The 72,089-nt window shown below is 36.1% G+C and overlaps 2 protein-coding genes across 2 annotated transcripts; one reads left to right on the plus strand and one right to left on the minus strand.

Annotated features, from left to right (window-relative positions):
* Window positions 1-6,618: 6,618 nt before the first annotated feature.
* Window positions 6,619-7,564, plus strand: LOC106624439 (ficolin-1-like). Its single transcript, XM_014244176.3, has 2 exons — window positions 6,619-7,286; window positions 7,364-7,564. Exons 1-2 carry the CDS (start codon window positions 6,628-6,630, stop codon window positions 7,515-7,517), a joined length of 813 nt encoding a protein of 270 aa, XP_014099651.2. The 5' UTR covers window positions 6,619-6,627; the 3' UTR covers window positions 7,518-7,564.
* A 5,287-nt stretch (window positions 7,565-12,851) lies between these two features.
* LOC138856896 (uncharacterized) lies at window positions 12,852-13,367 on the minus strand. Its single transcript, XM_070107780.1, has one exon. It carries the CDS (start codon window positions 13,365-13,367, stop codon window positions 12,852-12,854), a length of 516 nt encoding a protein of 171 aa, XP_069963881.1.
* Window positions 13,368-72,089: the final 58,722 nt, after the last annotated feature.

The following is a 72,089-nucleotide window of genomic DNA, read 5'->3' on the forward strand; positions in this document are numbered from 1 at the left end:
GCAAAACCGCATTGTTCAGACAAGTATGTATGTAAAGCCACACATGCTTCAGTTAATATCAATCAACAAGCTATTAACGGTATTGATAATGACAATGAGTGTGCGGTGTATGTCCGTTATGACCAAAGAGAACATTTATTAATTGGAAACTATAATTATAACAGTTGAGCGATATAATAATATTAGCGAATTGATCTTTAGTATATGTTTTGTGGGCCGAACTGCTCTTTGCTTTAGTACTATAAGTATTGACCCGAACGTTTTTTCTTAGGCAAGCAGAGCTCGAGGTGTTAACGAAAAGTTCCTTACCCTCATTCTATGATATTAATTTTGAAATTTTTACCAGCGTAAACTTAAGTTTCCTATTAAATCCAAAAAAAATAAGTTGGGAGAGTATAAAAATATTATTAAATTTTGTAAGCATTGCATATATGTATGTATATTTTTGCATCGGTACTTACAACGTCCTCTGAGAAGCGAAACATTTTTCCTGATGTTCAATTTATCAACAGACCAACAAAAACGCTTCACTTAACTACAAATTATTTGCAATTCGCTTGACAAGTGTTGCTGTCATGTCTTCGACTGTCATTGTCGGTTGTCGAAAGTTCTACGATTTATTGACATTTTATTGGAATTTGGCTTGTGGTTCCTCTTTAGTTAGTTGTTGTGTATTTGTGAGAGCAAAACAATTACTTTTATCTGCGTGTATGAATTTTATCTAATTTTCTGTGCTATCGGTTTCACATTATTTGCGTTTTTGTGGTCTACATACATATTAATTTTTATATCTATTATCATATAATAGTACAGACTGATGTATACTTGTAAATAAAATAATGTCTATGCTATTAAGTAGTTTACTTTAACGCTAGCTACTATTTCAGTAAGAGGAGGCCTAAATGTTCGTTAAGAACTTCAATCACACAGATATAACTGGTGTCTTTTTTAGACGTGTAGTTTTCAATGATTTTATTCGAAATTGTTCTTATTGACAGCCGTAACTTGATTTATATGAAGTTTGGTTTTATACGAAGTTTGGTTTGCCATTTCTCAAGAAAATTTTGTTCATGAAGCTTACTCTAGGTTTTAATGGATACGTTAATAAACAAGGTTGTCGCATTTGGAGTGATGATAATCCACAAGCCATTACTGAGACGCCGTAACATCATCAAAAACTCACTGTTCGGTGTGCTCCATAGGCAGTAGGAATCATAATTCTTTAAAAATTAAGCCGACCAATAATTGTGGTTGTTACCGTCAATAATTGTGGTTGTGATAATATTTGGCGTGTTAATGCTGATCGAAAATTGGACCTCTCGGCTGGAATTTATACGTCAAGTCGAGTTGAGTTGTGATGGTGATAAAAAAGTTGTTTCTTAATTCAATATTTTTGGAAATAACAAACAAATTTCACTCGTATCCAATATCAAAGCAATCTAGCAATGAAGTAACCTTTTTTTTATTGAAAATATGGCTTTATTTCTTGACATTCATTCTGTCTATAGTAACGCAGTTCTTGTAAAGATGCGCTAACCTTTAAATACCGAACCAATAGTGTAAAAGTTTACGATCTATAAAATAGGCATTTGATGCCTAATGAACCTCTTCATATTAGTGAATTTTTTTCCAACGAGGATTTCTAATTTAGATCATACTCTCACATAATGATAAAGTTTTATTGTTTGAGGCGCAATCTCTCAATCAAGTCAATTTATAACGATTATTTCACTTCGTTAATTGAAACCATTATTTGAAATAAGCCAATAATGATAAAAACAGTTTTGTGAAGTGTGTCATCATAATCAAAGCCTTATGCTTCGTAATCAAAAAATGTACCCATATTTTGTTCATGGCGCAACGAACTAATGTATAGTTGTGTTTAACACTAACGGTGTAAAATGGTTATTCCAAAATATCGCAACACGCTGGTGACTAATAAGAGCGTAATAAAAATAAAAACCGTAAACTTCGGTTGCAACGTAGTTAAAATACCCTTCAAAAATGCACAAGATTCCTTAAAGAATTTGATTTTGACCGGTCAGTTTGTATGGCAGATACATACAAGTATGTAAATATCGTAGTGTTCTGATCTAAACAATTACTGCAGAGATTGCACTGATGCCTTGGAAACTAATTCATGCCAAATTTCTTGAACAAATCACGTCAAATGAAAAATTTTCCCATACAGTCACTTGATTCCGATTGTTCAGTTTGTATGGCAACTTTATGATATAGTAATCCGATATCGGCGCTTCCGACAAATGCGCAGCTTCTTGGAGCGAAAAAGATATGTGCAAAATTTCAGAACGATATCTCAAAACTGAAGAATATATAATATATAGAAATTTTATAGGGTGTCAGACCTTTCATTTTGGGTGTTACAAATTTCGTGGCAAACTTAATATACCCTGATATAAAAATATGTCCAGTGGGTCACATGCGTGGGGTAACATTTTCTTTTCATTTATAAACATATATAATTAATTTGTTCTGCAAGCCTTGTCTCACATTGACCAGATATATTTACGAAACAACCTAACTGAACTTCGAATGTTGTCACAGCACAGAGTGTTGTAGATTACTGCTAACTTTCCACACACGTTGATAAAAAAAATTGAAAACTGTGCCAAAAGGGGTGTAACAAAATGTCGCTAACAAGTGCTTAGGTCACCGGAAATAATTTAATGCTTGTCGCTGTGGCGTATTGAAATGAAACCGCACGCCTCCATCGCGCCAAAGCCAAACACTTTAAACACACCCAATATGGCTCTTGGCCTGAGCACTGACTATGGGGAGTTGTGAACAATTTGCCAGGCGTTGCAAAGCGCACTCTCTCTGTGGCATTCCCACTGTTGCTGCTGCTAAAATATGTGAGGTTTGCTGATTTATTTGCATTAGCAATGCTACACCCGCTGGACGTGTGCCATCCGTCCTCATTGCGCCACTTGCCACTCATTTGCCGCAGGTTGCCGCCGTATGCCTCGATTTGGACAATAAAGAGCGTTAAGCGCACATTTAAACCCGGAAAACATAATGCAGCATACGCCAAAACATATTCTCACAAAGGCATTACACAAACACCAACAATGCGCTTGGCAATGCCAACGTTTATTTGTCTCATGCGCGGCATTCTCGGCACGGAAGTGGGCCACTAATGGCCATTGTCACTTTCCAGCGCTTGAAGTTTATTTAATTTCTCTGTTTGCTTTATTTCTGCGCGCCTCATAAGATTTGTATCTGAGCGCTTTAGCCGTATTTAAACAAGTTCCGCCACTGCGCTCACACAGCAGTCCGTCCGAGCTTCAGTAATCTGCGCGCTGTTTGTGTTTCCAAACTTAATGACGGCTGCCATTTGTAGGCATTTTTCGCTTCTAACAAGCGGCAGAGTTGTCATCCTCACAGCTGTTAAAAGGATGCTCAGAAGCAGCGCGGCGTGTTAAGCGTTGTTGGCACCATGGCCGCTGGATTGTTGAATTAGGCATTAGTTACGCAATCTTAATTACGAATCTTTATCGTTGACAGGCCGCACAACAATGTTGACAATTTTATTGCCATTCGGACATTTGCTGTTATTGTTGTTTTTCATTTCATTTTTAATAATTTTTGTTAACACACTATTAAAACCCCAATAAACAGGTGTGTTTAGCTTGTTGCTACTAGTGTAGTGGTCGACACCAAAAATAATATAAAACAAAAAATATACATTTATATAACATGCTTAATATCCTGAAACGTGTACACAATAGATCTTTTGCACACATACTGAAATGCTCACTTTTCTGTTAGTTCATTATATACTTGAAACCTGTCCGAGGGCTAATCGGCATTTACATATAGAAATGATAGGTTTTCCTGGAAGAATCGCAATAAGTATACCAAGATAGATATACTACCCTATCACGACGAAAATTTACCTCAGCGATTTTCTGAATGTTTACATGTGGTTTCCAAGATGAAATTATTGGCACGTTATTTAATGCTATGGCCAGGTATTTAGCTTCTCCTTTATAAAGATAAGAGTTTGTTATTAGGATTTCGGGCGACTGGCTCGAAAAACATCCCGCCGAGCGACCCAAATCGCCAGTTCAGGAACGAAAAGTCGTTAATCTGGCTCTCTTACGATCCCCTTAGAGAACACTAAACAGTGACTTTTTGAGGATGTAATGGCGTCTCAACAATGGCTTGTGAATTATCATCACCCCAATTGCAAACGTTTTGTTTATTAACGTACCCATGGAATAGAAAAGATACGCTGTTTCGCTCGCCAACCGTCGAGCAGAGATAAGATTGGCCAAAAATGAGAAGCAGAAGAAAAATTGTAAGAAGTATACACCAATGTCCACATTCCCTATGGAAGTTTGGCCAAAAGAACACAAGGCCTGTCGAATTCAGGTTGAGCATTTTAGATTTGGTCGTAAATTAAAATTTTTTTCCACGCTAGGACTTGAGTTTGCTCGATCAGTTTGTATGGCAGCTAAGCGCTTTAGTTGTCCGATATCTGCGATTCTAACAAATGAGCAGCACCTGATCGTGATACGTGGTCCCGACTTACCAAAAAAAAAGTGCACGTAAGCGAAATTTAAAAACGATATCTCAAAAACTGAGGGACTAATTCGCAAAAGGGCTTAGCTAAATCAACTCATTTCGTCATGCTGATCGTTTATATACATATATACTTTATAGGGTTTCTAACTTTCGGGGTGTTGCAAACTTCGTGGCAAACTTAATATATTATATTATGTTCATGGTATATTTATAAATTACATAAGAACTGCAAGCGCATTAATTTATATGTAACCAGCATTCTATAGTAAGTATCTACAAGCATAAATGTTTTCAGGGGTAAATCGTAAGGCGATATATAAATAAATTTTTACACATCCATCGAAATTCACAGAGTCGGAGTAAGGTTCTATTGAAATTCCTTAACGAACTATTATGAATTATGCAGCAAGTGGAGTCGACAGGTTTTACTAGGACGAATATAAGATGACCAAAGACCTACCAGAAAACTGCATTCGTGACAGTGACAGAATGCCTTCCCCAGATCTCGGCTTATATATCGAGGTTCAGATGCTTCCTGCTAAGGAGCATATCTAATTCTCAACAGTACCTGCGAAATCAACGCTTTTGGCGCTTATTAGAAGCAGAAACATCTCTCGGGAGATCTTAGAAAAATAAAAAAAAGTCGTTTGCAAATGAAGAGTTCTACTTGCCTCTTACACATCCTCACTTGATCCTGACTTAACAAACGTACTTCACTCATTTTTACTGCCCAACAAATCAAAATATTCCAGCTGATGTCAGCACGGTCTTAGTATTAAACAAAGTATTTGATATAAGAAAGGAAGAGCTAAGTTCGGATGTAACCGAACATTTTATACTCTCGCAAAGTCAAACGGTATACTAGTTTAAGATTTATTAATATATTTTGCTTGATTTGCATAGTTTAAAGTTAAAGAATCAGACGGAATTTTATATAGTGTTATATGGGAAATAGGCGTGGTTGTAATCCGATTTCGCTCGTTTTCAGGTTATACCTTAAAAATATGAGAATAATGTAATGTACTGAATTTGGTTGAAATCGGTTAAGCATATCCCAAGATATGGGTTTTCACCTAAAAGTAGGCGGTGCCACGCCCACTATCGCAGTTCCTATAAGGTGATCTCATACCATCCCAGAGATAAAATTTAGTGTCTTTAGTTCTTAACAAAACCGTTATATGGGAAGTGGTCGGAGTTGCCACCCGATTTCACCCATTTTCGCACTGTCGATAGAGGCGCTAAAAATATTTCTACTGAGTGAATTTAGTATTTTTAGACTTAATGGTTAAGGAGATATGTTTATTAAACCTGTTAGCGGGAGGTAGGACGCCACTTTTAAAAAAATTTTCAGCTGCAGATGCCCTTTCTTAATGTGATCCTGTATACCCAATAACAGCCTTGTTTCTTATTTTGGAGCTTAGTTATGGCAATTTATTCGTTTATGATTAATGCCGTTTGTGGGCGTGGCAGTGGTCCGATTACGCCTATCTGCAATACCAACCGTTTTACGGTACCTAGAAACATGTGTACCAAGTTTTATAAAGATATCTCAATTTTTACTCAAGCTACTGCTTGCCTAGACGGACAGACGGACGGATTTCAACTCGTCCCTTCATCCTGATCATTTATATAAACATAACCCTATACCTAACTCGATTAGTTTTAGGTGATACAAACAACCGTTAGGTGAACAAAACTATGTATTATACTCTGTAGCAACATGTTGTGAGAGTATAAAAATTAAATCAATTAATTGCAAAGTTTCTTACTTCTATCGTTTCATGGTATCGTATCAGACAGAGCTTAGTGCCCGATGTGTTTATTGGTAATGGATGTACAAAATACATACAGTTTTGCCATATCGGAACCATAAAATATATCTCCCCTTTAGGAACTGCTACAACAATAAATACCTTTGTTACAGTTACTATTTAATATCCGTAACCGTCATTATTGTTGCTTCTAAAGACATCTGCTGAAGTGCCTACGAATTCAATTCTTACAAATGTGGCAAAAAATCGTATAAATAGCACACCTGAAAGCCTCAACAGTGTTATTTTGAAAAGGAAATTCGGGAAGATGTGTAGACAACAGTGGTTCTCGTTGCTTTCAGCTTTGCCGCTAATTTACTGTTGTCTCGGAGCCAGTACAGCGAGCATTGCGGGTAACGATGACTACAGTATGAACTATTTTCCGTCGAACTGCAATGAAGCAGTACATTTGGCGGGGAGCAAGGCTGAAAGTGGTATATATAAAATACTACTACCTTTGCCGCAAGGTGCTGTTAAAGCGTTCTATGTGTACTGTTTGCTGGATCCATTGGGTGGAGAGGCTTGGACAGTAATACAACGCCGGCAGGACGATTCCATACAATTTTATCGTGGCTGGGAGGAGTATAAGAACGGCTTTGGCAACTTAAATACAAATTTCTTTATTGGTCTCGATAAATTGCACGCGCTAACGGCTTCACAGTTGCACGAATTATGGATCGAGTTGAGGGATTTCGATGGTGTGGATAAACATGCCATTTACGACAGTATTGCCATTGCCGACGAAAGCCAAAAATATGCATTGAGTATTTTAGGCGCGTATTTGGGCACATCAGGGGACGCCTTGACTGGCATACATGATGGCGCTAAGTTCAGCACAGTCGATCAGGATAATAGCGACCGTGGTATCAATTGCGCAGAGAAATATAAAGGCGGTTGGTGGTATGGTAGGCATTCTTGCCACAAAAGGTAAATTTACATATTTACATCATAATACATGCATATATAGAAACAATAAATTAACTGCCATTTCTCTCAACTTACAGCAACTTAAATGGACTCTATCTTAATGGCTCCACTGAATCCTATGCTGACGGTATAGTGTGGTCGAATTGGCGTGGACTCAACTATTCGCTGAAATACGTGCATATGGCAATTAGACCAAAAGATCTGCGTATCGGCAATAGATTAGTAAACTAATATTAATAACAAATAAAAGCGGCGCAGTGAGAAAGCTCTTACAGAAAGACAGTAGATTTAAGCACTCATTTAACCCGTGATATCCCAGTATAGTTTAAAAGGTAACCCACTTCGTTAGGCAACTCTTAATTAACAACTAATCGGTAATTATCAAATCCACCGAGTTCTTATATGGTGCTTTGTTAAGCTTTACTTGGGAGTACAATGGTTTCAATGATGGCTTCGGCGGTAACACTAGTCTACGATTTTCAACAATGTGGTTCAGTGCAGTGTTAATGCACCTATCTGCTTAATATTGTGACTGTAGCTTGGCTGGGACTTTTCTAGAATACTACATACACATTTTTTTTTCGTCGCTAACCCTATAAAATATAAATATATATAAATGACCCGCGTGAGGTAAAAAACACAAAAATTTGGTTTTTTGAGTTTGTCACACAAATTTTGCGGAAACTATATATACAAGATTAATGAATTTTTCATTACCTTTACTTTTCCGCATAACTTTCTTTCTTTTACTTACACTATTATTAGTAAGAGATCTTTCGGAATTGCACTTAGATTTCTAACATATTGACCGATAGATGCGGTATAAATTAAACCGGAAGTAAGAATATATTTATATTAGGTATTTGGGCTAAGAGAAGCATTGACTTGATTTTACCCGATTTGGCATAATGGAATGCTGTTATCACAAAAATATTCTCCCCGCATTTCAATACTAGAACTCATAGACTATTCAGACATTTCACAGTGTATGATAGTAATAATTGGTTAAAATCACACACCAAATTTTGTTAAAAATAGCAGTTCCTGAGATAAAGGATTTCATCTAAAAGTGGGCGGTGCCACGCCCATTCCACAATTTTTACACCGTTTACCAAAAAGCCCTTTCTTGCCATTCAGGCTGTGTTTCATTTATTGGTGTTTTGTGGGCGTGGCGGTGATCCGCTCAGGGGGTTCCAGGGGATACGTGTACCAAGTTTCATCAAGATATCTTAGTTTTTACTCAAGTTACAGCTTGCACGGACAGATGGACGGACGGACAAACATCTACTCAGATTTCAACTCGTCTCGTCACCCTGATCATTTATATATATATGTATTTAACTCCCTATTTATCTTGATAAGTTTTAGGTGATTCAGACAAACTTTAGGGGAACAAAACTACTTGTATGTATTATACTTTGTGCAACATGTTGCGATAGTATAAAAAATACATATTTAAATTAAGACCATAAACTAGGTATTGGACGAAGAAAAAGCCAAAAAAAGGGGAAATTAAACGACGCTTTTACAAAAAAATGTAAATTCATTTTTCGACGGAAATGGCGAACTGCAAAGAAATGGTACCGCTGCACTATCGAAACCCTCTTTTCGGTATTCCAAGCACTCATAACCTGATAAATAAATCAAAAGTAAGTCGATTACTCACACAGCAAAAAAGTTATTACGGTTTGTTTTTGTAGTAGGTTCACAGTCATGAATCACCCTGTAGTTGTATTTGAACAAAAAGAAAAACCCTTCGTTCAAGATCTTGTAAATTATATCCTGACCTGTTTAAAATTTTATTAAGATCGGTTAAATAGTTCGCGAGAAATCTCGACAACCGACTTTGAAAGTTTCGAGAAAAACGTGTTTAAAGTTTTAAGGGACTATATAGCTAACCTCGAGCACACAACTTTTCAAGGCTGTGAAAGCCATGTAACCCCTTAACTCGGAAAATAGTCAAATTATTCACTTAACCACACGATATGAATTTGAACGGGCAACAAGCAAACATCTTCAGCAGACGGTCTTTAGAGTTAAGCTCAAATAGCAGCATAATTAGAAGGGATGGGAAGTGATATGAGAATGTCGGCTAAATGAGCAGTACTTTTGTTGGTTTCAGCGCAAGTTAAAAGTTTATTTTTTTTGTCCTTGGCCAGAGAGGCTTTCACGAGTAGTGCGTTATCTCTATCGGAGTTTTCCGAATATTTCCAAATAACAATGCCTTATCACTACAAAACTCAATTTATTCCTTGTTAAGCACTTAGAACTTTCTTACCATATATTTCCTTCTACTATAGATTGTATATAAGATGCGATGTATGCAGAATACTACTCCTAACATTGAAACAAGAGTCTAAACGGTTTTAAGAAGTTCTGCACTTTTTCACAAGTTCCCAAGATGGAAAGTAAGAGTGGAAACCGTCAGTTTCCGCCACTCTCCATAAGAGTGCTTCTTACATATACAAGTTTATAACAACGGTAAAATGATTCTATTGAAAAACCTAATTTCCTCTTCGCCGTGGAAATGACTGTAAATCACTTTTTTATCGCCTTCATCAGTATTTACTCTCATTGTGCATATGTGAGCATATAATTATATTATGTTTTCGTTTAGTACAAACACTGTAGGGTGAGCCATAAACAAAACTGTCGAAATTTTAAAAGAAATCAATACAGGGGGAAAAACGTCACTCCAAGGGAAAATTTTTAGTTTAATTTTGAAAGGTGTCGGTGAGTATTTAAAGTTTTTGAAAAGTGACAAAAATCAAGGAATGCATTTGAGAATGATTTTTAATGCAATAAAGAATTAAGTAACAAATATAAGAATTGTTTTAATGACAGATATGCATAAGTTGAATTTGATTTCTTTTTTTTTTTTGTTAATAGTATTAGTAATTTATTTAGTAAGCCCACGCTTTTTAGTTGTTAGAAAATTTTATGCTTTAGAAGTTTTCGCGAAGTCAAAGATTGTATTCTAAATGGTTCAAAAGCTATTGTATTTTTAAGGAAAGAGATTTTTTACATATTATTTAAATGGAAAACTTTTTAGTCCACCCTAATATCCATGCACCTAAGCATATCTGTGTTGACAGTTTTATAATTCGCGGCCGCTGTTTGGATAGCGACGTGGAGTATAAACTCTAAAGACCTATTTTTTTTATAGCTTGTAGCCTTGCTGAACTGCGTAAAATGTTTAATCGGAGACAGGTAAGGAAATCTTATATATCTCCAGTGAAAGACGCAGGAAAAACATAAAAGAAATATTATTGCAAGTTACTCTATTCAAATTTGAGTGCTTCGGTCGTGAACTTTCAAGCGCTTATCGGCATGTAGATTTTATGATTTCTTATCGAATTAAGTTAAACAAACAAAGGTAAACAAACTTGGCGAAAATATAGCAACAATTTTTTCTACCTATGCTTGAGTATGCGTGAGTGTGTGTGAACATAGTTTAATTTATAAAACCTTGTGTAAGCATCAAATTGCTAATCAAATACTTTGATGGAAAAGTTTTAGTAAATAGGAGTAAAAATATTTGATTGCGAAAATAGAACACGACAGAAATTCTAATGATATCGCCAATGATTTGGACTTTGCGAACTTTTTTGCATTTGGAGCTAAATATAATATTTGCGCCATTCGGAAATTCCATGTCGCTAATTTATCGCCTCTATTTCCAGCCGCAGTTTTGTTGGCTTTATCTTTCCAACTTGATTTCCAACTTTTGACTGAGTAACGCAGGTTTGTTAATACTAACATCTGACTTGAGGTACCACTTGACCAATTGACGGTATATATAATATGTATGTAAATATATTCTCGTAATATGTTGATAAAGAGTATACTAGTTTTGTTCACCTAACGGTTGTTTGTATCACGATAAATTAATCGAGGATCGATGGAGTTATGTATATACATAAATGATTAGGTTGACGAGACGAGTTGAATTCTGAGTGATTATCTGTCTCTCTGTCCATACGTCCGTCCATATTTCTTTCCCGTGCAAGCGATAACTTGAGTAAAAATTAAGATTTGTTAATGAAACTTCGTGCACATATTTCTTGGCAATGGGGTTGCTATTGCAGATGGATGGAATCGGTATATTGCCAAAAAGTGTCGTTAAGCCAGAACAACCAAACTTGCTGAGAGAAAATCTTTTAGCGTTTCTTTATATACCCACTACCCATATAACGGTTATGTTGAAAACTACTGAAAGTGCGATAACTCACCGAATAAATGCGTCACAAACATAAAATTCACAACCAAGATGGTAAGAGAAGGCTTTATATGAACAGATAACAAAAGTGGACAATGGGCGTGACACCGTCCATTTTTAGTTAAAATCCTATATCTCAGGAAATACCGAACCAATTTAAACAACATTTTGTGAATGAGGTTACTATTATAGGTACACTGTGAAAATGGCCGAAACCGGATGACAACCACGCCTACTTGCTATAAAACAAACTTTTAAACTCAATCTAATTCTATCACTTTACATTATACAAATCAAACATCGTAAATATATCAGATCAAGACTTTGCATAAATAGTGCATAGTGCCCAAGATTTGTCGAAATCGGACTATAACTTTTCAAAGATCCACACACCAAATATGTAGACCCTATGTGGGTAAGTTTTTACTGAACATATCTATCAGTCTGTGAGGTATAGTGTTGAAATTCCAGGGGAAAATTTTAGGGATGACGGTATGCCTTCATAAAATCGGGTCAGCACTTCCCTTAGCTCCCATATACCTAATATAAATATTCTCGAACTTCCGGTTGACTTTATATCCCATTTTGAGCGATATGCAAGAAATCTTAGTGAAAGTCTTTCTGATAATAGTGTATACTCTTGCCTAAAATGGATAAAATCGGGGCAATATGGATTTTCAAACATCTGTATGATTTTGGTCTCTATTTCTGGAAATGATATTTCGCTACTCCAAAACTAGATAAAATCGAGTCAAAATATTATACAACCCTCATATTCCTTATATAAGAAAATGTATAAGCATTATGTAAGTGTTGACTTCACTTATTTTTTCACCTTGGGTGCGGTGTTATACTCACTTTTTGTCACAATTGTACTACTTTTAGTAAAAAACTCTTTAATTTATTTTTTTTAAACTTTAGTATTGTAAAATATATTTTTTGATGACACTTTATAATACAAAAAAAGTTCACTTTCTTAGATTTGATTTAAATAACCTATCATACACTTGAAATTTTTTTGTAAATTCACTTGTACTTCATGCGACGAAAATCACTCGGCGGGAACGTTTTGATGTAGAACCTTACAGGTCATGGACGAAATCGAAAATAAGAGCCCATCCCGGTCTGACTCGCCCTTTTTGATCATTCGGGTGGTGGAAAAGACGGTGGTTGCAGTGTGGGTGTATAGTGTGGTTGGTTAATTGTATATGGTTGTGTTGGTGAGTGATATGTTGTGTTGTAGGTGGTGTATGATGTTGCATTGTACTATGTTGTATGGTATGATGTTGTAGGGTGGATGTCGCGGGATTAGAAGTCGCATGAACATCCCGGCCCCCCTAGACGAATTAATTGCCTAGAAGTCTTTGCAACTGTTGCAGAGTGCTCACTACGGCGTTCAATCCGGTTGCCCTTTGCCGCTGGTTGCGATGACCATAGGGTGGTGGAGGTGGCCGTAAGCGTGCCCCTCTGGATGGCTTCGGGCGATGTACTATTTGGCGCTGGACGGGATTCCCTTGTTGTCTGTGCCGGTGACTGATCTGTGTTGTGGACGGATTTGCTCGTCGAGGGAATCGATGGAACAAAGTATGATGCGGTCGTTGGCAATATTGACACGATCCGTCGGTCATACAGTCAAAGGTGGAGTGACTACCTGCCAAGCAAGTCATACAGTGTCCGTGGGCTCTGGCGATCTGTTGGCGTTGAGCGGGCTTCATGCTCTTGAAGATAGTGCACCTCTTCAGGACGTGAGGTCGACGGCATAGACTGCATCGTGGAGGCAGATGCTCATCGAACTGCTTCTCGTTTGCATCTCTGACTGCTGCTGCAGATGATTGGCTGTGCGGAGCCATGGCGCTGTGCATCCTTGGTGCTGCGATGGGTGGACCAGATGTTCTAGGCGCAGCAATTATGGACCTCACAGTCTTGGGAGCGTTGTGGATATCTTCTACGTCTATTTTTATTGGAATAGGAATATATTAAAATATGGTTTGGCTCATAATTTTGAATTATAATATTGGTTGCTTGGTTTGAAAAAAAAAATATATATATATACATATGTATATGTAACTATATATGTTGTGGTTAATTTTTAATCGCGTTTGTTAGTTTTAGATTTACATGTACGGATTATAAAACGGTAGTGTTTCGAGTTAAACGAATTAATTGTCGGTTTTGATTTTATTTATGCGCTTGTCTTGGCGGGGTTTGTGTAATCGGTTCTTCGATGTTCGGAAGAAAACACAATTTTGCTAATGGTCGAGTTAGTATACCAGTTTGTTTTCGTACGTCTACTATTCTTATGTGACCATCTCGTCCCCGATGGACCTTTTCAATGCGGCCTAGTCGTCAGTCTGTTGGAGGAAGGCATTCATCATGTATGCATGCATTCGCCCGTATATGGTTCCTTCTGGATCATTTTCCACCGATGTCTCTTATGGAGATCTTTAAGGTAATCTTCCTTCCATCTATGGCTGAATTCATGTTGAAGTATCTTAATTTTTTCCCATCGCTCTATTAAATTGAGTGAGTCTCCTTCTGCCTCAGGTATGGCGAGAAGTGGAGCTCCTCTGAGGAAATGTCCAGGTGGAAGAGCTATGAAATCGGAGGGATCTTGCGAGAGTGGTGAGATGGGTCTTGAATTTAGTACGGCTTCTATACGAGCGAGTAGTGTGGTAAATTCCTCATAATTGAATTTATGATTACCTGCCGTTTTCTTTAAATGGGACTTAAAGCTTTTTACAGCTGATTCCCAGAGTCCGCCCATGTGGGGAGAACAAGAGGGTATAAACTGCCAATCGATTCCTTGTGGCGCGTATTTTTGAACAATTTCTGGGGAGACTTCTTTAGAAAATTTTACAAACTCTTTCTCTGTGGCTCTTTGAGCTCAAATAAAGTTTTTTCCATTGTCGCTCATAATTTTTGATGGAAATCCGCGTCGTCCGACAAAGCGTGTAAATGCTGCGAGAAAAGCCGCAGTAGACAGATCCGAACTTAGCTCGAGGTGTACTGCCTTTTTCGTGAAACATACAAAGACAGCCACATACCCTTTCCTGAATGAAGAAGACTTTAACATAGAGGCCTTTATCTGGAAAGGTTCAGCAAAATCGACCCCAAAAATGGTAAAGGGAAGAGCAAAATTGCAGCGTTCAGATGGCAAAGCTGCCATGATCTGCGTGCGTATTTTGTGCTTGTACAATGTGCATTGTTTACACATAAAAATCTAAATTTTAATTTGTGGCTTTAGGCGCGATATATAAAATTCTAGTCGGGCCATTTGTTGCATCAAGCGATGCTCACCATGTAATGTAAGTTGGTGAAGATATATTAAAAATAAATAAGTAAAACGGGATTTCTCTGGAATTATAATGGGATGTCGTTCGTTATAACTAAGGCTGGAATTTACTAGTCTTCCATGTGCCCGGATTAATCCTTTAGTGTCCAAAAAAGCATTTAAAACGAGAAGTGAGCTTCCCTTATCGAGGGGTCGTCTTTCGACTAACTTTAATTTCTCCCGAATGAAATAGCGAGTTTGTGTATATGTAATAATTCTGACCTTGGCATGTTGCAGGTCGGAATGCGTTAGTTGTACGGAAGGATCATTTGTTATTCCTTTAACCTTCTGTTTGAGTCTTTGGATAAATTTAAACATGTAAGCGACTACTCTGAGTGCTTTTGGGAATGATGAAAATCGATGTAATATATCATCTTCATCAGGAGTGATATGAAAATTTTCAATTCTCCGAATTTCAGGAGCTATTATATTGCGAGCGGGAGACTTTGGCCAGACTTCTTGTAATTCTGTTAACTACGTAGGACCGTTCCACCAGAGTGTAGTGCTGGTGAGATGAAGTGGTTTGCAGCCTCTTGTCCCAAGATCCGCTGGATTATCTGCACTTGCATCATGTTGCCATTGTGCTGGGCCAACTAAGTCTAATATTTGAGATATACGGTTAGATACATAAGTCTTCCAGGTATATGGTGGTTTTTCAAGCCATGCTAAAACTATTTCTGAATCTGACCAAAGGTACATTTTGTGATTGGTTATTTTCAGATGGGTTTGGATAATTGAGACTAGTTTTGCTAACAGAAGTGCACCATTCAGTTCGAGCCGTGGCAGGCTTAGTGTCTTCAGGGGAGCAACTTTGACTTTGGCTACCAAACGACGTGAAGATATTTTGTTATCATATTCAGTGCGTACGTAAACTGTTGCACAATAGGCCTTTTCAGAGGCATCACAGAAGCCATGTAATTCTACAATTATAGTCAGGTGCGAAATTTACCCATCGAGGAGTTCGAATTTCCGAGATGGTATGTAGATTGTTTGCAAATTGAACCCACTTTGTTAAACGTATGGGTTTTACTTGCTCATCCCATTCAGTGCCGCCTTGCCACAGTTCTTGAATGAGGATTTTTGCTTGAATCATTATTGGCGAAAGCCATCCTGCGGGGTCGAAAAGTTTTGCCACCGAGGAAAGTATTTGACGTTTGGTTATGGCGGATATTGCAGATATTGACTCAATTGTATATGAGAATTGATCTGTTATCGCATTCCATTGAATCCCGAGAGTTTTTGTAGTACTGGCCTTTTCAAATTTAAGTTAGTATCTAATAAGTCTTCCCCTTTTATGTTTTTTATTATCTCAGGATGATTTGAAGTAATTTTCTTGAGGGGGAACCCGGCCGAATTTAGTGCTTTGATCACTTGAGATAGTGATTCGCAAGCTAATGAGAGACTGTGGCTAACTGATAGAATATCATCAACGTATGTGTGTTTTTGTAGCACAGAAGTTGCTAAAGGCAAATTTGTTTGACAGGTTTTTGCCACTTCATGTAATGTCCTAATGGCTAAATAGGGTGCACAATTGATGCCAAAGGTAACTGTTTTAAGTTTGTTGTCGCTGATTGGACTATTACTTGATTTCCGGAAAACTATCCGCTGGAAATCTTGATCATCGTTATGTATTAAAATTTGCCTATACATTTTCTCTACATCTCCATTGAAAACATATTTAAACATGCGCCAATTTAGTATTAGCAGCATGAGATCAGGTTGTAATGTTGGCCCTGTGTATAGTACATCATTGAGTGATTTGCCTGAGCTCGTACACTTTGAAGCATTAAAAACAACTCGTACTTTTGTTGTGATTTTATCTGGTTTTATTACCCCGTGATGCGGAAGATAAAAAGATAAATATCTACCTAAGCTCGCTTTTCTTTATCAAGCTTTTTTCCAAGCTTAGGAATTGCTGGACTGCTGATATTCTCGAATGGCCTAGAGCTATCCTTTCTGGAAAGGTGGGCTTGAATGGGAGTCGCACAACATAACGACCATGTTCGTTTCTTGTTGTTGTGGACTGGTAATAGGCTTCGCATGCCAGGTCTTCTTCTGAAGGTTTCGTGATTTGGGGTAATTCTTCTACTTCCCAGAATTTTTTGAGTTGATTATTTAAATATTCGTTTGAAATATTTTCAACTTGAGTTGTAAAGGAGTTAATTTTTTCTGCGACTTGGACACTTAATATCCATCCAAAGATTGTGTTTTAGGCTAACAATTTATTAGAGATTACCTTCAAGAATTATTTGAGGTATTAAGTCGCTGCCCAATAATATGTCGATTTGTGATGGGGTATGGCAGTTGGGATCTGCTAATTTGAAATATGAACACTTTTCTCACTGTTTTTTGTTTACTTCATAGCTTGGAAGCAAATTAGTGAGCTGCGGTAGAACAATGGCTTGTGCATCTATTCGTATATCCGCGTTGGGAGAGACTATAGTGATTGGGCAAACTTTATTTGAATTTTGTATAATTCTTCCGCCCATTCCCGAAATTTGAAAACTAGAATTTTTGACTGGCAATTTTAGCCGATTCTGAGCTTTTGATGATATAAAGGATCTTTGAGAGCCTTGATCTATTAATGCTCTTAATTTGAATAAATCTCCTTTATGTTCTATAGCAATGACCGCTGTGGGTAAAAGAATTTTGCTTTCATTCTCTGAATGAAGCGCTTGAACTTTTTCTGCTTTTGAGCAACATGGGTGTTTCTCTTTATTTTCGGGACTCGGGATTTTGGGATTACCTGATTTGGTTGTCGCGACTAGGCCCGTGGTTTTATGTATATGATTTTGCTTCATATTTGTAAAATTGGTTATGTGAAGCAATGAGTGATGTCGTCGTTGACAGTACACACAACTGAATTTGCTTTCACAGTCTTTTGTCCCGTGAGAGTTGGACAGACAGTTGATGCAAAGTTTATGTTGTCGGACAAGATTGTTTCTATCTGAAACGGACATTTTTTTAAATTTCTCGCAAGATCTTATATTATGTCCTCCTTTACAGATTTCACATAATGATTGCCAATGGTTTGTTTGATTTGACACGAATGTTTGGCTTGTATTAACATGTCTATTATATTGTGTGTTATTACCGACTTGGGGTTTAAAAAAGTTTTTATTTGAGTCATTTTGATGAACTTTTGGCTTAACTACCTTTTTATCTACTCGCTCAGCTATTTCGTACTGAGTTGTTAAAAATTCTTTCATTTGATGCCATTTTGGCGATTTCTTTCTTGCCACTAGTGATTGCTCCCATCGTAGCAAAGCAGCATCAGGTAGTGTCGCTGCGCAAATATTTACTAGGATAGGGTCCCACGATTCTGTGGATACATTTTGTGTTTCTAACACAGATAAGCAATTAGTCACTGTCGAGTATAGTTTTTGAAATTCTTGGCTGGTTTCTTGTTGTATTTTTGGTAAATTCATTAAAATAGTTATTTGGTTATCTACCAATACTCTTTCGTTTTCGTATCTTTCGACCAGTGCATCCCAAGCCAGATTAAAATTTTCATCATTCAAAGCGAAACGCTTGACAATACTGCCTGCTTCCCCTTTTGTTTTGTACCTGAGATGGTACAGCTTTTGTGCTCGTGAAAGTTTAGGATGGTTGATATACACGGCAGTGAACATGTCCCGGAAGGACGGCCATTGATCAAAACCTCCATGAAAAACTTCAGTATCACAAGCTGGTACTTTTAAAAATATACCTGTATCTAGGTTTTCTTTTGAATTTGTAACTACTCTCGGAGGAGGAGTAGTGGCTCTACATGGCCTTAATAAATTTATTTGGTCTAATATCATTGCCTTCGTAGTTTCGTACTGATCGAGGCAGTTTTCATATTTGGCTGACGCCGAAGCTTTAATGTTTTCTGGAAGTTCAGCGTCGTCAGTATCTAATATTGTATCGTACGCTGTCAGAACGCGTGCCCATATATTATCTATGCTTTGAATTTTTAAATTTAGGACTGATTCTGTATTGTCGTTAATAGGCGAAGACGAAAACCGTGTGCAGTATCTAATAAAACTGTCACTTTCAGTTATGAACCTTGATAGTGAATTGTCTTTGGCTCTTTTTTGTTTTGCACCCTGCTTTGAGCGTGTAGCTTCTGCGGGTGTGCCTTGTGGCTTATCATCATCAGCCATTTTTGGAATTTTTAATGATAGAGGTGTTCGTGGTTTAACCTCTTTTGATTTATCAGATTGCATTTATAACTCTTTGAATTAAATTGAAAGCTATTAAAATAGTTTTGTATTAAATATTTGCTATAATACGGTTGTAGTAAAAAATTTTAGTTTGCTGCCCAAAGATGTAGTTAAAAATTTTTTTTTTTGTTAAAACTGATTGTAAATTTAGTCTGTTATAATTTTTTTTGTTTTTTATCGGACAAGTCAATTTAGATTTTATTAAAATGTATGCCCGTATTATTATTATGTTAAAAATTGCCGAAATTGCTTACTGGGTATTCGTTTCACTCGCGAATAATTTGTATATTTTGTATGTATGTATATTCGTTTTTATTATATGTATCTATATACATTTGTTTAAAAGGAACGCGAAAATAAATTTGTTCTTAACAACAAATGTATATATATCTGCATACCTATGTATGTTAATTTTAATTTTCATATGTTTGTATATGCTAATCCGTTGGTATATTGGCATGTGTACATATATATACCTGCATACATGCATACATGTAACGCGTTTTTGTAAATTTTTGCTGAGTGCCTATATTTATATATATATAGTTGTAAATATGTTACATTTTTATGTATATTTTTTAAGAGAATATATAAGAGAAATGAGAAGAGCAAAGAGGTTGGGTTGCGGTATATATGTAGCGCGGGAAATATGCCAATGTTTAAGAAAATATGTGTACATACATAAATGCCGATAATGTTATTGTTGCTTTTTTTTTTTCTTTCTGCCTTTGCTTATATGTTCTAAGCGATCCTGCTTGTTGCTTTATTGGCCCAAGGGGTATCGCTGGAAAGTGTGCAAGTCGATGAACTTGACTTATAAACTTTTTTTTTTGTATTTTTTCTTGTGCAGTGTTTGGAGACACGAATTAAGCAGGCAGGTATTTGAACAACAGTAATTTTTTTTATTTTTTATTTGAACTTTTAGAAGTAGTTAATTTATGTATGTACCATATGATTATGTAGGCATGTAAGAAAAGATGTTACTTGCGATTAATAGCAAAAGGCAAAGTTTTAAAGCCCAAAAATGTTGTATTTAAATTATAGGTATATGCACATATGTATGTATGTATTTCTGTAATATGTTTAATTTTTGGTTTTCTTAGCCTTTGCTTATGTGCTCTAGGCGATCCTGCTTGTTGCTTGATTAGCCCAAGAGGTATCGCTGGAAATATTGCAAGTAGGAATACTTGATTTTGCAAAAAAATTTTTTTTTTTGTGAAAGAATAGAACGGTGTGTTGGGAGACACAAAATAAGCTGAGGCAGATACCGTATATTGTTTTCTTTTTCAGTTATTTTGTTCGGTTATTTATTTCTAACGAAATATCGATAAAACTGTAAATCAACATACATATGTGCATAAAATGCCTCTACTTTAAAATGTAATTGGAATGGACTCACTTTTTTTTCGCCAAGGGTTTTTGGAAGTAATACTTATAAATGTGTATGCTTCTTCTCGTTTTTCTCTGTTTTAATTTTGTTCTTGTCTCCGCCGTTTTTCCTGTGCGTTATTGTCCTCCTCTCTGCGTGCTTGGTGGATTTAATTCCCGTGCTTTTTGTTGAATTTTTCTCTTAGTTTTGGTTAAATCGCGCCAGTTTTTAATTTTTGGTGATTTTTGTGTTAGTTTTGTATATCAATTGATTACGCGCCCGTTGTAATAATTTTGTTTAACCACTATTAGTATGTATTTAGGTATTCATATATCTACATATATTAGTACTTTTCGTTTTTGAACTTTTTTGTTTTTTGTACTTTTCACCATTTGGTTACTCACTTTGCTTTTATTCTTTCCGAAATAAAATTTCACTTATCTCTCTATTATATATAAAAGTTTTCTGCTGCTGTCGAGAATCAACTAACATAAGAGCGAGCTAGCTCGCGCTCAACGGGGGGCGGACGTAGGCGAGCGAGCGAAGCGAGCGTCCCGGAGCGCAGCGGAGGGCGCCTAGTATATAATATAATTTAGTTAGTTTCTCACTTTATTTTTTACGTTTTTCCTTTTTTTTTTTGTTCTTTAGGTGCCTTTCAAAGAGGCTCGAAGGAGCATTTGTTGACTTCACTTATTTTTTCACCTTGGGTGCGGTGTTATACTCACTTTTTGTCACAATTGTACTACTTTAGTATTGTAAAATATATTTTTTGATGACACTTTATAATACAAAAAAAGTTCACTTTCTTAGATTTGATTTAAATAACCTATCATACACTTTCAATTGTTTTGTAAATTCACTTGTACTTCATGCGACGAAAATCACTCGGCGGGAACGTTTTGATGTAGAACCTTACAGGTCATGGACGAAATCGAAAATAAGAGCCCATCCCAGTCTGGCTCGCCCTTTTTGATCATTCGGGTGGTGGAAAAGACGGTGGTTGCAGTGTGGGTGTATAGTGTGGTTGGTTAATTGTATATGGTTGTGTTGGTGAGTGATATGTTGTGTTGTAGGTGGTGTATGATGTTGCATTGTACTATGTTGTATGGTATGATGTTGTAGGGTGGTTGTGCGCTTAGTTGTACAAATGTCGCGGGATTAGAAGTCGCATGAACAGTAAGAATAGAGAACTTCCGGTCCGCTTTATATCGCATATATTGATCAATATGTAAGATAGCTTAGCAGATTTAAGTGAAGGTATAATACTGGATATGTATACTAAAAACGTACGATATCGATCAACGTATTACACCAGCTCCCAAGTACTGATTTTCATTAATTCTGTATGATATTTCGTTTTCCTCATCATTTGGTTGATCTTCTCCTGCTATACCCTATATATTAAATTAAGCTTTACCTTGATTTCATCCATTTTAGGCAAGATAATATGCTGCATTCAAAAATATATTCTTTCTGAATTTCATTAGGATTGCTTACATCTTGACTGATAGTTGCGGTAAAAAGTCAACGGGAAGTTCGAAAATATTTATATTAGGTTTTTGGGAGCTAAGGGAAGTATTGACCCGATTTTACCCATTTTTAGCACAATGGAATGCTATTATCACAAAAATATTCTCCCCGCATTTCAATACTAAAACTCATAGACTAATCGATATGTTGGTTAAAAAATTAGCCATATGCACTGGGGCTCACATATTTTGTGCCTGGGACCCTGAAAAATTAAAGTAAATTTTCGGCAAATTTTTGGGTGTAAAACGAAATGACTTAAGGGCTCTATTTGTAAAAGATTTTAGTCTGGTAAGTGTGAAGTAAAAGAATTAGATAGAAATTAAAACATTGTTATATGGAAAGTAGACGTGGTTCTCATCTGATTTTTCCTATTTTCACAGCGTAATAATAATATTTGGGTAACGTCATACCTCAAATTTCGTTGAAATTGGTTGAGCAGTTTCTGAGGTATAGGATTTCATCTAAAGGTGGGCAGTGCCACGACCATCAGCGAATAGTTATACCTGCTTCTACAAAGCTTCTCCCTACTATCTTGGTTGTGAAATTTAATGGTTGTGGCGCATTTATTCAATGAGTTTTCCCAGTTTTAGTAGTTTTCAACACAACCGTTATATGGGGAGTTGGCGTGGTTATTGTCTGATTTTAGCCTTTGTCACAGCGTATGGAGAAGTTCTAAAAATACTTCTTTTCAGCTAGTTTGGTTGAGTTAGCTTCAGAAGTTTGGAAGAAATGTAAATTTATCCATTTAGGGGCGGATGGTGGCATATTGATCCTTTGCTTAAAATAAGTGGAATAATGAATAAGGAGATTTATTGACATATTATAAATTCACAGTTGCCTGACTTTGTGGACGAATGGGTCTATCCAGAGGAGGAAATAATTTTTCAACAAGACGGCGACCGGAAATATACGTCGAAAACTGCCCAAGAACTGCCTCCACAAAGTCCCTTAATCCGATATCAAATTTAAATTAAGCAGTGGTTAGCTAAGTGTCGAAATCCGCCTTCCAACATGGACGAACTGTGGAGTCGGGTACAGACGGAGTGGAGATTTATACCCCACTCAATTAATGAAAATTTGGTTGAAAGTATCTTCAGATGTGTAAAAACTAATAAAAAATAAATTTTTGTATACAAAGTACAAAATCCTTTCAAGAAATTAGGTCTAAGTGTAAAAGTGCAAAACTCATTTACATTTTTTGTGTACCCTACAAGAACAGTGACGGTCATCTGATATGACAGTCATAGCTGAAAAATTTATCAGCGCGCAGAACAAAGTTTCTATCATTTTCTTAAGAGCCTTGTGCAAAAACTGATGTAAACAGTGAGTTGGCATCTCTCTTTAACACATGGGTATTCGAAATTGATTCACTATATATCTATACTGCTCACTCTCATGTCTTTTTCTGAGTCATTGCTGACCATAAATCCGTCACAGCTGAAAATTGTCAGTTATGACTGAAACGCTATCAGAAGTGAAAAATTCTTTTGCGCAGTAGATAATACAATTTTTTATTTCTTTAATAAATTTCGAACTTTTAATCAGAATTAGTTATAATAATATACTTAAATATAAAAAGGAATGCAACAAAAAATATAATAATATATGAAAATATAAAAATAAATTTTCACTTGATGCCATCTCCTCCTTTCAATAGCTCTGCGTACATCGTTCTCCAATCAGTGGATTGTTCTGAATTTAAAAATGCAAATGTAAATTAACAGTACTGACATATCAAATGCGAGTGTATTGGTGAACCCATCAGCAGTTTCTTGTAGGGTAAATTGTTAGACAAATTGTCAACTGACATTTAGGGCTGGCAAAATATGTTTTCTAATAATATCGATTAAACTAGAGCAGGCCCCGATTATAATGAGTGGAATGTAAATTTTCAAAGGGTTTTCAGCGAAAACTGTGTTTTCGTTTGACAGATTTTGTATGGATGAAAACACAAGTTTTCGCGTGAAAACCTCTTTTGTTTATGAAAACACGAATTTTGTGTCGGTGCGAACATAGTATTACGGTATCAAGAAACATGTGTACCGTGTTTTATAAAGATATCTCAATTTTTACTCAAGTTACAGCTTGTACAGACAGACAGACAGACGGACGGACGGACGGACAGACAGTCACCCGGATTTCAACTCGTCTCTTCATTTATATATATATAACCCTATATCTAACTCAATTAGTTTTAGGTGATACAAAGAACCGTTAGGTGAACAAAACTAATTTACTCTGTAGCAACATTAGAAAAGTGAATACATTACCAGAGTAGCAAAGTGGTCAAAAACAAACGCTGTCTTCTGCAGTCGGATGCATGTTTTCTAAAATAGCTCTCTTATTATACGACTATGAGTACCGCAAAAAATTCGTAGAAGCGGTATTAGCTTTAGTTATATGTCAATTAAAATAATTTATTTGCAAAGCCCGTAGTACACGGGTCGATTACGGGTTTTGCTTCAAACTTCATGAGAATTGGTGTAGGGGACAAATACGCCTTATAACTTCGTAGATCTAGCACTAACTGCATCATGGATAGTATGTCGAGTTTATATATAAAAAACGTGTAATTTACAACTAGACGTTGAAACCCCACGCCGCCGTGGACGACCATCGTGAATCGAAGCTTCACATTCTCTACAGCCTACCTCTTAATTGCAATCGCGCGTTACAAACTTTCCAGCGTCTGAAAATCTCTCTATTTACAATCGACAGGCTTGTAAGGATTCCAATTTTCTAAATACAGAAAACACTATCAAACCTACCTTATCCAGAAATCTTTTTGAATAAAGAACTGATTTCAAATAACGAAAATGTTTGTATCAAAGCTGCATGCATATTAATATAGTTATTACCCAGAGTCATGATGTCCCATACCATATAAAGGACGTCGAATAACATCTAAATAAAATGGTTTACAGAAAATGTGATTACAAAATATATTAAGTGATGTCAAATAAGTACAAACACCAATTTTCAGATTTTTATCTTTGATGATAATAAGAAACGTCGGAGACCCTATAATAATATGTAAATATTAATGTTCAGCATGACGAGCTGAGTCAATTTAGCTATGTCTGTCTCTCTGCCTGATTTTACATACACGTAGTGTAGAGTGGCCCACGATTCGTGCTATAAAAACAAACCGTAATAAGTTTTTTTCTGTATGAGTAATCAACTTAGCATTTTTATTGTCAGATTATTATCAAAGTGTTTTAAAAGTAAATGCTTGGAATACGGAAAAAAGGGTTTGGATAGTGCAGTGGTGCCATACTTTGTAGTCCGTCATTTCCATCCAAAGGGAATTCGTACGGGATTTTATTGGCACTTCCACGAATAGATGGACCATTATGAGGTTGCTAAACATATTTACCGAATCTTGAAGTATCGCAGAGAGACCATACCATCGATATTCGCATGTTCGTGTTTAAGAAACAAAGGCGGCTGTTGCATCGTCAATTCAGGCAAATCCAAGAGTTTCGACTCGCAACTTGGAGTTAGCAGACGGTCTGTACAACGGTAAATTCAGGATGACTTAAACCTGTTTCTGTACATAATTTAATAACAAGCCGGCTAAGCCCTCTAGATTTGCATATTCGGCTGGAATTTTGCCAAACAATTATTGAAATGGTCGAAGAAGACAATAACTTGATAATTTGCCTGTTTATGTCTGATGAGGCCCATTTTGATCTAAACGGAAATATAAACAAGCAAACTTGCCGTATATGGAGTGAATCAAATCCAGAAATAATCCACGTGACGGAACTTCACCCAGAACGAGTCACTGTGTGGATTCAGAGTTGAATGAGTTTTTTACATAGTACTGCGCCGAAGACGTAACTCTTTCAATAGCGTTTGGTTCCAGCAAGATGGAGCAACTGCACACATAGCCAGACCGGTTATTGCGGAGCTCCATCGAAAATTTTAAAACAAATTAATATCAAGATACTCCACTTTCCGCTGGCCGCCAAGGTCATCTGACCTGACTGCACCTGACCTGTTTTTATGAGGTTATATCAAGAAAGAGGTGTACAAAGCAAAACCCAGGAATCTGACTAAAGTGAAGCAGTCCATTAAATGGATAATTGAGGCAATCCCAACTTCAACCCTTCAGGTGGCAATGAATAATTCTCTAATTAGGTGTCACATATGCGTGGCTGAGCATGGAGGTCATAGGTCCATAATTTTTGAAAATAATTAGATATATAAAATAAATTAAATTTGCTATACAATAAAAACAAATAAATGATTAAAAAATAAGTAGTTACGGTTTGTTTTTGTAGCACGCTTCGTGAGCCACCCTGTATATTCCTGATTTACTCACATCCTTTTCTCCCCAAGAAGCATTCATTAAACGCAATCTCCGCGAATATTGTTCATTTGAGGAGATATTTTCATATATATATCATCTTTATCTCCAAAGAAATTGCTCATTATAGCATAAAACTGCCATATAGTAAAAAATGATCGATCAGAGTTACTGTAAGAAATGTTTTGTATTTGTGAAAGGTATTATAGCTTTGGAGCAACCGAAGTCAACGTTACCGTTTTTTCTTGTTTTCCTCAAAAATTAAATTGGAAGCTTAACGGTCACAGTCATAAGTATGAGGAATAATAAAAATTAGATCTTCTTATAACTAAAGGAAATGTTTGTTTACTTAATCAAACTCAAATACAATTTCAATGCGAACTATTTCTATAGTTTGAACATTAAGAAGCTATCCGCAAACTTCTTTAGGTCATAAAATCTTTGCACGAATATAGTTTGTCTTTCCAAGCAGAACCGTCATACATACAAGTATACCATGCTTTTTATACACAAAGGAGAACTAGGAAAGCACAAGCAAACAAGTCTTAAAATAGCATAACCGTAAAAAATGCAACAAATTGTTTTTACAACTTATGTCTCACTCACAACTGTGGCATGCAACATACATACATAGTTCTGCAGCTGCTGGTTACTATTGTTGCCTTTTGACTATTACGACTGTCTGGGGAAATTAGAATTGTCGTATTTCTATATTAAATTGATATTTTGACAAAGTAGTGCAGTTGGCAGAAGACAAACAGTCAGTTCAACTGACAGATTCGCTTGCGATATGCAAATTTTGCTCGTCGAAGGGGAGTTAGTTTGTAACTGTGAATACTATATGTGTGTGTATGTTAGTTAATGTTGACGTATTGCCTTGAATTTAAGTGAAATTACAAGAAATAGGGAACAAACAAAAGAATTGGTGTGTCAAGTTACAAAAATAAGAAAAACATGACAAGGACGTTGAGCATTACAAATAAATGATTACTTTATTAATGAATACGAAGATTAAGTTTAAATTTATTGGAAACTAAATTCCTTAAAATTCTTGTTTAGTAATTATTCTCATAATAACTACTCTCCGAGCAGACAAGGTACTCGCAATAGTTTGAGCAACATGTTATGAGCAATATTTTCAATATAAACTTTTGCTTCTTCTAGCCAACTCCGCTTAACCCTCATGTTACCCACGGTCTGAGTATTATTATTATTTTGTTTATTTTATTAAAATAAATATTAATAGTCTTTGTCTACAATTTAAAGAAGTCTACAATTTAAAGAAAAAAAAATATAACAAAGTAGAATAAAAATAAAAATAAATACAAGTAAGGAAGGGCTAAGTTCGGATGTAACCGAACATTTTATACTCTCACAAAGTCAAATGGTATACTAGTTTGAGATTTTTTTTTGATTGACTGATATTTTCGGTAGAAGGTCAACTATAGGCACTAGGGTCTACATATTTAGTACATAGGGGCTTGAACAGTTTTGGTTCGATTTAGACAACTTTTGGTCACAAGGCGGCATACTTTAAACGTATTATTCACACAAAGTTTTACCCCGATATAATCATTGTTGCTTGATATGCATAGTGGAAAGTGAAAGAATCAGATGAATTGGAAATAGGCGTGGTTGTAGTCCGATTTCGCCCATTTTCGCACTATAACATAGAAATATGAAAAAAAACGTTATGCACCGAATTTTGTTAAAATCGGATAAGCAGATGGGTTTTCACCTAAAAGTGGGCCCACTGACTAATTTTGAACGCGGGTCCTATAAAGTGATCTCATACCATCCCAGAGAGAAATTTAATGTCTCTGGCGTGTTTAGTGGTTGGTTTATCGCGCTTTAGTATTTTTTAACAGTACCGTTATATGGGGAGTGGGCGGGCTTGTCACCTGGTTTCACCAATTTTCACACCGTCAATAGAGGTGCTAAAACATTTGCTCCCAGTGAATTTGGTTATTATACCTTTAGCGGTATAGGAGATATGCACATTAAACTTATTAGGGGCGGGACCACGCCAACTTAAAAAAAACATTTTAACAGCAGATGCCCCTCCCTAATGTGATCCTTTGTACCAAATAACAGTCTTGTATCTTACTGCGGAGCTTAGTTATGGCAATTTACTTGTTTTTGATTAATGGCTTTTTGTGGGCGTGGCAGTGGTCCGATTACGCCCATCTGCAATACCAACCGGCTAACGGTAACAAAAAACATGTGTACCAAGTTTCATGAAGATATCTCAAATTTTACTCAAGTTACAGCTTGCACGGACGGACAGACAGTCACCCGGATTTCAACTCGTCTCTTCATCCTGATCATTTATATATATATAACCCTATATCTTACTCGATTAGTTTTAGGTGATATAAACAACCGTTAGGTGAACAAACCTCTTATACTCTGTAGCAGAGAGTATATAAAATGAAATATTGAATTTTTTTTAAGTTATTAACACAAATACACCCGGGTACCCGGTTACTAACATAAGGGTTAAAACAAGAATAAATGTAAATTTCGCCTGCACTGTAGCCCTAATACCCTTCACAGGTGTACTTTTAATAGTATAATGGGAATAAAAAGATCTTGATCTCAATTTTTATCGTTCAGATTCTATGACAACTACCTGAACAACTCCTTTGGAGATTATATCGTTGCTTTGGACAATAATCGGTATCAAATTTCAAATTAAAAACTTTTTCATACAAAGACTTGAGTTTGATCAATCAGTTTGTATGGCAGCTATAAGCTACAGTTGTCTGATGGCTGCAGCTCCGTCAAATGAGTAGCTTTTGTCTTGTGTCTTGTGGAACTAGTCATATGGGCTAAGATAACAATGGGTCTGTCATATTCATAATTCGCAACCGCACGGTGAGAACATGTTTTGGGTTGAAGTGAAAATTGAAGTGTAGTTGTTCCAAACTTTCCAAAGAAACATGTAGTCAAAATAAAATCAGTTTTATTACTAAAGAATCACCAGGCCTATATTAAAATTGATTTTGTCTGCGATAGGTCGACTCTCGCGTATCCTTTTGCAATTTTTCAGTTTCGAGAGAGTGCGCTTGTTTAGGTTTCCAGCTTTGCTCGTATCCTTCCAACAGACCTTTTAATGTAACCGAAGAGCTTAATCTCTTATTATCATTGACTTTGGTGCTTCAAGCCCTTACTCTATGTAGATGACTTAAATATTTTCAGAAGTTTTATTTATATATCCCAATTTATTGATGTTTGGTACTAATCTTTATGCCTAAAATGTATTCTGATTTCTAATACCGCTTTTGTGAGATCAAGGCTTAAACAGCTCACACTTTCAGATATCCCAACGAGGAAGGGACGATAGAAATTAAATGCCTGAACAAATTTGTATTGGTCATTGTATAAGATCGGACACAGGATTTGCATTTATATAGCTTCACAAAGGACTGTATATAGTAGTATTTCAAGTGCGATCCCTGAATTAGCCGGCGTACACAACATTACCTAACCCTGAGTTAGAGTTTTAGGTAGAAAGTAAATTGTAATTTGGCGTAAACTCTTGAATTCCCGACATTAAAAGCAAGAAAACCTTGAGTATCGTCTCTTGAAGCGGCAAATGAATCTAAAACTGCAGAAGTTATATGAAAATGAATCAAAAGAGATCAAATTGGCACGCGGACTCTACGCGGACGGTTTCAGACTGTACTTAATTAATCCTGGCCAGTAAAAAAGGATATAACGTCTCTTAAATTATCTCAGAAAGGTTTCTATGTTCTGATGAAGCCAAATTAAACATTTTTTGGTTCAGATCTAATGAAAAACAATATGACGTATTCAAGCTTTTAAACTTCCATATAAATAAGTCTATAAGATATACGTAACTACTCACCCTTTAATTTTCGAACACTTTCTAAAATATGCGGAAATAATAACTTTTCCTATTAGCTAGAATTACGATTTACCGCATCTTTTAATTCTTCTTTGTGTCTTTGTTCATGTTAATCTCATTGCCGCCTTGGATGCAACAAGTGCTAACGCCTTTGTTTATACCGTGTATAAGCCACACATTTTACATCACAACCATTTATATACATACTAGTTTATATATATGTGTGTTATTATTGTGGTGTTTAAACATTTGTTGAGGCACATAAATCAATCTCGCTTGTCAGTTGTCAGCATTTGGTCGGTAATTTATTGCGCATCATCTTTCATTAACTACTTGCCATGTGGCACATATGTGTGTATGTATGTATGCAAAACCACGTTTATGGGCGTCTATGCAGATCCACGAATAGTCGAAAGTAATTTGGGTGCACGAAAGTGATAAGGAATGTCAGAGTGGATATGCAGACCTCAAGGTTTGAAGGTTACAGCGATGGCAATAAAGGAAGTAATTTTGTTGCAGAGACTGAAGTGAATTTTTGATTTATTTGGTAGCTTATATGTAGACACTTTATGGAATGCGCTTTTAGAGTTACCTAATAGGTTTGTGCAACATATTTTGTATATTTAAAGAATTTTTAAAGCAGTACCTTGTGGAGAGTTGTAAAGATTTTGTGATGTTATATTTCCACTCCTTATATAAAAGAAGAGGAAATGTTGGGTCTAAAAATATATTCGTTTTTCTTCAAAAATTCAATGTTCATTAAAAAAACAAATAACTGCGTCAACTTGAAATTAAAAAGAAAAGAAACCAATTTTTGATAGTCCCATACCACAACACGTCCTTTTGATCCCAGCAAATACAGAACATAGGCGTCATGGATATTCGGCTTTGCCGTTAATTTGACTGGCAGGCCAGGTTTCACATATGGTTTTTAGCATCTAGGGTTGTATCCATTTTAATCACTAGCCCCAATCCGATACAAAAACGACTTCTTGTTGTATCCGGCTGCTTTTAAACGTTTTGAAATGGCTGGGTTGGGTACTCCTAAATATTCTGCGAGCTCTTTTTGAGTATGGCAGTAATCTTCGTCGATCAATGCTTGCAATTCCTCTCCTTCAATATTTTTTGGCTGCCCAGGACATTATTCGTCTTTCAAGCCAAAATCACTAGTTGTGAAATTGTTAAATATTGCAAACTATTTTTACCACCTTCGCGCAGCCAGAGCTTGTTCTACTAAACTAAAGAAATGAAAACGAATCACTTCTCTCAAAAAAACATTTTCAGGCACACAGTTCGACATATTTGAGTGAAGGAAATTATTATTGCGACCGCCAGCCAACAACATTAAAAATACTTTGCTGGCACACAACGATGATATCTGAAACATAAGAGACCAAACTTTGGACAAGGTAATGTACCAGCAGTTAATGTCATTCACAGACAAGCACTATTTTACACTCTCTCCCAGTGAATGATATTCTGGGAGTCAAAGCAGCATCCCTGCGGAATTAATTACTGCATATTCACTCAGAATAACACATCCAACATCCCTTTTCTTATGGCCCAACCCCGTCAAAATATTGTAGAAGAAGATATATGACATCAAGTATATATTGCCTTTACAAAAAAATCTTTCATGGGATAGGTCTAAGTAATAAAAGAAAGTCGCATTAAGATCCTGAAATTTATAATTGTGTAGAAATTTTCAAACGCAAGATTTTACGGCAACAAGAAACATCGGTCGACTGGTAAAGCTTATTGCAGAGAGTTTTGCAATATATTTATCTAAAAGTAGAACCTCACTCTGTAGACGAACACCGCTATTTCTGCTATGAATAAGCTAATAGAAGAGTATATCGCTCGCTTGGAGGGTGCACTTTGAACATAAGAAGAAGTTCGGCGAAGCATTTAGCGACGGTGTGAACGTCGACGATAAATTTTCGTATCCGCACATGCTGCTGAATACCGTATTGAAGAAAATATTAATTATTAAGGATGAGCTGTCTGTGCTCATTTTAATAGGATTTAAGAATAAAACACATTTGCTAAATGCTTTCTATATTATTCTCTTCCAATTTTCATCATTAATATCAAGCAATTAATTCATCCATCAAAATATCACAATGAACTGCATTTCAATTGAGTCCGACATATGCTGGTTTCTACCTCGCTAACCGAGGCAAAAGCCGAAGTGGTTGCAACTCATTCATATGTACAGACATACTTAAAATTGGATAATCAACAAATTGCGGATAATTTTGTGTCACATAACTTCTCATCTACTGATTGCATAATGCGCTGTCTGCTGACTTGTCTGAGCGCAGTTGGAGTTAATTAAAATCGAAGACTTTGCAGAATGGAAACGCAATTTAAGTATTATCCGTACAAATCTACACACATATGTATGTACCATATATAAATTTGTATCGAGGCAGATTACGCGGTATGGACTGGGGAGTACAGCTTCCACGCTCTCCAAACTCCTACATTTTGATCTGCAAGAGCAGTTCCTTCCAACTCCTACCATTCAAAAATATCATAATATATCTACATATTTAGATGAGCGCATAAGTACTTCGGTTTCGGGATGACATTTTAGCTATTCAGCTTTCAGCATAATTTGTTTGAAGAATTAACTAGTTTGTAAGAGCTTTTAATTGAACTTTATCAAATAAGTACTTGCTTAAGTAATTGTACTGGAATAAGATGATGTGTCTTGCCTGCATAATTGCGTACCTGTGTGTGTGTTGGCAAGTATGTATGTATGTATCACGCTCCTAAACGAAGTAGAAGAAAATACTTAATGGATGAAAGATATTTAAATTCAATTACAAACCGATGGAAATGATGCCAAAATTGGCCGACTGTCACTTTCCCGTTCTCTGACGCTAATACTATTGAACTACGACTGCACTGAATTCTGCCGCTGCAACAACTGCACTGAAGTATAATACCCTTCACAGGTGCATTTTTCATAACAAAAAATAGTATAAAAAGATCGTTATCTTGATTTTGATCGTTCAGTTTATATGGCAGCTATATTCTATAGTAGTTCGATCTGAACAGTTTTTCAGAGATTATAGCGGTGCTTTAGATAATACTACAAATATGTGCTAAATTTCGTTACGATACTTTTTCAAATAAAATAATTTTCTAAACAAGGACTTGAGTTGTATCGGTCAGTTTGTATAAAGCTATATGCTATAGTTGTTCGATCTGAACAGTTTATTCAGAGATTATAGCAGTGCTTTAGATAATGTTATGTGCTAAATTTCGTTACGATACCTTTTCAAATATAAACATTTTCTTAACAAAGACTTGAGTTGTATCGGTCAGTTTGTATATAGCTATATGCTATAGTGGTCCGATCTGAACAATTTGTGCGGAGTTCGTAGCGATGTCTTAGATAATAATGTGTTCCATATTTTGTCATAATATATTTCGAAATAAAAAAGTTTTAAACACAGTTATATGCTATAGTTATCTGATGTGAACAATTTTTTCGGAGATTGTAGAAGTGTCTACGACAATGATCTACGTCAAATTTCGGGAAGATACCTTGTTAAATAAAAAGATTTCCATACAAGAACTTGGATCAAATAGTTTGTATGGCAGCTATATTCTATAGTTGTCCGATATTGACGGTTTCGACAAGCGAGCAGCTTCTTAGTGAGCAAAGGACGTGCGCAGCAAACTTTCAGATCGATATCTCAGAGAGGGGACTAGCTCGCGTGTATACAGACATACGGACATACACGTGGTGTAATTTTCGCCTATTTATTGAATATAATTTATTGCTTATTCCTCTTTTGGAACCGTTAACTATAACCTGTTGCTCTCTCTGTTTTTTGAAGCCAGAGGAAGAAACTGACACACATTCGCGTATACTGTTAGTTTGCAGCGTGTTTGTCAACTATAAAATAGTTTCTCCTTTTTCACGGCAAACCAAAAGTCACGTGCATAGCAGACAAGCAGACACGTAAATAAAATAAAGTAACAATGTATCGCTATAACAGAAGCTAACGGTATAAATAATAAGAATGTGTGTGTGTGTGTTGGTGCGAGGATTGTGACTTGTTCTTCACTTTGCAACGCCACCAAACATTCCGCTGACGAATGTCGTAAAATATGTTACCATTTATTGCTCTCTTAACGACTACAAGTGCATTTATTTGTTGTAAAAAATCTATTTTTGCTATCGCCATTACTTTTTTCTACCGTTTGCAAGAAAATGTGCAGAGCACGTCGAGGCAATTGTGCGAGAATAAAAATTATTTATATCAACTCTTCATTGTGCTGTTATTTCAGTGGGTAAAATACACAATATTAGTTGCACGATAAATATTCGGAAACGATTTATTTGGTTATGCGAGGAAAGTTTGGAATGCCAATAAGCCATGGAATATAAATGTGGTTTACGCACAATTATTTATATGTTAAGGCCTTAAATCAAGGCAATATTGGTTTTGAGGTAAGGTTGTTGACATTCAATGGACTAATAGAGGAGTTACTCAAGATTAAACAAGTAAGGAAGGGCTAAGTTCGGATGTAACCGAACGCTTTGTGGACATATAAGGGTTTTTTGAGCCAACTTATAGAAGAGTTTTTAGGTACCGCAACGGACCGGCGTTTAACCTATCCTAACGACCTCTTTACCTAACCTAACCTATATACTGAAAAATATAAGTGAATTGTTCGAACAGCTAATGTTAGGTAGTGTCTGATGCTTTCAGAATATTATTTTCTGTGAGGACTGAGGAAAATAAACGATTTCTCATTTTTTTTCCAGTCGTGTTTATCAGTGAGTAGCACCCAACCTAATAGTTTTATATGAGCAAACTGTTGAGTCCATGCCTCAAGATACTCGTAGCAATCACCTGATTGACATATTGAAGACATTTAAAACGAGAAAACGAATATATATTACGAATATTTACTTCGAAATTGTTTCGCCTCTATTTCATAATGCATCAAGTCATAGTTTTCTTTCTTCAGGTTTTTCATTTCCGCCTGCAACGGAATATAATTGTGTTGGTTGGATGTTTGCAAATTGTTCATTAAATGTTGCAAGTGTTTGTAAATTGCAACTTTTGGAATATCATCGACTCCAATTTACTTTATTGTTTCTTCGGAAATAATGACCTAAAACTAATGAGATAATAATTAAATAATTTCTCGATTTTGGAAAAATTTAAGTTAATAAAATTTTATTTTTACCTTTTATGAACAAAAATTAATCAGAGCTTCGATAGTGGATTACTGAAAAAAACCGATCGACGCAACCGAAATTAATTGGTGCAATGTCACCACAGTAAGCGATCACTTTATCAGTCAAATCAAAATTTTCCATGACTCTTTTAATCAATGAAAAAATCATATCCGACGTCTCATCTTTTTCTTGTAAAAGTTCAATTATTTTAACATTCACTCCAGATAATGGAAGAAAATAACGATTGACGACAGGAAATATCTTGATTGCTTTGCGATTGGGAGCGTCGGTCGACAAACAAAGAAATGGGGTTTTCTGTAAATCAGACTTGAGGAATTTCAATGCATATGGTGCAAAAACATGGTTATTATTGCTTCACTTTTTGTTCTTGAAGACGAACATTTTTTCATTTGGAAACAGGTTTGAAATAATTTTTTAACCGGCACCCTCAGTCGTTGGCGCAGTCGTTTGATCTCCAATAAAAAGCTTGAAAAAATTTTAATCGGATGATAACTGCTATTTTTTAAATGATGTTTTGAATAACAACACTTAAACTGTGATTCTCATCAATTGTGTGGTACACCATCGTCGATAGATTCAAATCTGGTTCCTCTTCGATGAAAAAATCTGTTATGATTGAAGTTTGAAGAGAAGCATTTGCTGCCACTTTGTGCTTCTTTGCCTTCATATGATTTTCAATATCCGAAACTGAAAAAGTTGCATTACATTTGTCGCAACGAACGTTGAAATCGTCATAAGTGACTCTCAAAAAAATATTTTTTTATCTTCAAACGCTCAACTATGTTACAGCTCAGGAAAGAGCTTTTAATTTAACTCAACGGAATGAACAACTTGATAATTCTACAATATAAAGAACTTTTTCTTAAAGCTTAAGACTCATAGACCGTAATTATGACCAGAGAAGTGTTAAATGGTCTTAAATAATTATATTAAATTTTTTTGTTTATTTCTTCGACAATTAAGCCTGAGCCCATTGCCTGCTCTCGAGAGAAGACATGCGCACCAAAACTTTTTTGAAAAGTCGCCCATATTTTGTTTTAAAACTTTACAATTTCCATAATTTTTTCCACTTCAGAAACACCACAACAATATGTTGCTCCCTAAAAAATATTTTCAAATATAATAAAAACCGCACAAATACACATACAAACCCAAAAGCATAAGTTGAAATACCGTTAACTATTACTTTACCCCGGCAAAGTGTTGATTTTCAAATTCCATTTACACCAATGACCGAAGGAAAAGTGAAAATACCGACAAACTCACTAAGCAAAAGTTTCGCCAGAAATTTCATAAACAGTTTAGAAATCATCGAAGTACAGGCGGGCGTGTGGTTGTGTATGTGGATGTGTGTGGGTCACGTTGTGTGCTCGTAAGTGACTGAGGGTGCCGGCTAAAAACTTATGCAAATGCGTTCGAATGGCTTTTAAATTTGCTTTTACGTGTCATTTGACAAAAGTTCTCTGCACGAAAGTGTTAGAGTGTCAAGCTTGTTGGTGAAAATACGTTTGTATGTAGGATTCATTAGTGCATGTGCGTGTGTGCGTGCACGCACATCTAAGCTAGGCGGCCTGTAGAAATGTGTGCTGCTCCTTTAAAAATAAACCAAGGAGAAATCAGTTTGGTTTATCGATTAAACCCTTTCAGTGAATTGGAAACACGTGTGCTACAGTTTGGTTAAAACAACAGACTATGTCAACGACGGCGAAAAATTGTCCCGAGAAAAAATATTAAATAAATTAAAAATTTACTTAAGACATTTGTTCATTAAAACGAAATAAAACAAGTACGGAAGGACTACGTTCGGATGTAAACGAACATTTTATACTCTCGCAAGGTCAAATGGTATACTCGTTTGAGAAAAAAAATATTAATACTCACTGACCGACTTATTCGGCATAAAACTGTTAGAATAACAAAAAGCGTTAGTAATCATAGTATATAGGAGTTGGGGGTAGTATTAACCCTATTTGATCAATTTTTGCCAATACCACTTACTACTAATATGCCATAGACTAATAAAATTTTCACCCATTTTCACACTGTCGATAGAGGTACTAAAAGCGCTTGCTCTCAGTAAATTTGGTTATTATAGCTTTAGTGGTATAGGAGATATGCACATTAAACCTATTGGGGGCGGGATCACGCCCTTTTTTTTAAATTGTAAATCTCAGATGCCCTTCTCTAATGTGATCCTGTATACCAAATAACAGTCTTGTATCTTATTGTGGAGCTAAGTTATGGCAATTTTTTTTTTATTAATGGCGTTCTGTGGTCATGGCAGTATTCCGAGTACGGTACCAAGAAATATGTGTACCAAGTTTCATAAATATATCTCAATGTTTAGTCAAGTTACAGCGTGCACAGACGGACGGACAGGCGGTCACCCGAATTTCGTCTCGTCTCTTCATCCTGATCATTTATATATACATAACCTAAACTAAATAACTAAATATATTAGTTTTAGCTGATACAAACAACCGTTAGGTGAACAAAACTATTATACTCTGTAGCAACATGTTGCGAGAGTATAAAAATTATACTTGTCACATGACAATTCAATAATTCTAAAGTATTTAATATTTATGAAAGCTGGAAATAATTATTAAAAGGCATAACATTGTTCTTGATTCTCAGGTTAGAAAGCATGTACTTATTATTCCTTTCGTCTTATTTTTGGCGTTGTAGCAAAGCTGTCGTCTTTAACGCAATATTTACTTTGAATTTAGGTACTTTTGATCTGATTCAATCGCTATTTGAAATTTCAACGAAAAGGAGCCATAAACTTCTCGAGTGACTGTGCCTTAAATTATTCATAAATGGAAGAAAGATGCTGTTACTACACTTACTATATGTGTCACTACTGGCTAACTCTCTTGTTAGATCCTGAGATGGCAGGGACGGTTGCTATTAAGCAGTGAATTTACTACTTCTAAGCTGAGAAGTGAGCATTCCCTTCCATAGAAGACCAACGATACCTTAAGCTCACTGAGCACGCTCTCGAGCTCAGTTAAGGAATGAAAGAAATGTTTCGCTTCTTTACTTTTACTTCATAATAAGCCTGGAATGACTGAATGAGTATAGCGGGAACAAATTTAATTGTAAAGCTAATAAAGCCTGCCAGCAAAGATAATTTTTTTTCAATATCATCAGAATGACAAAAAATCGGAGTTTGGTGTCTCTTTGCGGTTTAGTATTACTAGAAAGAAGGGATCCACGGGAAATAGCTTAGCAAACGCTGATCTATAGCTAGCATTCGTCCTTTTAGTCTACAGTAAATCGGAAGAGATCTAATAAGCTTTCCGTCCGTAGTTTGGGATAAATTCAAAACCTCCTTCTAGATTATTTCTGAAACACAATCTCACCTTAAAATTGAATTGAAGTTAGTCGCCTAAGAAGATTTGTAATGAATTTAAGCAGTTGTATGGCATCGTAAAGGGTTTGTCTTCAGTTGTCTAATTATAATCCCCGTCTCAAAGATCAGCTTCAGAACCTAACCTAACACATATTTTTCCTCAAAAAATACTTAACGTGGCCAAAAGTTGTACCAAAAATATATAATATATATAAAGATAAATTCGGTTTAACTACTCCCTGCAAGCTCAATAATCTCTTTCTCAGCATACTAATATGAAAGTTTTGTCTATCTGTTGCAAAGGTTTTATATAATATAATTACCTCTTTTAATGAGGGAGCAAAATTAAACTCTTTCGCTGTATTTTACAGTGCTTGTGTTTGTAAAATATTTTAGGTTAAGTTTCTCTCGAACTTGGTTTTTGGTTTAATTTGGAGTACAACACTAAATGACAGTCGGGACTTTGTAACAGGAATGGAACCGAATTTCTACTTTACCAAAAGCTAAATAATTCTGACCGATTCTGGTGATTTGAAAAATTTTCTTTTAGTCCAAGCAATAGAGCCCTTAAAAATCTTTTCCTTATAGCTGCTTGCAATATTATAAAGTGATATAGATATAGGTATACATGTTTATAATTCTTAGCTGCACTATGTAAGGACAGTTTTTAACACATTATACCATTCCATTTAAACTCAGCTACAAAATCTTGCTACGTGATGTTAACATAAATAAAACTTTCAACCATTGTAGCCACTTAAGGGGTGATGTCCACTTGCAAGTCAGAAAAAACGAGCGTTTTTGTGAATTTGTTTTTAAATAATAAAAAATACAAATAATGTTACTTTATAGTATTTAATGTGCTTCAGTAATTGGCAATTCAATTTGGAAAACTTTGGAATCCCTTGATCCCAAAGATCTCCAGTAGGACCTTTGAGAAAAGGTGTCTGGCGGTGAGGAAGATTTTTCTGCTTAAAAATATCTCAAATCTCAAGACCAAACAAATTATTGTTGCTATAGATGGACACAGGTAATAAGGTGGCGTGAAAATTTCAAGATAATCGAAATTCCTCACCGACTCTGAAAAGGCGTTTCGAAAAACAAACGCGTATAAAAATGTCGGCATCGATTACACTAAGTGAAGAAAATCTTGTAAATATGCTCATATCTCCGAAACTATTTACCGAATCAACTTTAAATTTTCGCAGAATACTCTCAAATATATTTACATTCGATATACATATGTATATGTAAAAACAAAAATCGTTTTTTTGAAATTCACAAATAGATATTACCCTTTAGGGAATAATTGGACACATTACTTTTAATTGGGAATTATTCGGAACTAAAACTTGATTCCGTTAGATACGTTGCCTAAACCTTCTCGTACTAAAAATGGATACCACGTGGTAAATAGATACATTATAATAAAGCTGCATAGGTCATCCACCATTGATTTAGAGAATTCTTATCAATAATAGGCAATTATGGGACATAAATGAAAAGACATCTCATTGGACATTACTCTTTTTAAATTCGTAACGAATATATGTATAATCTAGCATAACATTCGGTTCTCTTCGGAATTAGCATATGCTTTTGTCTATACTGTGTCTTTTTTGAAGTGTTTGTGATAGAATTTTATACTATAATATTCCATTTCTTATTCCGCGTGCTTCAAAATGAACTTTATTAACCATACTTATAAGTTATGATATCAAGCGGTGTTGGTTCCGAAGTCGGATTGGCTCCATTTTTATACTCTCGCAACCTGTTGCTAGTATAATAGTTTTGTTCACCTAACGGTTGTTTATATCACCTAAAACTAATCGAGTTAGATATAGGGTTATGTATATATAAACGATCAGGATGAAGAGACGAGTTGAAATCCGGGTGACTGTCTGTCCGTCCGTCCGTCCGTACGTCCGTCCGTTCGTGCTCTAACTTGAGTAAAAATTGAGATATCTTTATAAAACTTGGTAGGCATGTTTCTTGGTACGGTGAGATGGGCGTAATCGGACCACTGCCACGCCCACAAAACGCCCTTCAAAAACATATAAATTGCCATAACTAAGCTCTGCAATAAGATACAAGACCGTTATTTGGGACTGTTATTTGGATCACATTAGGGAGGGGCATCTGCAGTTAAATTTTTTTAAAAAGTGGGCGTGGTCTCGCCCCTAATAAGTTTAATGTGCATATCTCCTAAACCGCTAAAGCTATAATAACCAAATTCACTGGAAGCAAATTTTTTTAGCATTTCTATTGACGGTGTAAAAATGGGTGTAATCAGGTGACAAGCCCGCCCACTCCCCATATAACGGTACTGTTAAAAAATACTAAAAGCGCGATAAACCAAGCACTAAACTCGCCAGAGACATAAAATTTTACCTCTGGGATGGTATGAGATGACTTTATAGGAACCGCGTTCAAAATTAGTCAGTGGGCCCACTTTTGGGTGAAAACCCATCTCTTGGGATCTGCTTAACCGATTTCATCCAAATTCGGTGCATAAAGTTCTTTTCATATTTCTATGTTATAGTGTATAGTATAAATGGGCGAAATCGGACCACAACCACGCCTATTTCCCATATAGCACCATTTTAAATTTCATCTGATTTTTTCACTTTCCACTATGCATATCAAGCAACAGTGATTATATCGGGGTAAAACTTTGCGTGAATAATACGTTTAAAGTATGCCATCTTGTGACCAAAAATTGTCTAAATCGAACCAAAACTGTCCCAAGCCCCTAAGTACTGAATATGTGGACCCCAGTGCCTATAGTTGACCTTCTACCGAAAATATCAGTCAATCCACAAAGAAATCTCAAACTGGTATACCATATGCTTTGCGAGAGTATAAAATGTTCGGTTACATCCGAATTTAGCACTTCCTTACTTGTTATGGTTATATTTTTCAACATCCAGTGTCAAAACAACTCATTCAAAAAAATATATTGTTGTACACAAAGCCGAATGTTAGATTTAAATGATGTGCCGATAATCCCTTAGTGACCTTAAAGATTTTTAAGAGTTTCTGGGTTACTTATTCTAACTTAGTATAAGGTTACATTATTAAGTTGCTCATAATTTCTTTTTCAAATCAACTTCAAATGAATAGTAATAATAAGATCTCCTTCATAAGAAATTTTGGATTTCTAGTTCAAGTTCACCTACCACCTCCTCAACGAACAGCTGTCTTATTAGAACCAAGGCTATGAAGTTTCGAATTCGTACTTCATAATTCTAGTTTTTGAACTCAAACAAAGTTCACATACTAGGCTTTTTCCCAAATGCACAGAATTTATCTAATTGCAATATCCCAATGTTTTTGTCAGACCTTCAGCTGTGCGCGCACTCATGCCGCAACAATAATTGCTAATAAATTTAGCAACCACTGCCAAATTAACCATTGGAACACTAAATTCTGCTTCGCAAATTCTCGAGGCACCCGCGCACACGCTCCTCCCTCACCAAGTCAAAATTGAATTTCACATTCCTTAAGCTTTGTTTTTGTAGGCACTCATTTATTTGGCAATATGTTTGTGTAGGTGTGTGTGTGTGAGGAGTTCCAATTCAGGCACAATTTTGTTTTCCAATAAATTTGTTCTTTTGATGAATGTTGAGGCGAAGTGTCATTGGAAATTGCACACAAGATTTATGGACTACACGCATTCTACATATGCACCAAAGTCTTTGTATCTGTGTGTGTTTCTGTCTGTGTAATTGTGCATGTTAACACCGTGTGGTGCTGAGTATGAATGAGTATATTTTGTATATTTATGTTTTGGGGCTTAAAAACAAACGCTTATCCGCATTAGCAGTCGCAAGTGTACATATGTATATCACTGTGTGTTATGCGCGTATAAGCACATTTGTTAGCGAAGTTTTGCAAAACAACCGTGAAATTTGGTTTTCTTTTATTGGCATTTCTTTGGCATTCGGATGCGGATAATGAATGTGAAAACAAATTACTGACGTATGTTTTCGAATTTCCCAACCATTTCCAACCATTCCGAAATATTTCTGATATTTTTTCATGAACATTTCTTTTTTGCGAAATTTTATGCTTAGCCATTTATTAAGCCGAATTTGCGACTTCATTAGGGCCACCCACACGGCGTGTACGCTGCGAAAGGCGAAACTGTGTAATGTGTGGAAAATTTAATGAACTTTTTGGATGAATTTCCACGCGATTTTGGTGAAAAATTATATCGTCTGCGGTGAGTGATGTGGTGTTTCATATATTTAAAGTATTCACCGTCATTTATATATATTAGCACACACAAGAGGTTATGTTATTGCTATATGTTGTTGTAAGTATTCACATATTCACTTTCGTTTATGAGTAATAACTGAGTTTATTGCGCCCAAACGTAGGGTGGCATATAATATGTGTCCTCCATACAATTTTCTATGCCTTAAATTATGACAGTAATTAAATGAAATTCTTACTACGTTGGAGGTTAGGCGAAATTATGAACCGCGTCTTATCACCCAACTAAATTATATTATGGTACTTAATTAATTTAATTAAGTCATTTTATCAGTCAACACATTTATATATTTTAAAGTATACCTGAAAGATTTTTATCGGCATATTCATCGTTTTAGTGCTGAGGGAGAATATCGAGGGAACCGAAATCTGCTACTCAATACGAAATATAATGTTATCGCATTGTTCTATTGAGATATTTGTAACTTTGGACGATATATGCGGTGCAAAGTCAAGAATAAGGGGTATATGGAAAATAGGTTATGGTGTGTAACAGGTTCACCAATTTTTACGCCAAATAAAATTATGATCATGAACTGCTAATCAATCAGTGTTATTAAGATACCCCTAATATTGACCTATAAATGTTTTCTAAAGTAAAATTTTCATATATGGTATATACCGGCTAAGCTAACGACTATATTGGTTTTATTGATTTTTGGCAACAAACAACAGTATGCTCATTTATTGAGAAGTCTTTCTTACTAACCGATATGTAAAGAGTCATCATATGCCGCGTATCAGATCATTACTTTTCAGAAAATATACGCGTTCAACTTCGTAAAGATGTCCTTAACTACTTAAGCTATATCGACCAAATTTTCACAGGACCAATCTTTTAGACACCTCCTGTGACTTTGTGGAAATATTGTAGGTGAATCAGATGATCACCCCGTGCACTCCCCATAAAACGGTTTTGTTGAAAACCAATAAGCCTGCGATAACTCACTAACTAAATATGTCAGGGACATTAGCTTTAACAACCAAGATAGTATGTAGGAGCTTTAGAGCAGCCACTATAAAAATTGGTCGTGGCACTGCCCAAATTCAAATGAAAATTCATATTTGTAAACAACAATCATGCTTACTTCCCATACTTCAGAATTTACAATTCCCGCTGATTCTTTCATTTTACAGTTTAGAAATCAAGTGCCCGAGAAGATATTGGAATATTACTTTGTACAAAGAGTGTCTTTGAAGCATAAAATCTTGTCGAAATCGCTTCATAAATTTTAAAGCCCCATTATTATAACGAATTACCCAAACTTCTATATACTACATATAATGCCTTTAATTAGATCTAGTCCTTGCTCTAAACCACATATCTGGAATATAGTGATTGTCATCCTCGGATGATGTGCTTCTCATATACGAGTATACAAAACTACATTAAATTTAGCCTCTATGGTATATATACGTATATTGCTTGAGTTAATTACGTTGACTTTAATATAACCATCTCGGACACGAAGCAAAATGTTGTAATGAAACCATGTGATCATATCACCTAAGTTATAAAATATTATTATATTTTTCCCATAATGTTTATAATCCTTTCATGCTTCCATCATATAATGAATACCGAATTATAATAGTTTTGTTCACCTAACGGCTTTTGGTATCACTTGAGACGAGACAAATATCGAGTTATACATATGTATATACATATGTGTGTATATAAATCGTCACTATGACGAGACGAGTGGAATTGAGAAGTTTTAACTTGGTACACATATTACATAGGCACCCAAGGATGGTTGGTATTGCGGATGGGCGGAATTAGAAAATTGCCACGCCCACAAAACGCTATTAAACGAAAATTAATATCTGAGATAATTGTAGAGTGGTCCGTTAAGTACTTGGCCTCACCGTCCAATTGCGCCACTATCACAAAAGATATTTGAAATCGTCTAGTCATTTTCCTGAACGGCTTCTGTAAAAAATTTAGTCAAGTCGATCTCGTAACTTTGCCTGAAACGTGTGTGAAAGAAGGCGTATGTGTGTCAGAAATTGTTTAACGAGTTTCAACGTTATCGCAAGTCGAGTTTGGATGTGCGACGTCCAGGTGCCCCAAAAATGGCCATTACATGAAATTTCGTGACAGAAGTCCACTATCTCGTTTTGGCAGACCGTCGATAAAATATGCGCGAGATAGCGATAGGCTGGAGGACATGGGTTGAGATAACAATTTCATCAATCGGACGCCTTTATGTTCGTTTTAATAGCCGCTCTGCCAATAGATTTCTGTGAGAATGCACTGTCAGTTACAAGATATCGTATGATTGAAATACTTCAAGTTGTCAGTTCTTAAATATAACTTGAGCCATAAAATTTTGTAAAATTAATGAGCATCTTTCACCGTTAACTAAAACACCACATTAACTAATTAATGAGAGCAACCTGTGCCCACTCATGGTTTTAATTGCTTCAATTTAATGGTTTCCACATATGATAAATGAGTAACTTGGCTCTCCAAAAATATTCGAAACACCAGCAAAAGTACTTTTCAATTAAGCACCTGGTTCCCGAAAATTCATCACTACCTAGCTATACCCTTATCCCTACTCATTTTTATTCTTTTTACCTCAAACTTATTTTTTCTGCATGATTTGCTTGCAATTACCTCGGCTGGGTTTTGTGCTCGACGCTAATAAATGATTTCTGTTAAGTTTTATTATGCTCATATTTTATAACAAAGTTTGGTTGTGCCGATACTGCCTACAAAATCCAACAAAACAATACAACAACAACAGCAGGCGCGGCTAAAACAACAGGTTGATGAAAAGTATGCTCGCACTGAACTCGACCCAAAAATGTATAAAAAGGGGAAACTTACAAAAACACCGACATCTGCTGCACAAAACCCATTAATTACACACCATTAGAGTTGTTGGGAGACTGTTGCCGACATAACCACACTTTCGCTCGCCATTTTTTCTCGCTCAGCATAAGGTGCTTTGGCAATGTCGGAACTGATGCCTCCATGCCACAAGTGAAACCATAACAGCTGCTGCCGCCAATCATATGCACACATATATGAGTGCGTATAACGGAATTAAATGATAGGCTGAAAGAACTTAATTGCACTCATTTGTGGCTACAAAGGTGATATGTGAAGTGAGCAATGCTTTTCATCAGCTGGAAATCAGCGCTAAGATTCATTAGGGAACTTGGGAGATTTTCATATGATCACATGTACATACGGTACATACATATTATATATTATATATAATATATTAATATATAATACATATATATACATATATATATATATATAAATAAATTTAGCTCTAACTATTTTCTGAAGTACAATGTTAATGGTATGCGAGTTGATACAAAATAAGTACGGAAGTGGTAAGTTCGGGTGTAACCGAACATTTTATACTCCCGAAACTTGCAAGGATTACATTCGGCCTTCAATTAATTAGTTTTATATATATAATATATGTAAAACTCATACATTGACCGACATATCGAGCATTGTGGTTAGAATAACGAAAATCATTATATTGGTATATGAAGGTTTGGATAATTCGTAGTCCAATACCACATATTTTTTTGCATTCAATTATAGTGTATCTAATATTATCCGCTCAGGTAATTTTTTTAAGATATCTTGCATATTGACCGATATATACGGTATAAAGCCAATCAGAAGTTTGAAATTTGGTATATTTGTAATATGAGAGATAGGGATAGTATTGCACAGCTTTTATCCATTTTGGCCATTACCACAGAAAAAGATAATCTTTGAGTTTCATTAAAGTACCAGGCATACCATATATGTGGGATAAGGTCAACCGAATTTTTTTAAATCCTGATATTTTTTATAATAAAAACACGTTCTCCCATTTTCATTAAGATAACTCATATATTGTGCGATATTTGCGGTATAAAGTCAGTCGGAAGTTCGAAAAATTTTCTTTTAGGTATATAGAGACTAAGGGAATTGTTGATCCGATTCAACCCATTTTTGCACACGGACATTTTAATATCAGATAAAAATTTTCTTTCTGTATTATTTCTCACAATTTTACCGATATTTTCGATAAAAAGTTTGCAATAGGAACTGGGGTCCATGTATTCGGTACCTGGGGGCTGGAATAGTTATGGTTTGATTTGGATTTTTGGTCATAAGCTGGTGCACTTCAAAGTCAGTAATCGTGCAAAGTTTTATCCCGACATATTCAATGAGGCACTTGTAGTGAAAGTGAAAAATCAGATGAATTTCAAAATTGTGTTATATGAAAAGTAGGCGTGCTGCTTGTTGTCCGATAGTCCCTTTTCACACTGCGGCATACAAATGCTCGAGTAGTGCCACCTACCGAATTTGATTAAAATCGGTCGATCGAGTCTGGAGATACGGGTTTCCACCCAAACGTGGGCGGTGGCCATCGTATAATTTTGACACCAGCTCCTAAAAAGCCCTCTCCGCTAGCACTATCCTGGATGTAAAATTTGATCTTTTTGACGCTTAGTTATTTGTATTTCGCACTTTTCCAAAAACAGTTATATGGGGAGTGGGCGGGATTATCACCTAATTTCACCTATTTTCACACTATCGTGAGAAGGGTTGAAAATATTTGTCCTGTGCAAATTAAGGAGATATAGCTTTATTGGTTTCGAAGATATATTCATTAAACTTTTGAAAAATTAAGATTTTCAAACCACAGGTGTATCTTAATTTACGGATTAGTTATGGTAACTTATATATTTTCGATTAATGGCGTTTTGTGGGCGTGGCAGTCCTCCGATTACGCCCAACTACGAACTCGTTCTTACTTTATTGAAAAAATATCGTGTAAAAAGCTTTATCAAGATATCTTAATTTTTACTCAAGTTACGGCTTGCACTGATAGACGGACATACAGAGAGTCACCCAGATTTCAACTCGTCTCTTAATCCTGATCATTTATATACATATACCATATATAAACCTATAACTAACTGGATTAGATTTAGGTGATACAAACAACTGTTGGGTGAGCTATGTTATATACTATTCTACTCTGTAGGAACATGTTGCAAAAGTATAAAAATGTTGCGAAAGAAATCATCATGTATTGTTCGACGAAATTGTAAATGGCTTACAATCAAATTAGGTATTTTATTAAGTTATATTATAGGTCATAGACTCACTTAGTTTCATTACTTTCTTTTGCATATCCGAAATATACTACTACTAACTAGAACGGGGACGGAGCCACGCCCATTTTTTAAATAGTTTTAGTCCAATAATGTCCCTTGATACTGCGATCCTGTACAAGTGTGTCAAAGTAAAGTTTTGTATCTCAAATTAGTGCTTAGTTATCGCACTTTATAAGTTTTCGTTTAACGTTAATTTTTACTCAAGTTCGCGCTTCCATGGACAGACAGACGGACAGACAGTCAACCGGATTTCAACTCGTCTCGTCATTCTGATCATTCATATATATATACATACCTATATAACTCTATATCTATCTTCATAATACAAACAACCGTAAGTCCCTAGAAAAGGTGTATCGAATGGCTGCTCTGAGTGTAGTAATGACTTACCGTACAGTTGCAAGCGAAGCTGTACCGGTAATAAGCAGAAGCACGTCTTTCGACTTACTGGCTTTTCAAATAAAGAAGAAGAAGAAATGTCGCTAAACACACGTTGCAAGTGCATATGTTCCTTGGCACCCCAGGGTCGTTGATACTACAGATGAATGAAATCGGTTTATTGCCACGCCCACAGGCTAAACATGCTTTAAAAGTGGGAGTGGTCCCGCCAAGTGAATGGTTAACATATATATCTTCTAAAATGTTGAATGTTAGTCAGCCAAACTTGCTGAGAAGAAATCTTTTTAGGACTTCTGCATACACTGTAAAAATATAAATCAAATAATAACCACATCCACTCCACTTATAACGGTTATATTGGAAACGAGTAAAAGTACGACAACTCACAATTAAATTTCACAGCCATGGTGGTAGGGAAAGGTGAAATCCTATATTTCAGGAACTACTTGACCAATTTCAACCAAGTTTAGAGTTTTAGGTTACCGAAGGATTTTTATTATAAACTGTGAAAATCGGATGACAACTATGGCAACTTCCTATAAAACAAACATTTAATATCAATCTGATTCTTTACTTTACAGTATACAATTAAAACATCAATGAAATTATCAAAATAAATATTTGCACAAACAGTGGCGTCGAGTTATTACATCTTAGGACCAAAACTTGTCGAAATCAGATTACAACTTTTCAAGGACCCAGACACCAAATATGTGAATCGTAGTACATATGGCTGCTCAAAAGTAAACGTCAGAGACCCTATAAAATATACATCTAAATGATCAGCATAAGTCGATGTAACCATGACCGTCTGTCCATCAGTCTGTATATACGTGAACTAGTCCACAGTTTTTGAGATATCAGTATTTTGCACATATCTTTTTCTCCACAAAAAGTTGCTCATTTGCCGGAATCGTTGATATCGGACCACTTAAGCATATGTTTGCCATACAAACTAAACGGTCGGAACAGAGTGCTTGTATGGAAGAGAAGAGTGCACTCTTCGAAGGAACTGTTCAGATCGGATAACTATAATGAATTCGGGGCAACACCTCCCTTAGTCCCCATATACCTAAAATACGGATTTTCAAACATTCGCTTGACTTTATAATACCTTATACCGTATATTGGTCAATCTGTGACGTTTTCTAATGAAACTCAGAGAGTTGATAATCATATGTTCTTAGGATTATATCAATATACTAATTTGTTGATATTTTTCGAGCCGGTGATATTTCACCAATTATCTTTGTTAGATAACAAAATGAAACAAACACCATAAGCTCAGTTAATGGGAAGAAAAATAAATTAAAAAATATATACCATTAAAGAATTTGAATTATTTTTATTACCAGAACTTTACTGAGAACAAACTGGTTAAAAAACAATAGCTTTTCTCGTAACTTTTTACTCTTTTAACCCAAGCTCATAACATTTTCAATGCGAGTCCCTTGTCAAAATTCCACAAAACTTTAATTACAGTCTTAAATTTCGCTCATAAAAAACATTTATGCTCCAACCCGTAAGTTTTGAACTTTTATAATTATGTGATTATCTCGACATCTTAAATTTGTTTTCTCTATTATCAACATTTGTTTCCTAACAGAGTAATCATTTACGCTTGTAATCTCACTCATTGAGTATTTGTGTACACATTCAGCAAGTGGCTAGAGCCTGAGTGCAATTTATGTGAATACGAGTATGTTTGCTAATTGAAAATTCCTTCACTCCCATAAATAAATGAAAGTGTAGATTACAAATACATTTACTTGTATAAATACACAAACGAAGAAAGTACGAAGTCAAATACATTTGCATAAATGAGAAAAGTAATTGTCTATCCAGTGAGAAAAGAAAGCAAACTACTACTCCACTCTGCATTTTGTCATTTACTGTTGACAACACTTGTTAACATACCTTCAATTTAATAAAGTTAAAATTAAGAAAAACATTGAACGAATATATGGGAAGTATATATTTAATTAAATATTATATTAACATCATATAATATATTTAATTCCAATTGATTAATAGTTGCGCATAATGATTTGAAAGTTACAAATTTCCCTCCGATTCCGTCATATTTCCTAGATAGGTGGCGAAAAAATGTTTTAGACCTGTTATAAAACCGTTTCCTAAACATCCCAGTCCACTCCAGTCCATTTCCACTCAATCCATCATTACTTAAACTTATTTTACTTTGACGCATTGACATCTAAAGATTCTCAGCAAAAATCTCTTTGTCTTATTGTCAGTAGAATATCAATGTGGCTTAATAAGCTGAATAAAGTCTGCGTAAAATATTTTTCCCAATCGACTGTTGACCAGTGAAGGTCTTCTATTATGATAATGAAGCGCAAAAGAAGCATTTTAATTAACATCGAGTGAAAATTGACTCTGTTCGAAAGCAGATCAACCATGTTTGGCAAAATTTAACTAACTCGCTTAGGAAATCGCATTCCTTAGCGTGTGAATGGCGTAAATGAAAAGGCAGTAGACTAGAAATCTCGCTAATATTGATGTTTAAAGGCTCTGCAATGGCTTAATTAAAAAGCTAGCATTGTATAAAATATGTAAGAAAACAATTAACTCCTTAAGGGAGTAACTAAATAAAGGCCTACCATCCGCTGGATAGAATATTTCTCCTTTCCACTAGGAAGTACTTGAATAAACTAGTTGTGTATTTAACCATTCGGAAGCCAACTATAACATAAACAAAAAAAACGTTAACTTCAGTTGCACCGAAGCTATAAAACCGTTCACAAATACAAAAAATTCGTTACAAGGACTTGATTTCGATAGGTCAGTTTGTATGGCAGCTATATGCTATAGTGGTCCGATGTAAGCGATTCCGACATATGAACAGCTTATAACTGAGACAGACGAACATAGCTTAATCGACTCAGCACGTAATGCTAACCATTTATATATTTATATTATATAGGGTCTCCGACGTCTACTTCTTACCTTATTTACTTTGTTCAGGGTATGAGAAGCGCAACAAACAAAATTATATTGTAAGACTTAATGAGCTTCATCATTCGACGTATTACAAATTTCTACTGAAGAATGTATGAGTCGACATTCTCACGAGTATATAAAAGTATAATATTTATAAACCTACTAACGATAATTTCATTTACCAAATGTACAACTTCTAATAGTATTTAGTAGTATTTGCTAAGACGAAATATATTTACCTACATATATACCATAATTTCATATTTTTCAACAGTGTTTTTTACCTTCTGAGCTTTCGTGCTACATAAGCTCTATTGCATAGAGCTTTTCATAAATCACAAAAAGTTCAAAGTTTATAGCATTCAAAAATAAGTAAGCTTTTTAAGATATAAATAGTATATTTGAAAAGCTCTTGGTCTACCATTTCCCAGAACCGGATATTTAGAGCTTTTCAAAGGCTACTCATATAAAATATATGTACATATGAATATCCTAACAAAATTTATTATAGCTATAAACAATATTTTAGCATTACAGTTAAAAAGAGATCAGTGAAAAGGTCCAAACTTGGTCAATGGGCCAAGTGATAAAATCTGCATATTAGTGAATACATTACCTGTTTTAACATTAATCCTATCCCCCGGAGAAGAAAGGCTTCCAGGTGAAAGTTGGGGAGAAAATGAAAAACTAACATTTTTCTAAAATAACAAATTTTTACAATATGACAACATTTGTCCGAAACTTTAGATAAAAGGCTTAAAATAATAAATTTTGATTTATTTAGATTTAAATACTTTTTTTTTAATATTATAAATAATTGTTTGACTCGATTTTTGGTATAAAATTAAAGCTAGGATTAGGTCTGAATGATTATCACCCATTTTTAGCACCATAATATGTTGTGGTAAAAAAAAAAATTTTCTAATTATTTTCAAAAAGGTACGTCAAAAAATTACAAGCACAAAGCTAGCTATAAATCAATAACCTCATACGTCAGAGACATTAAATTTTACATTCAGGCCGGCACAGGAGGGTTTTATAGGAGCCGATGTCAAAATTGGACGATGGGCATGGCACCGCTCACATTTAGGTGGAAACCCATATCTCGAGACCGATTTAAACCCAATTCGGTAGGTATCATTATACTCGCATTTTCTATTTATGAGGTATGAAAATGGGAATCAGATAACAACCACGCCTACTTCCAATATACCTCAATTTTAAATTCCATATGATTGTTTTACTTCCAGTATACATATCAAGAAGCAGTGAAAATAACTTGATGAAACTTTGCACGAATAGTGCCTTTTAAGTGTGCCAACTTGTGACTAAAAATTGTTCAAATCAAACCAAAACTATTCAAGCCCCTGGGTGCCGAATATGTGGACCTCAGTTTCAATTGCGAACTCTGTATTGAAAATATTGGTCAATCTGTGAAATATATTACAGAAATTCGGAGAGAATCCTTTCCTGATAAAAGTATGTCTCAATGTCGAAAATGTATTGAATCAGATCAATAATTCCCTTGGTTCCCATATAACTAATAAACAAATTTTCAAACTTCTGGCGAACTTTATACCGCATATATCGGTCAATATGTAAGTTATCTTGATAAAATTGTACGTATTTGTTTTTCTAATCACAGTGTGAATAACTGTGGATATTTTAAAGAAATTTAAATAGCGTGTTTTTCTATTAACAGTGTATCTTTGTGTCTAAGATTTATAAAATTGGACGAAAACTTGCTTTATCCCCAAGTGACTGATATTCAGGATTTTGAAACTTCTAGTTGACTCGAGATATATATGTTTATATTTACAGACTCTAGTATACAATGTCAAAATAAAAATCCTTCGATCAGGCCCAAATTTATTGTGTATTTAAAAAGCTGTATAAATTTCATTAAAATCTACTTAGCAGTTTTCGAGTTTCAGTTGTCACCAGTTCGAAAAACATAGTTTTGAGAAAAACACATTTAAAGTTTCTTGCAGCTGCCGCTAGCTACCTGCTAGAGAGCGCTTTGAAGTGCCCGAGCGCTCTTTTTTATTTACCGAAAATGCAAAAAAAAGCAAATGGATTTTTTGAAAATTCAAACTACCCCTACCCCTTGATGCAATCAGCTCTTCCATTTATTGGCCCCTATATAATTATATATAATATATTGTATATAATTATTGCCGACTTTCCATTTGACTTTAAACCGTTTAGGTTGGTCAAAATGTGAGACATTTAATAAAATTAAGTGGATACGTTTTTTTAACAGTTATAAAATTATATTAGCGCTTTGGCGTTCAATATAAATGAAATTGGTCTTGGCCTAAACCTCATATCCCTAATATAATGAATTTCGATCTCATCATCATCTCTTGAACAATGAAGTTGAAGCCTTTTGCTACACTATTCAATATTGCCAACACCTGAAGGCATTTAGCCGGCTTTGATGCAAGTTGCAAGAGTATAAAATGTTCGGTTACACCCGAATGTAGCCCTTCCTTACTTGTTTTCTATTAATATTATATAGTAATGCCAAAAGTAGATTAAATCGGATCAATACTACATCTATCTTCCATATACCTAATAAAAGAAAGTTCCGGTTGACCTTATTCCGTATATATGGGTCAATATGTAAGATATCTTAGCAAAATTAACTGAACTTATAACATTGGACATATTTTAGTTTAGTGCCGAAAATATGTGAAATTATATTATACTACATAAATTAATTTCCATTATTCTAGCCAACCTTATATTAATGATTTACCGCTGTATAAATGAATATCCCTGATATCATCAATTCTGATCTTCTGGTTGACGTTGCACATCAAAAATTAAATTTAGCCTCTCCGGTTAAGTTTTTGTTTATCTTATTTGAGAATGATTTTAATATAGTTTTCGCTGACGGGTAGTTAAATATAGTAAAAACTAATTAAGTCTATGACCTGCAATAAGTATAACTTAATAAAATACCAAATTTGATCGTAATTCATTCACGTTCGTCGAATAATGAATGTTGAATTCTTTCGCAACATTTTTTAATACGAAGTTTTGCCAACAACTGAAGGTATTTCTCCTGCTTTGATCAATGCAAATTACAGGTTTTACTGTGCTCTCTCTGACACATGTGTAACAATAAATAGTTTATACGGTGTTGTTGTAACCACATTAAATAGCAAAATGACACTTTGTTCTGACTTAATCACCCCAATAATAAGCAAATAACAGCATAAATTCTGCACTCGCCCGACCTGAACCTAAGTGACATTAATTAATCCCAGAGGTTTTTGACATAAACGAGACATTCATAACTATTGACATACAAACACACGCACACGCTTGACCACTCATACAGGCGCAGCGTTTAAATGCATTATGGAGATAAATTAATTTTGTGCTTTTCAATTCAATTTACGCAATAACTAAACGTTGCACCGAAAGTATTATGTTAAACACACTTGAATCGACGCAATGTCACACGGAAGGTCGGTCCTGTGGGGTCGTCATGATGTGATATTTGCATTTGCGACACCAGTAATAGCAACAACAATGGACAATTAGATTAATGTGTCAGACCGAAAGCATAATTAAAGTGTAAACACGCGTGTGTTGTTGTATACATAGGTATACATTCGAGTATATGATCATAAATGTGTGTACGAGATAGTTGGGAGTATTTACATGCCCAAACTGTATTAGCTCAGCTGCATATTAATAATAAATTAGTTTTAATAGAACGAACCCAGCAGTGAATGTCCACTGTCAAATTTTAAGAGTTTCTTCTGTATGTTAGGTACGGTTAGGTTAGCCTGGTACGCCACGCATGGACCACTACGACTTTCAAAATAGCAAAGACCTCTCGGTGTCCAAGATTACACCAAGGTACCATGAAGGGTTTTGTATTTTCTAGTGAAACAAGCAAATCCATTTTTTCTGGATTAAACGCCAGACCTGCCGGCAATGCCCAATTCCGGACTGTATTGAGGGTTGTGATTATAATACTCGTACTGCTAATGATGTGTAGGTACCTTCCGTTATTAAGATGGCAATATCCTCTGCATATGCCACTATCTTGGGGGCCTTGTCGTCTAAGTTCCTTAACAGTTTATTCGCCACTAACGCACATAGGAGCGGAAATAGCACTCCCCTTCGCGAAGTTCCTCTACAGACTTCCTTACCAATTTTAGCTTCATTCCAGCTCTTATCTTTCGAGAAATTAAGAGGCTTCTGACCCAGCGTTGTATAGCAGAATCAAAACCTATTGACTCGATACTATTCAGAATAGATTTCGTACACACATTATTAAACACTCCCATATTGTATTCCAGAGTCTTTAGGACAAGTGAAGTCGTCATCCGGCAAGATCCTTCTCCACTGCCATCTTCCCAAACTCTGTGCAGAGAATGTTGCCTTATTAATCTGGAGAATATAGCTTTTACCTCCATCTTTATTTCGGGTCTACCACGCGAGGTATGCTGACATTCGCCTTAGGCATCGATGGAATGCTACGATCAGATGGCGTTTCGCAATCTCACTTACTGCCGCCGCTGCTTTAGACGTAGTCCGCTCCTTCTCCGGAGAGTACAGAAGCTCTTATTATTTTTCTTCGTTCATGGTCACAGCTTTTTCTTAGTGGACTGTGGACTGTGACATACGTGCGTGGAGGTATGGTCGCTGGCAACACAGCCTTGTCAAATCGCTATGCCAGCCAGTGGTAGCAGCCTCGCCTTTCACCGACGTTTGAGCTAATATCCCATCTCGCTTCATTCCTTAGTTGGTACCTCATAAGCAATGGCTACTATATTCCCTTATTCACCTCCTTTTAAGGTTGCATATAAAATAGTCCACCATAGCGGGATGAATGGGGAAATATACCAGTTTTCGCTGGATGACGCCTGCGTGTAATGTCATGATTCAGCCAGCTCAGAGGCAGCTTGAGACCAAGACATTCCAAGCAGCGACACCCATTGCCCAGTCGACGCCCGGGCGGAGGAAAATATCAAACAACCAGAACTCAGAAGATCTAATAAGCAATCTAACATCATTGGTTGGAAGGAGAAATCCCTTTATCCAAGTAAAATGATAATAGCTTCTGGTGGTTACCCGATCAACATTGGATGCGCCAATGGAAGAACTAAGGACCTCATGGAGAGAGTGACCCACGCTAGTGACTCCACTATGCCACGTAAACGAGGAACTAATGAAGACCCTCAGTGAACTGGTGGAACGATCAGATCAGCGTTATTCGTCAACAGTGTCATACAAAAAGAAGATTATCTCAACGTGACTACCGATGTCCCGACTAGGCAGATCTGATCGCAAAGTACAAAAAAGCTTGTCGAGCCCTATACAAATCCCTCAAAGATAGCAAGAAGAACTGCTGGAAAGAGCTCATCAACTAGGTAGATAAGGAGTTATAATGTAATCATGACGTACTTGAAATACCAGTCAATGCAGTCACCGACGGTGTTCAACTCCTACAGACCCCGACTGCCTGTCTTCAACTACGTGTGAACACAGGACGAACTGGATGACATTCAACCTGTCACGAGAGAAGAACTGATGGAAGGTTGTAGCCGCGTTGGGAAAAATAAAGCACCGGGATTGGATGGAAACATCGCCTTAAAAAAAATGCATAAAAGAAGCGCCAGCGTTTTTCCTTGACGTCTACCGCATCAGCCTAAAGCAAGAGAATTTTCCTCGGAAGTGGAAACCGCAACGACTGCTGCTACTCTCCAAAGGAGAAAAGGCACCAGAAGAATCTTACCGTCCACTTTACATGTTAAACACAGCGGATAAGATATTCGAACTTATCATTCATCAGAAAATTTATGCAGTTGTGGATGCACTCCTAGCAGACAACCAGTATGGTTTTCGAAAAGAAGGATCAACCCTGAACGCAATCAATCTGGTTGTTAACACGGCCGAGAAGACAATCGCAGGAATCAGGTAGAAGGGTGGTACAAAGAACCGCCAACTAGGACTACATCATACAAGCTCTCCGAGAGAAAAACGTGCTAGAATATCTGTGAAAAATACTGGCTAGCTACTTCACAGATAGAGTTCTAAACTACGAAACGAAAAATGGTCCAAAGAAGTACGATATTTTCGGAGATGTACCCCAGGGATCAGTACTTGGTCCACTTTCTATGGAATATCATGTACGATGGCCTACTAAGATTGAAACTACCAAGAAGCAAACTCGTAGCATATGCGGACTCTGTATCCTTAGAGACCATCGCGAAACACCTTGATAAGATTCGCCATATGTTTAACATCATCTTTGAGCGTGTTAACCAATTGATGGATACGGTGAACCTTAAACTGGCTAAACAGAAAACAGGCTGTGCCAGCCTTATTACTAGCAGAAAAGTGGTGGAAACAATCAAACTAAAAGTTGGAGATCAAGAAATTACATTACAACCTTATATCCGATATCTGGGAATGATGCTTGATGCCCGACTCAACTTCAAGTAGCATCAGCAATGAGAGCTACTTTAGCACGACTGATGCCGAACGTTGGGGGATCAAAGCAGAATCAGAGACTACTATTATCACCAGTAGTCACATCAGTGCTGACTTATGGAATATCCATCTGCGCCTTCCGCACAATATCTGAGGAGGTAGTGTACATCATTTCCGGAACTCTGCCACTTAAAGTTCTTCCTGAGGAAAGACAGAACCTTTATCATCGAAAAAAATCAACCACACAGACCGCTGATGAACTTAGGACAGAAGAAAGGCCGCAGTGGGTTGCCGCAGAGAAAGGTAGATGGACATACCATTTGACACCACGGATTGATGTTTGGCTCAACCGGAGCCATGGCGAGGTCAACTATTATCTGACACAGATACTTTCAGGGCACGGTTGCTTCCGGAATTATCTACACCGTTTCAAGCACGATAACACTCCGGAGTGCCCGTCCTGCCTAGGAGTTATTGAGAATGCGAATCATGTTTCCTGTGAATGTCCACGATTCAATCACCAACGAGAAGAACTGGAAACGAATTTAAATGGAGAAATCCAATCAGAGACACTAGTACAAACAATGTTGTCATCAGAAACTGCCTGGAACGCCATCAGCATATTTACAACAGAAGTCCTCATAGACTTGCGTTCTATCGAAAGAAGAATGACAGTAGTTATATTTTCTCCCAAGAAGTAATGCCTAGCGGCGGTTTCCGTGGGGATACAAGGCCGGAGGAAAGGTTAGGTTTTAGTCGGTATTAGCATTAAGTTAATGTTCGAGTCCAACATACCCAGAGCAAAACTCTTAAGTCTGGCATACGTAAATGTAAAAAAAAACCGCGCGGTAAATACAGCTACGAGAAATTTTTGTCGACAGTGCAGTTTCATCTGTAATTAGATTGGAACATTTTTTAAATATCTTTAAAGACTCTGAGAAAGCTGGAAATATTTGAGAGAATTGCAAAACCCTTCGACCATCCATACGTTATTTGCAAACATATGAAAGCTTTGGAACATAAAAGTATTGTACCTTAATGTATCTTTTTCTAATGATCACATCAAAATAAGAAATAATGATTCAAGTTTGGCCGAAATGAAACTAAAACTTACTCACTCGTATAAAAAAAATATTTAATTGAAAATTAGTCTTAGGCAATTCGCATAAGATAATGACCAACATGTGGACTGAAAAGTGGAAAAATAGTTTTAATCCAAATTTGATTTTATTATTCATTATAAGCGAGCGCGATTGTCGTTTATATCGGTTTTCAACATTTAGATACCAATTTCATAGCAACAGGTATCTTTTCTTCAAAATAACCCTCAGTCTAGGCGACTAGGAATTATTTTGTTGAGGTCTGAAGACAGTAAAAAGTCGATGGACGTATCTGCCTATTTTGGACGTTTAATATGCTTACCGCCTCCGATGCTTATATGGTCTGTTTTGAGTTTAGCAAGCCTTCAAACGATTTTATCCATTTTGACACAAGGTTAAGTTTATTATCGAAAAATATTCTCCCTGAATTTTAGTAATACATATCGCAGATGGACCGATATTTTCAGTAAAATGTTAATCAAAGACACCAACCAAAAGGTTACCAAAGGCACTGGGGTCCACATATTCGGTATCTGGGGGCTTGAAAAGTTATGGTCCGATTTTGACAATTTTTAGACTTGAGTCACGCCTTAAAGGCACCATTGTGCATTACGTTAAATGGTATTTGATTTATATACTGTAAGAAAAAGTTCGAGGAAAGCAGATAATTGTAATATTCAATCGATTCACCCAAATTCTTGTCGGCGGAAGAAATCAGTGTTTCTTTTATTTAAAGACCAAAATGTGTATCCAAATTTTGTTTTCAAATAAGGCATTGCTTAACTTAAACAAATTTCAAAATTTTTTTTTAAATATTTTAGTTGATGCTTCCTGCATTCCTTAATCCGCTTTAAAGATCTTTCAAAATTTTGTGGAATTTTGATATTGGAATTGTAAAATTTTACTTATATCTTCATTATTTGTTCTAAGCATGTGCCATAATATTATCAAACCGTTGGTAAATCAGCAGGTATTTCACTTTTGCTTCACATCAATTTGCTCATTTGCCTGCGTTCATATACTCACAGTGCTCACCCACACTCTCGCCCGTGCACACTGTCATGTCACAACCGCAATAGCAGCCAAACACAAGGCAATAATAGCAACAATGCGGAACTGTAACAACAATAACAGTCCATCGACCGCCGATTCATTCTCAGCCAACCGATGTGCACACATTTGCTGCGGTTGAAGCTCTTAATAAATTCAGGAAGTTTTCAACAGCCCATAATTATCCCATTTCGCTGCAATCAACAGCATTATGATGGTGTACAACAACGCATGCCGCACGCCACATGCCACATACGCCATGACAAAGAACTCTCCTGTTTGCAAGCATCTCATGCCTCGTGCGCTCTCCTGTTAACTGCCTGTTTTGTCACACCCGAAGCCGCCGTCAGGCGAGGCAACTCCAAATGGGTAGTGGTTCCGAGCTGTTGTTGCTATAGTTGTTACCGCTATATGCAAAGCGCATTCGCCCAATAAACTGAATGACTGAGTGACTGTCTGCCGGAATAAATGACTGGCGCATTCATATTTCATTTGACCGCTCGTTGCTGACAAATCACATGCCGCACGTTTGTGATTAACACACGCATGCATACATACCTACATACACCTAGTCACGCATGCTTGCCGATATATGAATGTGTGTCTGTGATTTCAATGGCTTGCTCAAAATGCATGCGGCGTTGCCACTCGCATTTGACCAAAATAGTAATAGTGTGTGTGTCTGCAGATTTCCAGTTTAGTACCGTTAGTTTATGTGCACCTACGGGCGTATGTGCGAATGATTACTGTAATCTGCAACCTGTCATTCTTTGTCTTTGATTGTGGCTCCGTCAAGCCAATATGAGCGCTGAATTTAACGCCGAGAGGGGTCCTGGCTTGGCTTCTCTTTTTGAACATGAGAAATTTTCGCTGTGACAAAAGTAAAAAGGAATAAAGTAAACCATTCACCAGGAAAAAATAATTGTAATTCCGACTAAATACACATTTTTTTGATGGAAATAATTACGATATCAGCTTTTAAATCTAATCCTGAAGAACCTACGAATGGAAGGAAGCAAGTTGACACACAAGTTGCTAGTTCAGGCTTTTGCTTGTACACCCAACGTCTGTCGTGTCTGGGGAAAGAAGGTCTTATTAGAACAGGTTTGGATCCACAATGGGCGAAGACAGGTTGAACCAGTTGCTGACAATCTCTATTGAACACGAAAAAGCGAGTAAAATCAGTTATGAAAAAAATAGTGCCATCAAAGCGAGAGGGCAAATGTAAATTCAAGTTGTAAAAGTTAGAATAGAAATTTAAACTCATAAAAATGTATTAGGTTCGCAACTAAGCTCGCACTGTTTGTCAATAAATGGCTCCAGCAGTTAGTGGTGATCGAATTTGATATATCCAAAACCTGATAATGATATTTAAAAAGGAAACTGCGTTTAAACATGAGTGAGTATTTTATGTGTCATATAATTTTGGTTGTGCGAAAAAAATCGGTGGCTGACACATCGGGAACTCCAAAAAGTTTACGGAGGTGCTGCCCCAAGCGAAACAACGTGCCGTGATTAACAACCGTCCGTGTGAAGGAAGGCCAAAAACTTTCGAATACAGTAAATTGGAGACGTTGCTCGATGAGGATCCATGTTAATCGCAAGAAAAGCTAGCTGCAGCATTGGGAGTTATCTGACAAGCCATTTCAAAACGACTACTTGGGCTGGGAAAACAAGTGATTCTGCTGCATAACAACGCTCGATCTCACGTTGCAAATGCGTTAAAACATACCTGGAAACACTAGTAGTTGCGCACCTAATAAAAGAAGTTGTAAAAGTTGGAATGAAAATTTGATATCATGAAAATTTAGAATTTTCAATAAAATAAAATTTGTTACCCGGCGCCGCAAAATGTCTAGTTGCGCCCACGGTGAGACCCATCAATTTTGGATCAACCCCACGACCTAATCTTACCCTAGGTAAAGAAGTCATTCCTCAAAAATTTAATTCTAAGCTAAGAAGATGATTGTTCATTTTGTGGATGGTGGTCGTGAATATATTTGTACTTGCATGTTACTTAGCATCAGCATCTGTATGTACATATATACATACATATAAGTAGAACGAGCAGCTTATGAGTTCAACAGTTTTCCCCAATGTAACTCAACACTTCTCTGTAAGCTATGAGAGCGGTCCGATAACATAGCTTTATAGCCCGAAAGTATCATTATCGCAAAGAAGAAAAGGTTACTATCGTCTATTAAGTACATTTTGTGAACGATAACTGTCAAGATTTCAGCCGAATTGGACTCGTAATTAAAATAAACAATATCTATCGACGATTCGAGTCTTGGTTTTGGTAGGGAAACAGCTCAGCAAAATTAAAGAAAGCTTGGATGTATATGGTAACTGTTTTCTTCTTTCGAAGGTGACTGTGTTGTGGCACGATAGTGTTTATTCACTGCGGATAACAAGTTCAACCGTAAGACCATGAAACATGGATCCACTAATATACATACACCAAATCTCAAGGAACAGAAAGCGAAGTGAAGTAGATAGGTTTCTGGTATTTACAAGGATTTGATCTCATCGACTATATTGAAATGGACATGGTACATTTCCACCATGACTGGTTTACACCTCTGCAGCCGCCACCGCTAATTGGTTGAATTATGCTAAGAATTGATGCCATACTTATTCTCCAGAAGCGACATATTTTTGTTTCCAAACTTTGAAAAAAACAGTATACGGATAAAAATTTACGTCGAATGCGGCGGCTATCGTAACAGACCTCCAGAAAACGTTATTTCAGACCGGTTAAAGAAGTCGGAGCATCGTTGGGTTAAGTTTATAGAGCTCAAAGTATACCGTTTGAAAAATAATTCGCAATTTTTACAAAGTTTTCGTCTTTATTTTTTAGACTACGTACTTACCGCGCCAACCTCGTGGTTAACAATCTAAATTTATTTTCCGATTTTATTAATTTTTACCCTGAACAGGGTATACTCGTATAATTTTTGCCACGAAATTTGTAACACCGAGAAGAAAATGTTGGATGTTTTAAAGAGTATACAAGTATATATAAACGATTAGCGTGACGAGCTGAGTCGATGTTCATCTGTGCGTCCATCTGTATGTATTGTATATGCACAAACTAATCCTTCAGTTTTTAAAATAGCTGCACATTTGTCGCAACCGCCGATATCGGACAACTATAGCATATAACTGCTGTACGAACTGAACAAACAAAATATATTTTTTTTATGCAAACTTTTTTATTTGTGACGGGTATTATTATTTCGGAGCAGCCTGAGTAAAGTTTTTTTTCTTGTTTTAAATATAAATAAATACCTATTCGACTACTTTTTCAAGCACTGTAAGTATGTCTGAGAATACTGCTCGATGTGTTGTGTGTTAAAACCTCAATAAAAATAATCTTCCTGATTCTATTAAACCTTCCGAGCGGAGTACCGCTACCAGCTGTATATCTGAAAGTATATATCACCTCTCTTTAGACAATTTGATATTTTGATAAAATGGTAAAACAACAAGTTCCATAGCACTATGAAAAGATTGGTGTTGCATATGCAAAAATGGATCATTGCCACGGACACAAAATTCCGTTAAGCGAAAATTAAGCTACAGAGGGTAACATCCCACTCTACTCCACATATAATACGAGATTACCCCTTCATATTCTTTCACTACGCAGTATATAAATGAATCACCAGTGAAGGTGTAAGATTAAAACTTTGTATAAATGGTATACCATATTTATAATAGCTATAGAATGTTAGTTCACACTATGCTATCCACTATAATTCCTTTGAATCTGCTTTCAATAACCTATTTAGAAAATTTTATTTTCGTTCAATTCTTCTATCCAATTTTCTAAGTAAACGACTTAATTTAAGATTTATTTTAATGTCAAACAAAAAGCATTAAAGCGAATGGAAATATCGACTGCTTCATCGTAAACTTTTGCAGAAGGACGCTGTGGCGCTACACCATGTTTGCATGCTCACTCGGCTGCCCCACTCACCGCCAATTGCGCAACGCCCCTGTCACCAAAGCAAAAAAACACCAACACAAGCACACCTGTAGCCAGGACCCGCCGCCCGTGGCAATTTCCCATTTGCATATCGCATCTTGTGTCAGTACTTACCTCGCTTTCTTTGTTTCATTTCGATTGCAGCTGCCGCTCATTTTTTAGCGCCGCAATGCTGGACCCCTCTCCGGCATTGACTATTTAAACGGGGTCACTTGAAGAAACTCATTTCGCAAGTACTTGAACTGCAACGATTGGCTCATTGGCGCCGGTGTTGACTATTGCGATGTCGAAACGCCACGTGGCAACCTGGGTAGGCCCAACGCCGTTACATTGTCGCAGTCACTTTGGAGAATTCAATATGCAGAACAGTGGAATAAAGAAGGAGGTGGACAAGAATTAGGGAAAAGTTGAAACAGCATTAAATTAGCTTAAAGTTTTAAATAGTAAACTTTAGAAAAAGTTATTGCATCTTTGCTTCGCATCAGCTTCCAGGGATTCGTCGGAGATTTCTAAAACAGTCTAACTGTGTAACTAATTTCGCGGATATTTGTAGTCAGGTACAGTTCATTTTTTACTATTTCCTTTCTTAGTGAAAAAGCACTACTGTCTAACCTAATCTTGCCAATATATCTCACACGCTAGGAGAGCACCGTTTTTTGGCACAAACTTCAAATATTTTAAAGAATATTTTAACCATCCGTCTCCGGGTTCTGAACAACTGGTTAATTTTATTACAACATAGAACAGTCTTGGGATATGTCGTAAAATTTCTTTCAAGAAATTTCGAGAAATATTGTAGTTTAGAAGTTTGTGAATTAAAAGAAAATCATGTTAAATCTAATTTCATTTCACATAAAGATATAAAAATGGGGGACCTTGCAAAACAAATATCGTTGTTGAACTGTTGAATCGTCAGTTGATCTTATTAACAAACTTAATATATATATACGCTCGTTCACCAAGCTTTATGGTGTTACATACGAGTACAGCAATTATCCAGATATCCTAGTATCGTTTAGTCACTAAAATTAAGTGGATTAGAATATAAATGAAGATTAAATTAGACTAGAGTAGATTAGAGTTGAGTATGGTAAGTAGAGTGCGTTTATCTCTTTACAGTAAAGTAGAGATACAACTATTCATCTCTTTAACTATACGCTAACATGAGTAAACTTTGATATATCTCAACCACAATTTTGCTTACGCATGGACGGAATCAGATAATTAGCACGTGCATATTCTTTACTTAGCCGTTAGTTCTGTTGACTTGATATCTATATCTCCGAGATTGATATCTCTTTGAAACTAAGTTGCTTAATAAAAATCAAGGTAACTTGGTACCGAGAATGAAATTCTTTGGCTCACCCAAACTATATTTTACTGATTTTAAGTTGCGAGACTTTTTTCACAATAAGCATGTCGAATAAAATAATTTAATAATATATTTACAAATACATATATAGTTATCTACTTATAAATGCACAATAATCAGTGAATTTATATTATTACTTTTGATATAGTCTTAAAACCCAGCTTTTCGGTACAGAGTGCATTCTGCTCTATGCAATGTATTTTGAAAACAACGTCAATCAGTGGTCGGAGGATTTCGTTTGCAATAACATTCCTATTTTTCAAGCCCATTAGCCTATCCTCGTTTCTGTTGAAAATATATGTAGGGTCATGGCTAGCATCGAGGGGGTCTTCCATAACGTGCGGCCACAGGCAGTGATTGAAGACCTCGAAAAGTTTAAGGTGGAATCGAACCTCAAGCACTTCATATTGTCTTCTTTGCGATAGAACGCTCGAAGTGGAGTGGGGTAGTGAAAAGTCAACCAGAAAGGTTAATAGGGAACTCCACAGAGAGGTGTATTTTTCCCACTGCTTCGGATCTTGGTGGGAAACGACCTACTTAAAGAACTCGATAAACAAGGCTGTCGGGTGATAGCCTACGCTGACGATGTGGTTCTTATGGTTAAATGAAAATTCCTAAATACCGTCTACGAACTAATTAAAGAGTAAGTAAACGTGGTATCCAACTGAGCGAATAGAAACGGCCTAGCCGTCAACCCTAGCAAAATTGAAATTGAATGAAAGGAGGTATAAGATCACTCTTTCGGGGGTTCACGTCTTCAACATGTTGATAAGGTCAACTACCTAGGGCTTATCCTTGAAAAAACATTGAGGAACGAGTTAGGAAGGCATGGTTGCCTAATATTGCTGCAGAGCAGCTATAGGGAACTGCAGAGCAGCTATAGGGAACTGTAGAGCAGCTTTAGGGAAAAGGTGGGGACTCTTACCAATGATGGTGTTGTGGCTTTACGAAACCGTAGTCAAGCCAATAATGTTCAATGCTGCGTCCGAACAAGGACACGCCGAAATTCCCTCCACCTTCAGCTGCAGTCCTAAAAATTTGAATCGATACGTCACATGGGCCACTCTAGGCGACTTTTTCTCTGCTCATATTCCGAAAAGGGAGATGTGGATGGGAAGAAGTCGCTGGAGAAGAGGCGTGCTGATCGTTTTCACGGATGGGTCGAGGCTAGGGAGGGGGTTTTTGTAAAGAGCTTTCCGTCATTCTTAGCTTTAGGTTACCGAACTCCTGTAGGTTTTTCAAGAGGAAGTGGCTGCTATCAAGGTGGTGGTAGACGTACTGCAGCCTTGTTTAGAAAGGTGAGCATTCACTCCAACAGCAGAGCGTAAGTACTAGCTCTGAGCGCGCGAACCGTGCGTTCAAAGCTAGTCAAGGAGTGTCGATCTTTACTAAAAATAGCATCTAACTACTTTAACATCAGGCTCGTTTGGGTGCCAACTCCAAAGCCGATGAGCTAACCATGGGGGCACCCTTTCCCCGCTCACATCGGAATGAATGCGTTCTAACTCTAGACCAATGGAACTCGCGTTCACTTAGCAGGCGCTGGGCAACGACCAACTCTTGTGCGACCGCGAGATCTTCTGACCTAGAGTGAAACGCAAAAGATCTAGTGAACTACTCGCCCTGAGCAAAGTGCATCTCGCCGCTTTCGTAGGAGTTCTTACTGTACACCGGCCATTGGGCATTCTTCATGCGGTACGGTTTAAAATCATACCCGATGATAGTTGTCAAAGTTGTATGGAGGAGAGTGAGGTGGAAACATCCAAGCACTTTCTCCTATACTGTCCGGCATTTGCAAGACTGAGAGTGAAATATCTCGGTAATTATACCTTCGACAAAAAGACTTAGCCGAAACGGATATTAGCCGTCTCAACAAATTTTTTATAGGCTCAGCGCTTTGTCGATCTGTAAGGATCTTTTGATCCAGCTTTATAAGAGTTTTCAGGTACCACAACGGGTCTTCGTTCTAAGCTGTCCAAGTGAGGTCCTTCTTAGGATCGACCTCCTAACCTAATACTAACCTACCAATTGTATGTAATATCAGACGAACATAATTTGCATAAATCCATCAACTATTTCAATATATTTGAAAGAATATAGTTCGGTGATGGTTTTGCCACAAACGTCGTCTAAAATAATCATGCATATGCAAGACAGTGGAAATGGATCCAAAAGGAATCACTGTAAAGTCCGTGTAAAGCGTCACTATTTCCTCGAGTCCGATTAGCGTTGGGTATTTAAAACATATCTAACAAACTCAATCACTTAGTAAATGTCAAAGTTATTCAACGACACCCAATTTTATAAACCAATAACTCCGACTTCGAACCGATTTATTACGGAAGCAAATAATCATTTTTAAGGTATATTGAAATATTGAATAAATCTTCCTTACGTAGTTTTCTTACTTGTTTATCTTTCTTCTCTGTGTCTAGAATTTTGAGTATTTAACTCAACTTAAAACATATTACGAAGTGTCTATTTATCTGTCAGCTTGAAATGCATTTACCGTAAATTATCTAAGTAGTTCATATATTCGTCTATACCAAGCCAGAAACTGTTTTGTGGTTATGACTCACGACTGCGTTGTCTGTTTGTGGCAACTTGCGGTTTCCCCAATTCATTTTCAGTCACTTCTCATTAATTTTAAATGCATCAAATCTGAAAATCTTCTACATTATAATTGAGTAACAGACAACTGATTGTTCTAACATTAAAAAAAATTGCTTAAGAAGAAGAGTAGCCACAGTTTTGTAGCGTAGTTTTAACACGATTTTCACAGAACTACATATTGCAGATAAGCAATATTCCCTCTAAGTTTTCCTTAAAAAGTTTTGAAACATTTCCAACTGTATATTAATTATTCTTATGTCACGCTCTTTTTCATCTCAAATTCGACAGTGTCATATTATACTTGTATATAGGTACTTATATCCATGGTACATATAATCAGTGAACTCAGATGTAAAACGGTATATTATACTATCCTTACCACTGTATTTTCGCTTTTGGTGATTTGAATCATAGAATTACGGTACATTTATTAGTCTGCCTAATACCATTGTACGCGATGTTCGAATAATTATCAACCGATTTCGCCTATTCTTTCAAAACACTACGAGAGTTTGAAACACATTATTACCCTAGAGTTTCTTTCAGATAAAATAGTTCTGGTAGTTTGTGACATAAGCATATTAAGCCTCTTGGGGAGGGAGGTCAATTTTTCATATTCTTTGTAACCATACTTATAGCTTTTATCTCTGATCTACCGTAATAAAATTGAGTTCAATAGTAGAGTATAACAAGTATAACGGTTTCATTTATTTTCGAATAGCTCAGAGTATTAAAAACTTTCTTCTTTAAGCTTTTGTCGGCGTAAAGAGATATAGCAATTATTAGATTAATACTGCCTTTTTATTAAAATTTTTTGTATTAATAACTGATGACTATATAAGAAATTACGAAACGTAATGCTAACTTAAATAATGTTTAATATGAATCAATAAGTTGTTCTATAGGCATGTTATTTAATCCGAACACTTGCTGCATTCATTTAAAATCTATTTTCACCAAAATGAGCTTAATATTTGAACATATAAAATTTATATTATTTATTATGAATAATAATTATGATGTAATTTATGTAGCCGTTTGTTTTTTTTTATTATTCGAACTAAGAGCAGAATTGAGTATTGTAACGGTTGTTGCTCTTGCAAAATTCTCTCCCAACGAATAAATGAATGTCATCTCTTAATTGAGTGATTTACTCTTTACTGTTGCGCATTTCAGTTTGGAATTCATTTACTCTCTTGTCCAAAATCATTTTGGTTATACTCCTTAGAAAGAAGTACTAAATTAAACCGAAACCTATCTCAACAAAAACTCAAAAGGATAATTTTCAGTTGCTCACTTGCTGTCAAAAGATATAGAATGGATACTTCTAAAAAGGTATTTAGTTAAACGTTGTATGTATGATAATTTGAAATAAAACTATTTTTAAATAGAAATTACGTTATAATTCAGACATAATTGATTAGTTTTGCAATACAGTTTAGCTAAGGTAGGAATAAATACATATTAATATATATACAGTGGCGAGAGTGGTCGAATGTTTGACTTGGATGGCTTAAGTAGCTTCCTTAGGGTTTAATTTGGAATTTTAGTTGCCCAAAAACCCAAATGGATTCTTTCGAAAAATAACAATAAATCAAATATCAAAATGTAGTAAGGGTTGCGTGCATAAGTGGATGCATGAGTGTCGTTTGGTTTTTCAATGAAATTATTGGTTCATGTTGCCTTCTCTAATTTTTGTTTTTACGTTTAAAGAAATAAAGAAACAATTAAAATTAAAATATTCTAGCAAATTGAATAATTATTGACTTTTTGTAGCATCTTACGTTGAATTTTGACAAACATCCGACCAGTATTGCTCGCCACTGTATATACACATTAATAAAGAATATAAAAAACATTCATGTTTCAAGCTTAATTCTTCTCAAAACTACTTAATATAAGATTCGCACATTTTGACAAATATACGAGGTGAGTTCAGTGAAAAAGGTGTATTTTGAATTTTTTTGAAAAGTACTCACTTGTTCATACATATTTATTTTGTCCTCTTCAAAGTAATCCCCTTCGGATATAATACACTTGTGCCCACGCTTTTTCAAATCTTCGAAGCACTTCTGAAATGCGCTTTTCGGTGTGGCCATCAGCTCTTTCTTCGATTCTGACTTGATCTCATCAATTGTGGCAAGCCGCTTTCCTCTCTTTGGTTTCTTCAGTTTTGGGAATAGGAAAAAGGCGCAGGGAGCCAAATCTGGTGAATACTCTGATTGAGGCATGATTACGATTTTGTTTTTGGCCAAAAAATCACAAATAACCATTGATGTGCGAGCTGGTGCATTATCGTGATGCAGAATCCACGAATTGTTTTTCCACAATTCGGAACGTTTGAGCCGTATTGCTTCACGTTGCATAACTTCCTTGTAGTATTCCTTATTAACTGTTCGACCTTTCGGCAGGAAGTCATGATGAACCACACCATTGTAATCAAAGAAAACAGTGAGAAAATTCTTCGCATTTGATCGAAATTGGCGTGCGTTTTTCGCATGAACAGTTCAATGTCTGCTGGAATGTCATAAAAAGCTTTATTGAATACATGGGAGCTGGAGCTAGGGGATAGTTTGAGCTGACGTATGGCATTAAACTAAATAAAATATGCTCAATAAAATAATAATACAACACTCAAAATTGGACCGATATATTCGAAAAAAAATTCACTAGAAAACGATAGCTAGGAAATATATAATATTTGGAGGTGAGGATTACACATATTTGCCGCCAAATTGTAGTATATCCGAGATAATACGTATATCTAGTGTTGGTATATTATCTTGCATAAAGACAGATGTATATATAGGTATAATAAAGTCAATCGGAAGTTTAGTAGTTACACCAAGACTAAGGAAATTATTGACACAATCTTATGCAATTTGGCAACAGGGAACATTAACATCAAGAGCATTTCCGATTTCAACACTGTTCAGGTTGATGGTGTCTCATCTTGAATACAATATTTTTGCAAAGGTATATTCCGATATCGTTGTGAAGAATGATTTATCTATTGTAAAGCTAGAGAATCAGATGGAATCAATATGGAAAGTAGACGTAGTTCCAGTTTGATTTAGACCACTTTCCAAATGTTGTAATGTAAGTACAAATCTGAGGATGACGTTATTCATCAGAAACGGTCAAAATTTGTCGAAAGGTTGTTGAGATTGAGGGGAACAGTCCCCCATCCAATGTCCATCTTTGTACTGATTCACATGCACTTCTGGCGTACTAGCTTTTCTATCAAATTTAACATAACCTTCATATGGTAGTTACTGAACGTTCTCCAAACTTCCTGAGTTCACCGATGTTTACTAGATTGTAATTCTCAATACTCCCAATTCTAAGTGTTTTCAATGACCTTTTGCTCTTTATGTACTACCGCCGACACAGAAATAAAGCTGAAGATCGCTGGGTATGTTTCCTGCCTTCGTTAGGATGATTTTACTAAGGTTATAAGCTTATATACTGATAAACGGTTTAGACTTAAGTATTCTATTTTTCAGCAAGTAGTTTGGAGAATGTTAGTAAAAACAATTACGGAAGATCACGAACGAGCTGAGGCTTTTGAATATATTTATTAGAATATAAAGGTTGTTTGTGAGTCACTGACGATTTTAAGAAAAGCAAAAGGTCTGACGCCTCGAAAGAGGAACGAGAAAGTAAGGGAACTGATCACAAGTTCGAGATCATGCGGCGAAAATTATCAGGTCACAGAACAAACATGGTTATAATTTGCGGAAAAAACGAAAATAAGCGACGTGATACGAGCGAAAAACACTTCCGTATGAAAAACATTGACACTAATTAAATTGTTTTCTTTCTTTTGATGAGCTCTCGAATTATGCTCAATAATTTATTCAAAAGTATCTAAGTTTTCCGAAATGTTTATTGGATTAGTATTATTTGTAAAACTGCTTGGATAAATACGAAAGTTGGCGAAGCTCTGAGCGTCGTGCCCTACATTCACCAAACATGCCCAAGAAGCGTTGAACACTTTATCGGCTGCA

Source organism: Bactrocera oleae, chromosome 4, assembly GCF_042242935.1.
Source record: "Bactrocera oleae isolate idBacOlea1 chromosome 4, idBacOlea1, whole genome shotgun sequence".
Taxonomy (NCBI): Eukaryota; Metazoa; Arthropoda; class Insecta; order Diptera; family Tephritidae; genus Bactrocera; species Bactrocera oleae.

Bases quoted from the DNA above. Each gene is read 5' to 3' on its own strand.
- LOC106624439 (XM_014244176.3), top strand. From the start codon at position 6,628: ATGTGTAGACAACAGTGGTTCTCGTTGCTTTCAGCTTTGCCGCTAATT. The intron at 7,287-7,363 runs GTAAATTTACAT...CTCAACTTACAG, and splicing joins AGGCATTCTTGCCACAAAAG to CAACTTAAATGGACTCTATC.
- LOC138856896 (XM_070107780.1), bottom strand. From the start codon at position 13,367: ATGCACAGCGCCATGGCTCCGCACAGCCAATCATCTGCAGCAGCAGTC.